We start from the raw sequence: 65,000 nt of genomic DNA on the forward strand, positions 1-65,000 counted from the left end.
AGATCTGTCTCCACACTTTGTTTTAGCGCTGTGCCAGCGCTGGATAAAGTAATGCAGTAACTTGAAGTCATTAGTAACTGTAATATAATTACCTTTAGATATTGTAATCCCTTACATTACTAGTTACTGGGAAAACACGACACCTCCCATGGCTGCATGTCAGATAACCAGACAAATGAGTTTGGGTTATGAGTAGGAGAGGTAAACGTGTGTGTGTGTGTGTGTGTGTGTGTGTGCGTGTGTGTGTGTGTGTGTGTGTGTGTGCGTGCGTGTGTGTGTGTGTGTGTGTGTGTATGTGTGTGTGTGTGTGTGTGTGTGTGTATGTGTGTGTGTGTGTGTGTGTGTGTCAAACACAGTGATTTGCAGATGGGTTATATAACATTTCTGTTAACTCCTTCACGCCTCCCTCTCTCTTCTCTGTATTCTCTCTTTCCTTGTACTTCCTGGTTATTGAGGTTATAAACTGCTGCAAGCAACATGTGCATGCTAAAATTGAAATGGACGCCATCATATATCTGCAGGTTTCATAAGGCTTTTTACAAGCTTTTTAAGTGCTGCCTAGAATATCACTTCGGGGAAATGTAAAAACCAGCATGAGGAAAGCTGTAAAAACAACCTTAGTACTGATTGAACAACAAAGCGAATTAAAGTTGGGAACAAAGTTGTGAACAGAATAAAAAAAGGAACAGCAGAAAATTAATTGTTAAAGGACATGATGTCCAACTATGTTTCGGATCCATATTCAATATTATTACGTGGCGAAAAAAACTACAAGCTGTCTTTCTTAAAACAGACAATGTTTACAAGCGCAACCTCTTGCGGTCGTGTGAGTAAGCGCATGTGTGCAGTGGATACGCCAGAGTCGGGAGCTGTAACCAGGAAGTAGCAGCGACCTGATGGTCTTTAAAGGGGAACTAACCCCCCAGATTTCTGGCAAAACGGCATTCTGCCTCATTTGAAAAAAAAAAGGAAAGAGGCAGAAGAACGTCTCCTCTTGTCCCACTATACTCTTTGGCTGTATTCAGACCCGAATTATAAACCGGAAACCGGAGTACGTCATAAATATAGTCACGTTATAAACAACTAACCAACTAACCAACTAACCAATTTTCTTTTGCCGACTTTCTGAAAATTCGGTTAAGCTTTGCGATACCTTTCTATGGAAACCCGACTAGTGGTAAACATTGTTTCTAGAACCGCCATTTTGGATTTGGATTGGATTTGGCGACACTGATTGGCTGAAGGAGTTGTCTGTCAAGGCAAGTACTCCCGCCCACTGAAATCACTGTGGGCGGCCGGAAGTCCAGAATGATACGTGGAGCGAAACACAATGTGTGAGGTCACATGACCAGGATGGTTTTAAGCAGGCCAACTATTTGAGAGCATAAATGTAGATCATTTAAGGCTTTTCAAGGACTTTGGGTGTGATGTCTGCACACAAACAAGCCATTTGCACAGTGTGGATTTGGGTGAAGCGTCAGTGTATCTCCTGTACTGTAAAATGATGTGAGTGGAGCCATAAATCGTGCTGGCAGGTTCTAGTTTTGCAGTATGAGTGAGGGGAAGAAAGCACATACCAGAGCAATGATAGGCTGATGTAACGCCACAAGCCAACACTTAACATGCAGGCAGGAGTGTCGTTCAGTAAGATGGTCAGGGAATAAGCTGATGTAACACCACGAGCCAACACTTATTCTATTTCAATACCTTATTACTTCTTTATTACCCTTCCTATTTTACTGCTTGCCTCAACTGCCTTACATACACTGTTTACATGGTGTGCCCTATTTAATCTATATTGACCTATTGTTGTTGGTATGATTGTGTGCTCTATTTGCTGTTTGCTGTGATTTTGTACCTATTTACCTAATGCACCTTGTCAGTTAAGTCAGTCAGATGGCCAGGGATACGTGCAGGCAGGAGTGGTTCAGTCAGATGGCCAGGGATACGTGCAGGCAGGAGTGGTTCAGTCAGATGGCCAGGGATACGTGCAGGCAGGAGTGGTTCAGTCAGATGGCCAGGGATACGTGCAGGCAGGAGTGGTTCAGTCAGATGGCCAGGGATACGTGCAGGCAGGAGTGGTTCAGTCAGATGGCCAGGGATACGTGCAGGCAGGAGTGGTTCAGTCAGATGGCCAGGGATACGTGCAGGCAGGAGTGGTTCAGTCAGATGGCAAGGGATACGTGCAGGCAGGAGTGGTTCAGTCAGATGGCCAGGGATACGTGCAGGCAGGAGAGAGGTTCAGTCAGATGGCCAGGGAGGGATACATGCAGGCAGGAGAGTGGTTCAGTCAGATGGCCAGGGATACATGCAGGCAGGAGAGAGGTTCAGTCAGATGGCCAGGGATACGTGCAGGCAGGAGAGTGGTTCAGTCAGATGGCCAGGGATACATGCAGGCAGGAGAGAGGTTCAGTCAGATGGCCAGGGATACATGCAGGCAGGAGAGAGGTTCAGTCAGATGGCCAGGGATACGTGCAGGCAGGAGTGGTTCAGTCAGATGGCCAGGGATACATGCAGGCAGGAGAGAGGTTCAGTCAGATGGCCAGGGATACGTGCAGGCAGGAGAGTGGTTCAGTAAGATGGCCAGGGATACATGCAGGCAGGAGTGTGGTTCAGTAAGTCAGATGGCCAGGGATACATGCAGGCAGGAGAGTGGTTCAGTAAGTCAGATGGCCAGGGATACATGCAGGCAGGAGTGTGGTTCAGTAAGTCAGATGGCCAGGGATACGTGCGGGCAGGAGAGAGGTTCAGTCGGATGGCCAGGGATACGTGCAGGCAGGAGAATGGTTCAGTAAGATGGCCAGGGATACATGCAGGCAGGAGTGTGGTTCAGTAAGTCAGATGGCCAGGGATACATGCAGGCAGGAGTGTGGATCAGTCAGATGGCCAGGGATACATGCAGGCAGGAGAGTGGTTCAGTCAGATGGCCAGGGATACGTGCAGGCAGGAGTGTGGTTCAGTCAGATGGCCAGGGATACATGCAGGCAGGAGAGTGGTTCAGTCAGATGGCCAGGGATACATGCAGGCAGGAGTGTGGTTCAGTCAGATGGCCAGGGATACGTGCAGACAGGAGAGTGGTTCAGTAAGATGGCCAGGGATACATGCAGGCAGGAGTGTGGATCAGTCAGATGGCCAGGGATACATGCAGGCAGGAGAGTGGTTCAGTCAGATGGCCAGGGATACATGCAGGCAGGAGAGTGGTTTAGTAAGATGACCAGGGAGAGATGCTGCTCACGTTGCTGACAGATGTGGGGACTCGACTAAATTTTAAATGCTTGAGACTTGATGCATGAAGAGAAGACTTGACTCTGACTTGTGCTTTGATGACTTGAAAAGTTTGTTCTGACTTAATTGACTTGCTGTTCTACATTAACCTGGTATCTCTTAAGGAGCGTTCACACCGAGATATTTATTTTTCGCTCTGTCGCTCAAGTCAACCCTTTGGAATCGCTCTGTCGCTCTGTTTAAATCGCTCATCAACAGGCACACGAAATGACGGACATGTGGGGGATATAACGTTACGCAATGTCATGCTGTTTGTCCACTACGAGCCACCGTCATTGTTTACAAGCTAAGCCTATCAGCGTGCTCCTAATGCGAGCTGCATACCGGTAGTACAGACTTCACTTCATGTCAGCTGTCAGCCTGTCAATGTGGTTTGTTGCCACACAATAAACCAGCGGTTTGTTCCAAGCCAGAGTGATCCTTGACTCGCTCTCACACAGCAGCCAATCAGCATTGAACAGCGAGCGACTGATGCCAGCGTATTTTCGCTCGCGTTGGAATATTTCATCTTGAGCGACGAGCGTATTTTCTCCCTGTCGCTCTGTCTCTCCCGCTCGGACGCCCAGCGATTATTCTCCCAGGCGAATATACGCTCAATCGCTCGTTTGCATTGACTTTGTATGTAAACTCGACGCCAGCGACCAACTTTAATAGGTCGGTGTGAACGCCCCTTTAGACTTCACAAATGCATCACATTGGATTGAAGGACTTCTCAGTGCAGTTTTCACACTTTGCAAAGTCATCCTGTGGGCTGGATCGGACCCTTTGCCGGCCCGTTCTGGCCCCCCGGCAAGGTCGGATTAAAGTAGCCATGGGCCCCGGGGCTGCAACTTTTTCAAAGGCCCCCCCTACGACTTTATTCAATCCCCCGCCCCTCCCCCTCCCCCTCCCCCTAACCCTATCATGACTCAACCAGTGGCGTACACAGACATTTTGGGGGGCAGGTGCTCAAGTGGGGGGAAAAAAGGCACCCCTCAATAATTATTTATAAAAAAATAAAGTGACATACAGTCAGCCTGGATTAACACAGCGTGGTGGCCGAGGGTGACCACACATAAAATGCTCCCCTCCACTTTACATGTTAGAAACATGAAATTTAATATGGTGATAAAGATGTCAGCTTTGCTTTGCCTGAACATATTGATAAAGTAAAAGGGGAGAAAATTTTCCAAAGATCCCCTCATAATCGTAACACCGATTAAGCATGCGTCGTATTCACCTTATGTTGCCACGCCCACTTTTTCTCTTCCATGTAAGACGCAATTGTATTTGTTCTTCCGGTTCAGCGTTAGCCGGCCGGTAAACATCGATAAACTGTAAACTATGGATGAAGTTTGGCAATATTCAGCAGCTACACTGCGGCCAACTTCAGTTACATCCTCATAGCGTTACTACTGCGAAGAGCCGATGGCTGTACCCGGTCGGCATTGAACGTTAGTTACAAAAGCACGTTGACAGTGTTTTCTCACTGCCAGTAGCCTACAGTAGGACTAGCTAGTCCGACAAGTTACACAGCCAGCGCTCCTCGCTGCTCGTTAAAAATTCAGAAAAAAGGGATTATTCTGATAAACTGGTCACATATTTGGAATGTTTGGAACTTTATAACAGTTTGGGTTTTTTTTGCTTGAAAACAGCTTTTTGGCAAGTCTAGAAATGATAAAGGTAGGAGTAATCTACTTCCGGGTCTAAAATGGAAATATGATTACAAAATGACGTTATGCGGAAGTGTCCTTATATGGGCAAATGATAAGGTGAATAGAGTGGATTACAATATGATCTGAACAGACACATCTTCACTCCATCTGTACACATTATTGAACTTACAGGATGTTTGCTTGAGCATACATCCTGCTGCATTGCCTGTAGGCTATACTGTATATGTCATCATCATGTGTCCTAGATATATTACCTTATTACAAACCCCCAAATTATGTTACGTCAATATTTTAGTGTTTGCACTGCATAACTGTAATGCTTTGAGTCTGGCTGCTCACTTTGTCAGACCATTGTTCACAGTCTGTCATTATCTCACATACAGACATACACACATACTACAGAAAATGTAAGACACTATATGTACTAACTTTTTTTCTTTATTTTTCCCTATTTTATACAGTGAGATCAAGTTTCGAAAAATGGTCTCACTACAATGAAATGGCTATTATGGGTACTAACAAAATCACACATGAATACGATTGGGCTCAATGAAGTCTCAGCTTTCCAGTCAGACCCAATTTATGCAATTCCAAAACTGTTTAGGGACCCCAGTATGCAGAAATATTCAAATAGAATAGGTGAAAAAAGCATTTTTATACTGCATGCAAAAAAAAAGGAAAGAAAAGTGTGTGTCAAAAACTGCATGGGATTAGCATAAAGTGGGCATGTCTATAAAAGGGATACTTGTGGGTACCCATGGAACATATTCTCATTCAGATATATTGAGGTGAGAGGTCAAGGGACCCCTTTGAAAATGGCCGTGCCCGTTTATTTAATCCTTCCCGACAAGCTAGCATGACAGGGTTGGTACCAATGAGTGCCTTAGGTCTTCTAGTTTCATATGCTAGCAGACACTTCACTCTAGCTTTATAAATGAGCCTGCGAGAGCCTCTGAAAGACAACAATATCGGCCGCGGAAGTGTCTTGCAAAAAGGGCCCTTATCAGTCAAAGGCCAAAAGGGCAGGTGCTTGGGCACCACCTGGGGTCTATCTGTGCACGTCCCTGGACTCAACTGTTGCCCCGCCAAACTTCAGCCATGCTTAATTAATAATGCCATATAGTGTGTTTTCCCTAGGTTTGTGCAAGACAGGTGAGGTGCATGTATTTGGGTTCTCCCCCATGAAAGGTTCATGTTTTTCAATTAAAAAGTAAACATGAAATTTCACATCATTTTGCATCATTATTATTACCATATCTGTGTACAAAAAGTTGGAAAAGCTAAAGCAGATAATTAACACATTGAGTGCCAGCCATGTTTTCATTCCTGTAGGTAAGTTGTGCCAGGGGTGTTTTTGACGATTCTGGCTCATTTTAGAACAGCCGAGGATTCTTTTCTGTTAAGAATTCATGAACACCAATCATCTAAAAATAACTAATAGAATGTGTGCTTTCTCTGTCTAAAAGAGTTAGTTTGCAGAGTTAGTAGTTATGTAGATATTAGCCGTTGAGTACAGCATGGTTTCAGCGTCTGGAAATTTATTCAGAGATAAATGGCTTTTTGTGAAACAGTCACTTTAACCATTCATTTTTGGCATCAGTAAGACCGTCAGACATTCTAAACAATAGTTTTGAACAGTAATTTCCTCCATAACAACAGGAAACACCCCTCTCATTCAAACTCCTCCCTCCGTGTGTCTTCTCCTCCTTCCTCCTGGCTCTAACAGCGGGCGTGTCAGAAGCGCGTTGCTGCTGCCTGCCTGCCTGTCGGGCAAGACGAGTCTGAAATGGATTACTGTAAAATCGCGTCGCCATTTCCTTGAATGGCTTGCTCCCGCGGTGTGTGTGTGTGTGTGTGTGTGTGTGTGTGTGTGTGTTCGCGCGTTGCTCCGCGGCTCTGGGGGGAAGGGATCTCTGTCCGTTCTGTGTGTGTGTCTCTATGGCAAGTTCTGACTGTAAAATCGCCAAGCCATTTCCGCGGGAGGCGGCTGCTTTTGGTCCCGTGGCTTTTGGGTCCCGTGGCTGTGGCTTCTCTCGGTCTCTGTCGCCACTTAGTGGTCGGTAAAATAGATTACACACATGCTCTTGCTCCAAATAGTTATCTCGAAGATGTAAAAGGGGTTGATTGATGTCCCACCGTCAAAAAAAAAAAATGTTTATGTAAGACGAGTTAGCTCGTCCTTGGCACTTAAGCGCTGGATTATGTAAGACGAGTTAGGTCGTCTATGGCACTTAATGAGTTAAACACCCAAAACGCTTAAAGACAAATCTTGCTAAAGAAGACCACCTTGCAATGGCAACCAACTACAACCATCTGATCTGGGAAAATACATTTTGTTTGTTTTGATGCTCTCCACATTGATTGGACATTCAGTACAGGCTCACTGTAGGCCAATATCCATCTCTCTCACACATAATGCACGCACATGTCAGTGCACGTGTGCACACACACACGCACATGTGAGTGTGAGTGCACGTGTGCACACACACACGCAATGCAACGAGGCATATCTTTTCCCCCCAATGTTTTTTTTCTTTCTTTTTTCCTCTCTGAGCCTCGGGCCCCTTCACGTCCTGGGCCCTGGGGCTTAGTTAGCCCCTGTAAGCCCGTGCATTAAACCAGGGCTGCACCCCGGCCGTATGTTTGACAGCCCTGAGGGTCGGGGTTCAAGGGGTGGCTATAGGGGGATGTGGGGGTCAAGGAAGGGGGCGGGGTTGGGGAAAAAGGGGTGGGTTTGTCTAGCGCAGGGGTGTCAAACTCATATTAGGTAGAAGGCTGGATTTGTTCAAATGAGACCTCATGGGGGCTGGATTATTTTTGGCTAAAATCAATTTGACTTGTCAACATAATGGATATTTATTATTTGAAATAGCCGATCATAAGTGCCAAAGAAAGCATGTTTCCTATTCATACACCTATTAACAATACATTGTGTGTTTGGTGATGAGAAATTGCATGTTGGCACATGAAAACACCACAAACAAATTACAAAGTAGAGGAGTAGAAAAGTAGTTTAGTAGAAGAGAGAACTGTAGCTTAACAAATAAGCTGCTAGCCTGTCGTAAGTGCTACAGATGGCATTCCATACAACTATTAACAATAATTACACATTGTGTTTGAATATCTGAGTAATTCATAGCCTTTCAAGCCAGACTGTCTCTTCTAGGGATGTTCATCAATTATCGAAAATCGATAATTGATCGTTAAGGATTGGAATCGATCCTGTGGCATTTGGATCGATTTTTTAATTATAAAAAAACAAAACAAAAAAAAAACAGCAGCGGGGACAGCAGTGTTGGAGAGGAGACACATTGAAATAAAGAGTTCATTGAGGAGAACACGTTGTCTTTCGTATTTTCTGCCATAGGCATTCATTTTGTAAAAAAAAAATATATATATATTGAAAATATTGAAAATATTGAAAATTTTCTAAGTATTGATATGATCGATAATCGACAATTGATCGTTAATTTTCACCGATTATCGATTTTGGAAAATTTTCAAAATGAACATCCCTAGTCTCTTCTCTTCTACATTCTGCAAATGCACCATAAACATTCACGCCCACAGACCATGGACTACCTGGACAGCAGTGTAAATAATAGCAATGACAGGCTGTTGCCTACCTGGACAGCAGGCCCGGTTTTACAGGGGTGCAAAAGCACGCATTGCACCCTTATTTTAATTGTCTGCATGCTCAGTTGAAAAGTTTTTTTTTTTAAATAAATGCTGCAGCTGCACACTTACTGTTTAAACTTGAATTATAATTGTAGTTTTTCTTTGTTCTTTGATGTGAATTTATGGCTTTTTGGCACCTATATGTAACCTTTTAAGGTTGAGATAATTGTATTATCATTATATGGTCCAAATATTTCAGTAAAGCACTTGAAACACTTGAAATATTCTTGCTTGGCTGGTATCATTCTACCTGAAATGATGGTAAAATGCATTATTTTTAGTAAAATAACATGTCAAATTTCGGCCACCCGGGTCGGCCTGTGCATGTGCACCCCTTCCTATCTAGGATGCATCCCTAGTCATCTTGTTCTGGAACCGGCCCTGCTGGACAGCAGTGTAAATAATAGCCTAGATAATAACAATGGCCTAGATTTCCCAAATCATGTCTCCAGCGGTTCCCAACCTTTTTTTGTGTTATGTACCCCTTGAGCTGTTTTGCCATGCAAATAGCACCCCTCACTCATGCGTGTCGATGATTCTCCGAAATGTGTTCTATCAAACTTGTATTAAACTTCCAGTAGGCCTCTCTAACAGATCTCATTCAATGAAAATCATTTGAATGACTCCTCTTTAATAAAATTCGGACAGTTTTCAATTGGAAAAAGTCGTCAAGTTTGGATCATTTTGGAAATACATCGTAATCCCCAATCTTTCCACGTACCCCTGGAGGGACACGTACCCCTGGAGGTACACGTACCCCTGGAGGGACACGTACCCCTGGAGGTACACGTACCCCTGGAGGTACACGTACCCCTGGAGGGACACGTACCCCTGGAGGTACACGTACCCCTGGAGGGACACGTACCCCTGGAGGTACACGTACCCCTGGAGGTACACGTACCCCTGGTTGGGAAGCAGTGCTCTAGGCTACTCCGACCACAAACACAATAAAAGAGGGGTGGGCCGGCCTGCTGGCTGGGAAAGCCGTGCAGCAGCCTTTAAATATGTTCACAGATTCTTAGAAAGAGAGGATATAAACCCCGGAGTTCACCGCTTTCCAAGAAACTCATACGAGCATGAGGACATTGGCTCTGATCATGTGTAACACTGGAACGCTGTTTTTGCATCTTTGTATAATGTAATGGACAACCAAGACTGACTTTATTTGGATCGTCCGCCTGCAGAGTATCTGTAACATTTTAAGTTTATTAGTTGAAGTTCAACAATTCAACTGTTTGTCTTTGTCTGTAGATGTTGTTTTAACAGGTTATTAGTTGAGATTCAACAAACACACCTGCACCAGTGTAATACTGTGTATGTTTATGAATTGTCACATAATATTCGAGATCATCTGTTGAACGTCCGTTCAACAGTTGATTGCTGAATGTTAACTAATAGGCAGTTGAAATGTTACAAAATACTCTCAGTAGGCGGACTATCCAAATAAAGTCTCACCCAAAGGTGTTTACTGCATGAAAAAAAAAAAACTCAAGAGCAACAACAATTTCAACACGTAGAGAGAGAAAACACTCAAAAATCAGTTCAACCAAGACTGTGATCAAGGTTAAATTACATTATTATATGAATACATACATAAAAAGACACACAAGGTACCGGTACTCTAAATAATAAAATGTAGAAGGAGTGTACATCTTTGTCAGACCACCTTAAAAACTTGGACACAAACAGAAAGCTGATCTTTAGCAGCAGAAACTCAACCTTGGTACTGGCTGTCGAGGAATGAATGAAATATAGTGAGAGAGGAGGCATTGTTGCTGTTTGGCCATGTGGGTGTTGATTGCTTCCAGGCACAATGGGCTGCTGATGGCGTTTTACAGCACTAAGTCCATTATTACATATCAGCGTGGTGTTTGATTTCCCTGGGATTCCAGGAAAATGGTAAAAGCTACTTGTGAGCATGAATACACACCATCCAACAACACATTAACGCACGGGGGAACCAATCATGAACAGCTTAGCCAGAGGATATGAAATCAAATACAACATTGTGCAGGCAAATAATGTTATGCCTGTTATCTTAAAAAAATAAAAGTCTGAGAAAGTTCAACAAACCTCTGCCAAACTCACAACCAGCACAATTCAAATGTTTTCTTTACACATTTTATTATTCATTTAATTGTTCCATAATGATTTAAAGATGGTGAATATTGACAAAATAAATTCAGCTATGCCGTTAAGTTAATTATGATCAAATGTGTTTATTTTCAGTTTTTAAAAGTATAAGCAATACGAAGAATTATGGAGTAGACAATGGGTTCATAGCACCGGTACCACTCCTATTACCCACACCCACCCTACAGACCCACAAAAACATCATATTCCCACCACATTTGGCAAGATAGTGCAAAATATAGCATTAAGTTACACACACGCACACACGCACACACGCACACACACACACACACACACACACACACACACACACACACACACACACACACACACACACACACACACACACACACACACACACGGTAAGCATAAATTAAGTGAACAAGTAAATAAGAAGAACAAATTAGACTGAAAGAAGAGGACAAAAAAGTAGAAAATGAGAATATCAAAACTAATCAATCTCAGCTAGTAGCCGAGCGTTCAATTCCTCTACAAAATCAAGAAATGTTTCTGAAGGCAACTGTTAGAAGAGAGTTGTCCGTCACTGGAAGGCTTCCTCCAGGATAGAGGGGGTGGACATCTGCAAAGAGTTGTCCGTCACTGGAAGACTTCCTCCAGGATAGAGGGGTGGATGTCCGCAGCCTGGAGGCTCTGGACCAGCCGCTGAGCCGTGGCTTTCTTGCCCTCAGTCCGCCGCCATTGGACCAGGCCGGCCAGCACCTGCCCATGGGTGCTGAGAGAATGGTCGGCCCGACAGCGAAACAAGGCTTCAGCAGATAGACCCAAGTCCAGGAGAACCTGCTCCCATTCGGGCCCAAGGCGAGAAGCTAGCCGGGACAGTTCGCGGTCCGAGGGGACCTTCTGGAGAAATGCCTCAGGAATGTGCCAGTCATCTGGAGAAAGAGAGTGACAAATATAAGAGGTAGGAAGAAAAGGGAAGGCTTATTATGGCATATGGTCATAGTCCAGGTGAAATAGGCCAGATAGAGAATTGATAATTGTTCCGGTTTATGTAAAAGCACCAAATTTGGTATACATGCATTCTGTGAACATTTCCAGAAATGCACAACAAAAATGGTTGTGATTGTCCGTGGCGGCCATTTAACTCTCCGCCCTGGCTTGCCAACAATTGTTTTTTCCTGTGTTTCTGTTGAATTGAGCATAATTGTTGGAAACAACAACAAAACCAAGGCTTCCATTTTACTGTGAATACAATTTTCCTGATTGTCATAAGTGGTGAAATGATTATGTTCTTGGTTCCCTCTTTTTTATATCATTCAATTTTATATTCAATTGTCTGACTGTTGCAAATTTCCTCACACTTTTTATGACATACATGTGTATGGGACGACTTTGAATTTGATCATTCGGTAATGATCAGTGGCCGATCGATTAGTACACTCCTGATATCTGGAGTATATATATACATATGAAGAGTTAATTTGCAAAAACAGGTATCTCCATTTGGATTTTTTATCATTTTATTTTATATATTGATGTATTTATACTGTAATTTATTTATTTTTGGGAAAACTTTATTATCAATCATAACTAAAACATATTCATCTGATAATTTTCACATAAATCACCTCAATAATGTTCTCTATGTGCACTCCAGGGAGTATCAAACAGATGTTGTTTGTTCATTTTAAGAATGGCGTTTACCTGTTTTTGCAAATGAACTCTTCATATATATATATATATATATATACATCTGTCTAACCACTAGGTAGGTTTAATTTGATCAGGGGATTGTGCAATTTGGTATCCATTGGCCAGGAGCACCCACAAAAAAATACTATGAGTTCTTTCGCCGTCAACAGAGTATGATGTTGCAACCTTTCTGTGTTGATAACACTCAATGTGTTTGTTTTCTTTTAGGACTCTGTGACACAGCCAAAATGTGTGTTTGTACGGGAGATTGTAAAGCGTATACACGTTTTTCACCGCACATAACCTTGGCATCTGTTTATCTAATAAAGTTGGTCCCGCGTGTGTATGGTCACACTTGATAGTCCATGTAACCATGAGAGCTGCCTTTCTTTACAACTCAGTGACCTGCTGGTTGCGTAACAGCGGCAAGCAAGCATGCAGGCAAGGAACTATTCACCGCTGTTCCAGGAAATCAGCTTTAGCTGCAGACATCCGACATCAAATCACCCTCAGAGACAAAGCAGCAGCTACGCTGAATAGGAGACAGGCCCAAGGGCACGTCGTAAAAAGATGCAGACGATAAGCAGGATCTTTCATTTCCCATTTTTCTGCTTTCCAATATTTCCACCTGTTTGCCTTTTCTTAGGAGGGTTGACAGTCTTCTAAATGAATCAACTGACCTAAGATCCAAATGACAGTGGAGTTCAATATGATTTGAATACATGGAAAATGAAACTTGACTAGTATCTGTATTACTGTGGAAAAAGGTTGTGTTAAGGAATCATTGTAGATCAGTGTAAAAAGAAAAAAATAATCGCTTCACCATTAACTCATTGAGTGCCAAGGACGAGTATGTTCGTCAATTCAAATACTAACGTAGAGTGCCAAGGACGACTATGTTCGTCAATTGCGTTTTTTGACGGTGGGACGTGGATCAAAGCCTCTTACATCTCCTATAAAAATATGGGAGCTATTGAATGTGTATAACCTATTTTACAGACCCATTAGGGGGCGACAGTGCTCTCCAGATTAGAGAAAGTTGAGGAAAAAAAAGCAGAAAAAGCCCCGTGATGAAAGAGAAACCGATGCATGAGCCAGAGCGGCACAGATTGCTCTGGCTGCCTGGAGCCAACGTTAGCTGCGAACAGCAGTCAATCCGCTCCCACAAATGTCTCTGTCTCTGCTGCATAGCTTCTCCACACGATTAGCCGCCAGAAAATAAAACCAAAGCCAAACCATTCTCATGAGAATGGTTTGGCTTTTCAGTGTCGCGCTGGGAGCCGGCGCACAAGGCTGAGCGCTCCGAAAATAGACTGGGTGCAGCGCACTTTGCAACGCACAGCAGAAATCCTATAATCGGACGCAGCTTCATCCCAGCTCACAACCGAAACCCCAGAAACGCAGACGAACGCGAGCCCCATCCAGACTCCCCCGACGAGCGGCCGCCATCTGAACGTGGATCCGTAAGGCAGCAGAGCCTGCCATAGCAGGCAGCAGAAACTCGCCTGACACACGCAGCAGCCAGCACAGCGAGCAGAGCCACCAGAGACACTCCCACGGAGGAGGAGTTTGGAGTTGAGGGGGGTGTGGGTGCTGTTTATTGAAGGAAATTACTGTTCAGATGTTTCAGGTCAGAAAATATTAGTTTCAGAGTCAGTGATTTGCTTGAAATGCTTCATTTCACAAAAGGCTCAATATCTCAGCTTCTAGATGGAAACGCCTGTTTTTGCTGTTTTTGACCTATCTTCTCCGGCTGATAACTAAAGAATGGAAAATGATATCAATAAACTTTTTTTTGCTGCTGATACAATAGAGTCTCATCGTTCTTTGTGCGTGTTCGGTGTTTACATAGTAATATCACACAATATTCTGTGGGCCTCGAGAAATCACTGAAAACGCTCTGAAACTCTGGCACTGGGAGCGTCCGTTCTCCAAAAGTGGCTGGCACTCAATGAGTTAATGATAGTTTCATCTAGTTTGCACCACTGAGCTAAATAAAAATGGAGAGAGGATCTCCATCTCCTGCCTGTATTGTCTATTGAAGCCAAAATCTTCTCAGATCAGTGAACCAGAGTCTGCGCAGTATCTCCATTGAGTTAGAACCTCTGAGAGCTATCCGCCCCTCTGAACTTTCTTATGTAGAGCTGCTGTTTCTAGAATGCGCACAGTGCGTTGCGTATTTATATACAGTCTAGCTCTGTAAATATGGCACTTTAAGTTGTAATATTTTTTGTCTCGCCAAAAGTAACCGGGAAGATTCCCACTATGAGATCAGTTTATCAAAATGACGCCTGTACGAAAATCAGATTTTCGTTGTCGGAGATTGAAGCTGTATATCAGCCAGACAAGTCAGACCTCCGGGGTGACGGCCCGGGCTGCTGCTGCTGCAGCCCGGAAGAGGAGCCTTCAGCAGGGCTGCTCTCAGCCTCTCACATGGGAAAAAATATCGGATCTCTGTGTTGATTAGCCTAATGTTTCCGTGGCAGCCTGTAACGTTCTATTTAATATAGCTCAGTGGTAACGTTAGCCCAGCTGCCTGGTCTCGTCTCTGTAACTATATCCTTCCAACAGCTAAGAAACGAGCTTGTGAAGAACGAACATCCCCACAGTCAAAGCACTTCACTGAGATATCTATATAAAAACGTTTATTGCTTTACTACCAAAAATAAAACCTCCAGTGTCTGTATAAGCTAAGGCTAACCCGTTAGCGATTAGCTAATGGTGGTTGTGTACACTTGTGTAGGCCCCGTGTTGGTTATACCCGGGAGTTAACATTATAAAACACATTTCCTGGCATATGCAGGCAGTTGGACAACCTGGTAAGTTCTGAAAATATGTGTCTATTATTGTGTTATTCCAGCTATCGTTATCGGTTGTTAAGTTATATTAATATTAAGCCGATAAATAATGAAAAACAGCCGACTAGCACAAGCGGCTAACGCTAGTGCTAGCCTGCATGTTAAAAACCATTGTGTACCGATAACGTAGCTGGAACTAATAAAACACATATTTTCTGAACTTATTTCAGTCCCCAACCAACGTTACTTCCTTGCGTACCTTTCTCAAAACAATGTCCTTTTTATTGGATATGTCTGGTAGCCAACACAGCCACCCCGACCTCCAGGGAGCGTTAGATAACAGAATGAAGCCGTGTGTCTCGTCTATGACGATAGATCTATAATATGAACAGCCTGTCCAGCCAATGACGGCTTGAGACTAGGGATGGGCATTTCTAGCAAAAACACTATTCGAAATTCGCTGGCCAAAGTCGACTTTTAATCGAAATTCGAAAATAAAAATAAAATGTATTTTTTTTTTTAAATCAATCAATTTTTTTTTTTTTTTTTTTTTTGTGTGAGTGAAATGTTGCATTGTCTCCCCTGATTCTAAGTATAGTCGAATCGCTTGGTTTGAGCAAGTAAAACAATTTTTATAAGCATTTTAAGCAAGGTTTATGGAAAAATGAATGGCGGATGAAATCCCATGAAGAGGGAGAGGTTTCTTATAAAAATTGTTTTACTTGCTCAAACCAAGCGATTCGACTATTCTTAGAATCAGGGGAGACAATGCAACATTTCACTCACAAAAAAAAAAAATGTTTTTTTTTTTCTTTCAAAAAACGAATTTCGAATTTCAATAATAAAAGTCGACCTTGATAATAACAACGATTATTCGAAAATTCTAAATTCGATGTCCATCCCTACTTGAGACTGGCTGCCACAGCTGTCAATCATCCATTTTTATCCCTTTTTATATGTCAAATAACTACTTAAAAACAAACTGAACAGAAAGATGACCACTTGCACAGGCATTAGCATGATAATGACTATCTAAAATGATACAAACCACCTTTGGAAAAAAATTATCTGACGTATACTCTGATTATTTCGGTTGTGATTTTCCCATCCACTAACATGGGGAGGCGGGCCTTGTGACCTAATACTGGATTCAGCCGCCAGAGCGGCGATCTAACATGCAGCGGCCTCAGTGAACGGGACCAGAGCTGCAGCCTTGGTTTGCACATACTGTACATATACATTACATATTCATTCAGATTTAATTCCCCCCGAAGTACCACATATACAGCAAAAATACTCATACTTGATGCTATTGCATTCGCAAAATCTGTCCAGAGGTCCATGGTCCAGAGACAGACAGACCTGGCAAAGTACTCAAAACGGCTTATGTGGTAGTTCCTGCGACAATACGCGTCTCCTGGGCCACATTCTGCCATGATGACACACACACACACACACACACACACACACACACACACACACAGTGACAGCAACAGTGTCACAGCTAACTGGCTACATGTCTTTAGCCCTGGCTAACTGGTTACATGTCTTTAGCCCTGGGTAACAGGCTACATGTCTTTAGCCCTGGCTAACTGGCTACATGTCTTTAGCCCTGGCTAACTGGCTACATGTATTTAGCCCTGGGTAACAGGCTACATGTCTTTAGCCCTGGCTAACTGGCTACATGTATTTAGCCCTGGGTAACAGGCTACATGTCTTTAGCCCTGGCTAACAGGCTACATGTATTTAGCCCTGGGTAACAGGTTACATGTCTTTAGCCCTGGCTAACTGGTTACATGTCTTTAGCCCTGGGTAACAGGCTACATGTCTTTAGCCCTGGCTAACTGGCTACATGTATTTAGCCCTGGGTAACAGGCTACATGTCTTTAGCCCTGGCTAACTGGCTACATGTCTTTAGCCCTGGGTAACTGGCTACATGTCTTTAGCCCTGGGTAACTGGTTACATGTCTTTAGCCCTGGGTAACAGGCTACATGTCTTTAGCCCTGGCTAACTGGTTACATGTCTTTAGCCCTGGGTAACAGGCTACATGTCTTTAGCCCTGGGTAACTGGTTACATGTCTTTAGCCCTGGGTAACAGGCTACATGTCTTTGGCCCTGGGTAACTGGTTACATGTCTTTAGCCCTGGGTAACAGGTTACATGTATTTAGCCCTGGGTAACAGGCTACATGTCTTTAGCCCTGGGTAACTGGTTACATGTCTTTAGCCCTGGGTAACAGGTTACATGTCTTTAGCCCTGGGTAACAGGTTACATGTCTTTAGCCCTGGGTAACAGGCTACATGTCTTTAGCCCTGGGTAACATGCTACATGTCTTTAGCCCTGGGTAACAGGTTACATGTCTTTAGCCCTGGGTAACAGGTTACATGTATTTAGCCCTGGGTAACAGGTTACATGTCTTTAGCCCTGGGTAACAGGTTACATGTATTTAGCCCTGGGTAACAGGCTACATGTCTTTAGCCCTGGGTAACAGGCTACATGTCTTTAGCCCTGGGTAACAGGTTACATGTCTTTAGCCCTGGGTAACAGGCTACATGTCTTTAGCCCTGGGTAACTGGTTACATGTCTTTAGCCCTGGGTAACTGGTTACATGTCTTTAGCCCTGGGTAACTGGTTACATGTCTTTAGCCCTGGCTAACTGGTTACATGTCTTTAGCCCTGGCTAACTGGTTACATGTCTTTAGCCCTGGGTAACAGGTTACATGTCTTTAGTCCTGGGTAACTGGTTACATGTCTTTAGCCCTGGCTAACTGGTTACATGTCTTTAGCCCTGGGTAACTGGTTACATGTCTTTAGCCCTGGGTAACTGGTTACATGTCTTTAGCCCTGGGTAACTGGTTACATGTCTTTAGCCCTGGGTAACTGGTTACATGTCTTTAGCCCTGGGTAACAGGCTACATGTCTTTAGCCCTGGGTAACTGGTTACATGTCTTTAGCCCTGGGTAACAGGTTACATGTCTTTAGCCCTGGGTAACTGGTTACATGTCTTTAGCCCTGGGTAACAGGTTACATGTCTTTAGCCCTGGGTAACAGGTTACATGTCTTTAGCCCTGGGTAACAGGTTACATGTCTTTAGCCCTGGGTAACAGGTTACATGTCTTTAGCCCTGGGTAACTGGTTACATGTCTTTAGCCCTGGGTAACAGGTTACATGTCTTTAGCCCTGGGTAACAGGTTACATGTCTTTAGCCCTGGGTAACTGGTTACATGTCTTTAGCCCTACTGTCGGTAACTGGCAACCTGCAAGTTAAACTGAGGTGAGTGGGTTTGAGTGATGTGTGACATTTGGGTTCACCTGTATCATATAAGGTGCTGCATGTATTGGTTGGCCAAAGTTCAGCAGTGTGTGTGTGTGTGTATGTTCTAGGGGTAGACAGTGTTGTTTACTTCTGACATGACGGAGGTTCCTCCCTGACCACAGCCTGACGTGACTTTTGATATTCAATTTCATTAATTTTCAAAAGTGTTTCTTGCAAATTAACGTTTTCATTTATAGGCAGTATGCTGAATACTTAGCATTTTTTTAGAAGAAAATTGGCAAATTTAAAGGAACACTCCGCCCATTTTCAACCAGCTTTGTATCATTAGAACATCAGTAGTATATCAGAAAACTGTAAACGGTTTTGAAGTCTGTCATTTAATTTGACAGTTATTGAGTGTTAAAGTGTGGACCAGTGACATCACTGGTCCACACTAACTCAAATTAATAACTCATTAACTCAAATCAACTCTCAATAACTGTCAAACTAGATGAATGATGAATAGTTTGACATGATACAAAGCTGGTTGAAAATGGGCGGAGTGTTCCTTTAAGTACTTACAGTATCTTTGGACAATATAGACTTGTCTGCCGTGTCTGACTGGTTGATCTGAACCAAAACCAACATCACCAAAACCCTTTGCTCTGCGTCCTATTGCTAGATTTCCACTCCTTGTTGTGGCTGGTACAGTTGTAACAAGTGTATCAATAGTGTTTGCCAGGAGAGGTTAGGTGAGTTCATCACAAGCTGTTTCCCCATTTCAAACAACACATACGCTCTGGCTGCATTCTCTGTAATTCATCAACAAGACAAGGAGGAAAATATCTTGAATCATCCAAGTATAGTTTATAGTTTAGAATTATGATACTTTTATACCGTTGTTTAGAACATGTATACGTCTGAATTGTGGTTGTTTCCTCCGCTGAGGAGGTGGTGTTTTCGGTGCCGTTTGTCTGTCCGTCCGTTTGTCCGTCCGTTAGCAGGATTGTGGTAAAACTACTTGGCTGATTTTCATAAAACTTGGTGGAAGGGTGTAGCATGGGCTAAGGAAGAGAGAGTCTGGCTGACAACGCCAGTGTCATTTGCTTCAATCAGGAGAGGCCAGTTGGTAGGATTAGACAAAATTTATTTAGCAATCGGCGTGCATGGCAAATGCTTTGGCGCTTGACTCCATTGGCCAGTGGCGCGCTTGACTCCATTGGCCAGTGGCGCTGCTCTTGAGGCAGAGGAGGGCGCCTGCATGGGCCATTGGCCAGTGGCGCTGCTCTTGAGGCAGAGGAGGGCGCCTGCATGGGCTAGGAGATCCCCCCCCGTGGGGGATCAGGAGTCAAGACTCGTTGGTGGTGGACTGGGGAGGTGGGTGGGGCAAAACAACGCTTCGGAGGCCGGCTTCAAGGGAGATGGACTGCCGTGGGCTGCTGCTGCTATGATCGGCCAGAGAGAGAGAGGTGACGTAGAACCCTTGCTATATATATGAGGATTAACTGACGTCATGTTTGACGTCATAGCAGACGTCATACTAGGATTTTTGACTGACCACGTTGTGCTAGAACTTGACTGACGTCAGGGGATGACCGGATTACGCGTGAGTGGCCTTCTGCTTGAACTATGGTCTGGAGACCTCACAACTTTTTATCAGACATATTCTCGATTAGAACTAGAAGTATCTATATTAGAAAACCATTGAAGTGATGAGCGAGAGTGGTGTGAAAATAGTAATTATGTGTATGAATAAAGAAGTAGGCAGCGGGCCCTATACTGCAAAAATCCAAGGCACTCAGTCAGTCAGTCAGTCAGTGAAAAGTCTACATGTATTTATTTTAGGGTGTATTCATCATATTCATTGTATCTCCTTTGCTTTGTTCCCAATCAGGGGCTTAATTGATACAATTGTTGCATCTGTGCCTTGGTTCGTTTGCGTTCACACGACACACGGCCACAAATCAAATGGTCCAAATAGGATTGCCTCTTGGATTGAGCAGGAGACTGCGGTAATAGCCTCCCGGGATGGAAAGAAATAATTCCAAGAGATTTTATACGATTTAAAAAATGTGTGTGCGTTGGGTCGGCCTACATTGTACTGTATGTCGGGTGTGCGAGGGGTGGGGGGGGTTTATCCATCTAACCGCCCCCAATAAAATAATTTGGTAAAGATAAAACAATGACCAGTGCAACTTCTGCTATTACCATCATGGACACGAGGCCTACTACATATTTGAATCCTCCTGACAGTAGGCTACACGTGGCCATATGCGTAGTCCTTTGTAGTCTAAAGGATATGAACATGTGTGCTGTCAGTAGGGCTGGGTCGGTTTGAAAATTTTAAAACCGGTTCGATATTGCCGTCTAAACCGGATCTAACCGGTATACCGATTTTTTTTGTAATAAAAAAAAAAAAAAAAAAAAAAAAAAAATGTTTTTTAAAGCAGGGCTCCCGAGTGTGGCCCATAACTGTCTGTAGTGCAACTTCAGTCCACCTGATAGCGATAATACACCTCTAAGCTGGTATTGTCAACCAGCAATGATACTGAATAAAAAGAAGCAGGACACCTGTGTAACAAACACACCCTGTATTTATTTCTCATAACTATTCAGCTCAACTTTTCTTCTAAACATCAAAATAATAAATGAAATAAGACTGCTGCCTATAGTGCAACTTGAGAAAAGGCTAATAAAAACACAAGCAGTGCAATCAGAATGGATTGGCTTACAGCTGAGCTGCCTTATAAACTTCAAAACTCACAAATTCACACAATATAGGGCCTAGGCATGGGTCGGTTTGAACATTTTGAAACCGGTTCGATATTCCCCAAAAAAACGTATCAAAGCGGCTGCAGTTGGTGGCGATAATGCACCTCTAAGCTGGTATGCTGCCAACCAGCACGAACACTGAATACAAATAAGCAGAACCTTTTAACTGTAACAACACACTGTTTTTATTTCTCATAACTATTCAGCTTAACTTTTCTTCAAACATCAACATAATAAACAAAATAAGACTTTTGCCTACTAGTGCAACTTGAGAAGAGGCTAATACGAACAATAGTGCAATCAGAATGGACTGGGGAAAAAAAAAAAAAAAAAAAAAAAAAAAAATTTAAGGTTTTTTAGGTTTGCACGTGATCAAACCGGTTTGGGCTCGTATACCGAACCGAACCGGTAAAACCGGAAATCGACCCATGCCTAGCTGTCAGGAATAAAATATATAAATAAAATAACCTACGGACATTTCGAGGAAGACCCCAATCAGTCTGACAAACAATCTTCTCACAGAAGAAGGCTGGCTCTGATGACCACCACTTTTCATTTACCAGACCAGAGGTAAGTTCAGTTGAGACCAAACGGCTGATGACTGCAATCATGCACAAATCCCCAAACGTTTATCCGTGCAAACGCTAGTTTCACGAGTCGCCAAAACAGGATCTGAAGAATGAAGATGATGTTTTTAACCGTTAAAAATGTTCGTTCTAAGGGCATTACGCACAGTGCAGCTGGCTACGGGAGCTGGCTTATCCAAAAATGCACACTGTTTCCTGCAGTTGTGTCGGATCGAGGTCGGATCATGTTCTTCTCACCACAAACGAACCGCTCCGGCTCCAGAGTTCGTTTGCAAGCGGATCGAGACCACCCTTTCTCGGCGATCTCGCTTGTTTTGTCCCGCATCCGAGCGTGATTGCGTGATCTGGTTTGTATACCTACAGCCCTGCATGTAGGTCTCACACAGGCAGTAATGTATCTGGTTTGTATACCTACAGCCCTGCATGTAGGTCTCACACAGGCAATAATGTATCTGGTTTGTATACCTACAGCCCTGCATGTAGGTCTCACACAGGCAGTAGTGTATCTGGTTTGTATACCTACAGCCCTGCATGTAGGTCTCACACAGGCAATAATGTATCTGGTTTGTATACCTACAGCCCTGCATGTAGGTCTCACACAGGCAGTAATGTATCTGGTTTGTATACCTACAGCCCTGCATGTAGGTCTCACACAGGCAGTAATGTATCTGGTTTGTATACCTACAGCCCTGCATGTAGGTCTCACATAGGCAGTAATGTATCTGGTTTGTATACCTACAGCCCTGCATGTAGGTCTCACATAGGCAGTAATGTATCTGGTTTGTATACCTACAGCCCTGCATGTAGGTCTCACACAGGCAATAATGTATCTGGTTTGTATACCTACAGCCCTGCATGTAGGTCTCACACAGGCAGTAATGTATCTGGTTTGTATACCTACAGTACAGCCCTGCATGTAGGTCTCACACAGGCAGTAATGTATCTGGTTTGTATACCTACAGCCCTGCATGTAGGTCTCACATAGGCAGTAATGTATCTGGTTTGTATACCTACAGCCCTGCATGTAGGTCTCACACAGGCAGTAATGTATCTGGTTTGTATACATACAGCCCTGCATGTAGGTCTCACACAGGCAGTAATGTATCTGGTTTGTATACCTACAGCCCTGCATGTAGGTCTCACACAGGCAATAATGTATCTGGTTTGTATACCTACAGCCCTGCATGTAGGTCTCACACAGGCAATAATGTATCTGGTTTGTATACCTACAGCCCTGCATGTAGGTCTCACATAGGCAGTAATGTATCTGGTTTGTATACCTACAGCCCTGCATGTAGGTCTCACATAGGCAGTAATGTATCTGGTTTGTATACCTACAGCCCTGCATGTAGGTCTCACACAGGCAGTAATGTATCTGGTTTGTATACCTACAGCCCTGCATGTAGGTCTCACACAGGCAATAATGTATCTGGTTTGTATACCTACAGCCCTGCATGTAGGTCTCACATAGGCAGTAATGTATCTGGTTTGTATACCTACAGCCCTGCATGTAGGTCTCACACAGGCAGTAATGTATCTGGTTTGTATACCTACAGCCCTGCATGTAGGTCTCACACAGGCAATAATGTATCTGGTTTGTATACCTACAGCCCTGCATGTAGGTCTCACACAGGCAATAATGTATCTGGTTTGTATACCTACAGCCCTGCATGTAGGTCTCACACAGGCAATAATGTATCTGGTTTGTATACCTACAGCCCTGCATGTAGGTCTCACACAGGCAATAATGTATCTGGTTTGTATACCTACAGCCCTGCATGTAGGTCTCACACAGGCAATAATGTATCTGGTTTGTATACCTACAGCCCTGCATGTAGGTCTCACACAGGCAGTAATGTATCTGGTTTGTATACCTACAGCCCTGCATGTAGGTCTCACATAGGCAGTAATGTATCTGGTTTGTATACCTACAGCCCTGCATGTAGGTCTCACATAGGCAGTAATGTATCTGGTTTGTATACCTACAGCCCTGCATGTAGGTCTCACACAGGCAATAATGTATCTGGTTTGTATACCTACAGCCCTGCATGTAGGTCTCACACAGGCAATAATGTATCTGGTTTGTATACCTACAGCCCTGCATGTAGGTCTCACATAGGCAGTAATGTATCTGGTTTGTATACCTACAGCCCTGCATGTAGGTCTCACACAGGCAATAATGTATCTGGTTTGTATACCTACAGCCCTGCATGTAGGTCTCACATAGGCAATAATGTATCTGGTTTGTATACCTACAGCCCTGCATGTAGGTCTCACACAGGCAGTAATGTATCTGGTTTGTATACCTACAGCCCTGCATGTAGGTCTCACACAGGCAATAATGTATCTGGTTTGTATACCTACAGCCCTGCATGTAGGTCTCACATAGGCAGTAATGTATCTGGTTTGTATACCTACAGCCCTGCATGTAGGTCTCACACAGGCAATAATGTATCTGGTTTGTATACCTACAGCCCTGCATGTAGGTCTCACATAGGCAGTAATGTATCTGGTTTGTATACCTACAGCCCTGCATGTAGGTCTCACACAGGCAGTAATGTATCTGGTTTGTATACCTACAGCCCTGCATGTAGGTCTCACACAGGCAATAATGTATCTGGTTTGTATACCTACAGCCCTGCATGTAGGTCTCACATAGGCAGTAATGTATCTGGTTTGTATACCTACAGCCCTGCATGTAGGTCTCACACAGGCAGTAATGTATCTGGTTTGTATACCTACAGCCCTGCATGTAGGTCTCACACAGGCAATAATGTATCTGGTTTGTATACCTACAGCCCTGCATGTAGGTCTCACATAGGCAGTAATGTATCTGGTTTGTATACCTACAGCCCTGCATGTAGGTCTCACACAGGCAGTAATGTATCTGGTTTGTATACCTACAGCCCTGCATGTAGGTCTCACACAGGCAATAATGTATCTGGTTTGTATACCTACAGCCCTGCATGTAGGTCTCACACAGGCAATAATGTATCTGGTTTGTATACCTACAGCCCTGCATGTAGGTCTCACACAGGCAATAATGTATCTGGTTTGTATACCTACAGCCCTGCATGTAGGTCTCACATAGGCAGTAATGTATCTGGTTTGTATACCTACAGCCCTGCATGTAGGTCTCACACAGGCAGTAATGTATCTGGTTTGTATACCTACAGCCCTGCATGTAGGTCTCACATAGGCAGTAATGTATCTGGTTTGTATACCTACAGCCCTGCATGTAGGTCTCACATAGGCAGTAATGTATCTGGTTTGTATACCTACAGCCCTGCATGTAGGTCTCACACAGGCGCAGAACATATGTGTTTGTATACCTACAGCCCTGCATGTAGGTCTCACACAGGCGCAGAACATACGTGCTAGTTGACCGTCGGCTGTAGTCTTTGCAGTGTGTTCAATTGCAACTGTTCAGATCACAAAACAACACGCATACAAACAAACCTGCCGTTCACATATCTCTCTAAGCTAAGCTAATGACATTCTCTTATTAGTGGCACTTAGCACCAAATGACGCATGGACGTATGGATGCTTGTGAGGAAAGGAACAGCCACCTTTTATCACACAACACCTGGTCCTCCTGTCATCATAATAGGATAACTGAATGCAACACTACATGCAAACAGAGCAGCAATTCAGAGCCGGCAGGCAGAAATATGAATATGCACCTGTGTTTTCCTGATGTCCTTTCTGATTCCCCTGTGGTTCTATATAGTGTCCTCTAGAGAGAGAGAGTGGTGTCAGCGGGGGACCAAAATGCGAGACTCATTAGCCAATGAACAGCCAGGAATGGGTCTCACGCTACTTTTGCATGCTAAAATAAAGCTGATAATGTACAATTTGATTCAAGGGGGGGGGGGAACCCTTTCAGAGTACAACACAAACTGTGTATTTTGCTGCAACTCGACAGTGCTGCTTAATCCAGGACCTTACTTCCTGGAACTCTTGAGAGTAAAAAAACTGGTCCATTGGAGTGAATGGAGATGTCGGGACTCTTCTATCTACACGGCTCTGGTTCTATAGAGGCGTTGTCCTGGCAGACTGTCTTCTCATTGGACAGATCCACCCCCCTTATCCCACTGAAAGGAAGGCTTGATGTGGCAAGTGTGCCACATGACTGAGTTTAAGCTCTGCCAAACACATGGCAATCTGGGAACCCAGAGTCTATTTTTATTTGAGAAATAGACTCTGGGACAGCCCTACCGTTTTCCCCCGGCTTCCTGCACAGCGCGCCTCTCCTGCCGCCGTCACTTCCTTTTCCGCGTCCGTGCTCCACCGTTTACAGTCTAAATAGCAACTTGCACCGTGACTTTACAGTCATTTTGCACTGTTGTCGTAAGACGAGTTGACGTCTTCTATGCAGTTTTAACGTTATTAGTGAATAGCCGAAATGGACGCGTAAAAAGGAAAGCGCAAGTGACGGAAAAGCCACAGTCACTTCCTTTTCCGCGTCCGTTGTAGACTACCCTGTACAGAACTGCCTTATAAAAAACACATGTAACCCTCCTCAGATCTGTCTCACCCTGGCAGAAAGCCAATTTCATTTGATGCGGGCAAGTCGAGCTGGAGCAAAGTCAATCCAAAATGGACCGAAAAAGAAGCCACATGAGGTTCGGGGCATTAATATGGCTACTGAGCATGTGAGCAGTCCACTGGCAGGATCTCTCTGCGCTCTAACCGGAGAAGCTGCTCCTGCCAAGATTCCTGGAAAGCAGGAGGCAGGCAATGAAAGAAGCCTGGGCCAACATGGCTGCCAGGAGAACTGCCTGCTCCTGCTCCAGCATGAATTCATGGCCCATAATGGCTATGGCATACCTCCAATCCCCAGTCCTCAGAAACACATTCTCCTACCCTGTTTCAATCCTCGGTCCTCAGCAACACATTCTCCTACTCTGTTTCAAGCCTCAGTCCTCAGCAACACATTATACTGCTCTGTTTCAAGCCTCAGTCCTCAGCAACACATTCTCCTGCTCTGTTTCAATCCTCAGTCCTCAGCAACACATTCTCCTGCTCTGTTTCAAGCCTCAGTCCTCAGCAACACATTCTCCTGCTCTGTTTCAATCCTCGGTCCTCAGCAACACATTCTCCTGCTCTGTTTCAATCCTCGGTCCTCAGCAACACATTCTCCTGCTCTGTTTCAATCCTCGGTCCTCAGCAACACATTCTCCTGCTCTGTTTCAATCCTCAGACCTCAGCAACACATTCTCCTGCTCTGTTTCAATCCTCAGACCTCAGCAACACATTCTCCTGCTCTGTTTCAATCCTCAGACCTCAGCAACACATTCTACTGCTCTGATTCAATCCTCAGTCCTCAGCAACACATTCTCCTACCCTGTTTCAATCCTCGGTCCTCAGCAACACATTATACTGCTCTGTTTCAATCCTCGGTCCTCAGCAACACATTCTCCTGCTCTGTTTCAATCCTCAGTCCTCAGCAACACATTCTACTGCTCTGATTCAATCCTCAGTCCTCAGCAACACATTCTACTGCTCTGTTTCAATCCTCAGTCCTCAGCAACACATTCTACTGCTCTGTTTCAATCCTCAGCAACACATTCTCCTGCTCTGTTTCAATCCTCAGTCCTCAGCAACACATTCTACTGCTCTGATTCAATCCTCAGTCCTCAGCAACACATTCTACTGCTCTGTTTCAATCCTCAGTCCTCAGCAACACATTCTACTGCTCTGTTTCAACCTCAGTCCTCAGCAACACATTCTCCTGCTCTGTTTCAATCCTCAGTCCTCAGCAACACATTCTCCTGCTCTGTTTCAATCCTCAGTCCTCAGCAACACATTCTACTGCTCTGATTCAATCCTCGGTCCTCAGCAACACATTCTCCTGCTCTGATTCAATCCTCGGTCCTCAGCAACACATTCTCCTGCTCTGATTCAATCCTCAGTCCTCAGCAACACATTATCCTGCTCTGTTTCAAGCCTCAGTCCTCAGCAACACATTCTACTGCTCTGTTTCAATCCTCAGTCCTCAGCAACACATTCTCCTACTCTGTTTCAAGCCTCAGTCCTCAGCAACACATTCTACTGCTCTGTTTCAATCCTCGGTCCTCAGCAACACATTCTCCTACCCTGTTTCAATCCTCAGTCCTCAGCAACACATTCTCCTACCCTGTTTCAATCCTCAGTCCTCAGCAACACATTCTCCTGCTCTGTTTCAATCCTCAGTCCTCAGCAACACATTCTCCTGCTCTGTTTCAATCCTCAGTCCTCAGCAACACATTCTCCTACCCTGTTTCAATCCTCAGTCCTCAGCAACACATTCTCCTACCCTGTTTCAATCCTCAGTCCTCAGCAACACATTCTCCTACCCTGTTTCAATCCTCAGACCTCAGCAACACATTCTCCTGCTCTGTTTCAATCCTCAGACCTCAGCAACACATTCTCCTGCTCTGTTTCAATCCTCAGACCTCAGCAACACATTCTCCTACTCTGTTTCAATCCTCAGTCCTCAGCAACACATTCTCCTACTCTGTTTCAATCCTCAGTCCTCAGCAACACATTCTCCTACTCTGTTTCAATCCTCAGTCCTCAGCAACACATTCTCCTACTCTGTTTCACATCTCAGTCCTCAGTAGGGGTGGGACAAAATATCGATACTCACGGTATCGCGATATTTCCACTTGCGATACGTTATCGATACACTGGCACCAAGTATCGATATGTTTATTTAAAAAAATAAATAATAATAAATTAATTAATTAATAAACAGGCTAAAATATTATGCTGTGTGTGGTAGTTGAAACATAGTTTCAAGTTGACGTTTATTTATGTTTGTAGTTGAAACAAAAACATAAATACTGTAGGCTACATGAATTTAAATGTTTTCTCATTAATATCTACTTTTAGAAATTATATAGGTAGGTAGGTTATATAGGTTTTCTTGTTTTAATAATAATAATAAAAAGACAATGTGTAACTTTTCCTCCGTGGTATCGAAAATGTTATGAGTGAGTGAGTGAACTCTGAGAAAGTTCATGTCAATTCTGCTAATAAATACATAATACCTGCTTCTTGCCTTTTAGGGGTATTTTTTCTCTTCAGTTACACAGGTATCGTGATGTATCGTCTTCCAATATATCGATTATCGCAGAATCGCTGTATCGTGATAATATCGTTATCGAGGGCCAAGTATCGTGACCATATCGTATCGTGAGCTACTCAGCGATTCCCACCCCTAGTCCTCAGCAACACATTCTCCTGCTCTGATTCAATCCTCAGTCCTCAGCAACACATTCTACTGCTCTGTTTCAACCTCAGTCCTCAGCAACACATTCTACTGCTCTGTTTCCATCCTCAGTCCTCAGCAACACATTCTCCTGCTCAGATTCAATCCTCAGTCCTCAGCAACACATTCTCCTGCTCTGATTCCATCCTCAGTCCTCAGCAACACATTCTCCTACCCTGTTTCAATCCTCAGTCCTCAGCAACACATTATCCTGCTCTGATTCAATCCTCAGTCCTCAGCAACACAATATCCTGCTCTGTTTCAACCTCAGTCCTCAGCAACACATTCTCCTGCTCTGTTTCAATCCTCAGTCCTCAGCAACACATTCTATTTCAATCCTCAGTCCTCAGCAACACATTCTCCTGCTCCGTTTCCCAGTCAAGCGAACAGATGCTGGATCATTTGATCAGAATTATCCTCATCTATACTATCCTGAATCTACAAAAATGACACCACATAAAATAATTGCAGTGTTTCCCACAGGTTGACACTAGCTACACATGTAGCTGCTGTGGTTGTTGGCGAGGGCGAGGGGGTGGGGGTGGGAGAGGGGAACCAGCAGCATGGAGCAATGAATGGAGCAGTGAAATCAGACGCCATCAGTTAATCAGCTAATTTAATTGATACAATAAATTACATTTTACAAGCATAATTGCCTCCAGGGATTGTAAAAAAAAAAAAAAGTGGTATTATTGGATGGGATTTTTATGTATGCATTGCTCACTGGCACGCCATGGCATGAAGTAACCACCGTTTCAGTAAATAAAAGTAATGGGATTTTTTTGGCATGAGAGTGTAATGAGATGGAAAAGTTGCTACCAAAGTCTGGTATGATGACCATGAAAATGTGACAATATGCCAATTAATTGCATGACAGTATTTATCCTTAAAAGTGGAACTTCACCGAAAAACAATGCTTATTTATTTTGGACACATGATCTCACACACATCTGTAAACAGTTTGGCACACATTAATTTAGTTTGACAGTATTTGAGAGCTTATTTGAGTTCAAGTTGATGCAGTGATGTCATCCATCCACAATGACGTCACATCACTGGCATCAACTTTAAAATCAACGCTAATTTAAGGAACTCTATCAAGAGAGTCGTATTTCGTTTCTATTTACGTTACTGAACTGTCCCAGCTTATAAGAAACACACAGAATGGCATGTGTTGTAATCTAGTTACCTTCTTCTTGTGAAGTGAGTGGAGCTGCACGGTGTGTCTGCAGCTCCTGCAGCATGTTGTCCCTCAGCCAGCTGAAGTCTGACAGCGACCTCACAAACGTGTGGAAGGCGAGCGGCCCGCGGCTAGGCAGCATGTCCAGCAGTCTCAACGCTTTCTTTTTGTTCGTCATTTGGCTCTCAATCTCTTCAACTTGGTTCTCCGTTAAAATGTTCTCCTGGTACAGAAATGGAACAACCGTGTCACTTACTAAAACCTGACTTGACAACGCCAGTCTGTGTTTCCTGAGTATTTCTTTGTGCACTGGGTCCATGTTAGCGAACTAAGCTAACTAGCGTTAGCTGTAACCTAGCTGTCAGCTTGCTAACGTTACCTCGGGGGGGAGAAACATCACAAGTCAATCATTACTATCATTGTCAGTTGTCTTATTTCATGTAAGCTAGGCGGAAAGGGTTCAGAATTTAAAGTAACTATATACCAAGGCAGAGTTTTGAAAAGTCTCTGACCAAGGCAAGCCAGTTTTGCTCAATGTTATTTGGTCCGACTGGAAACACAACATGACAGCGGAACCAATGTAATCATCAACGATCAAGTCAAAAAGCGACACGCTCAGATCTTCAGCCAAAACGTATGGGGAAAGGTACAGCCTAGCCTACCTTGTAAAACTTTAAGACAATTCATGAATATGAACAACTCAATTCGTCATAGATTCAATGAATCAGTCAGCACGTATTACATGGAATTCTTCAACTTTTAGTAGTGATTCCCCTGTTATTCCCACAAGCATTTTTGCACCAAAATACATCACTGAGCAGTAGGCTAATAACAAGCAGCATGAACCAATAATAACACTAACATTTGAATGAGATAAAGTACTGCTTGGTGGATCATCTGAATGCCGAATTCACCAGAAGACCCCAATAATTCCCCCCAAAGCCATAAATTAGGTCCATCAACAAGGAAACATTAAAGTGACAGATTTTTTTAATTGAGTTCTGTTTGCTGCTTATTATATGATGAGAATGATGTGTATGCGATGCGGGCTAGAGTTGGCCCTGTTTTAACACTTTCCCAATCTATTTCACCCATACAGCTAAAAAAAATAGATGACTTGATAAGATGATATTTTAAGGGAGGGAAGCATATTTGAATGTTAGAAAATTAATATAGTGTAGGCTACTATTTGGGTATAGTACACATAGGGACCAATTAACCTCGCATCACCAGGCTCTCTCAAAGGAGAGAGAGCCTGGTACCCATTACTGCAGGGAATGATCATCCGCCCTAAGACCCGCCCCCCCCAGTTGTGTTTCCGGTGATCTTTCCGCTTTGTCCCCCATAGAAGGACGATTTTATATGGTGTTCATTTAATTTTTGTAGCTACATAGCTAGATAAGGTGAATTTATTTACGTTACTATGACGCCCTGTTTTCAGAGCAGAATTGTTTTTTGGAGCCATTCCCGGTGTCATCCGCCAGATGACGTGATGTGTGCTTTTGGCCCCAGACTAGGGACCAATCATAACAAAAATATGTTTTTATGTACTGTAACTATCTTCATATCCAGCATGGACCCACGCCTTGGCCCCTTCAGTTCGCCTACAGAGCCAACAGGTCTGTAGACGATTAACATGGCCCTCCACTACATTCTCGCGCACCTGGAAACCGCAGGAACCTATGCCAGGATCCTGTTGTGTGGACTTTAGCTCGGCCTTTGATACGATCATTGCGGCCCTGCTGCACGAGAAACTCTCCCAGCTGGGTGTACCCAACTCCATCTTCAGATGGACCACAGACTTCCTGACAAACAGGAAGCAGCACTTAAGTCTGGGGAAGCATGTCACCGACTCCCGGACCATCAGCAACGGAGCTGCGCAGGGCGGCATCCTCTCTCCATACTTCTTCTCCCTGTACACCAACAGCTGCACCTCCTGCCATCAGTCCGTCCAGCACCTGAAATTCGTAGATGATACCACCCTCATAGGGCTCATCTCAACTGAGTCTGACGACCTGCTGCAGTCAAAACAACCTGGAGCTCAATGCTCAAAAGACAGTGGAGATGGTTGTGGATTACAGGAGGAACGCAGCTCCACCCTCCCCCCCCCCCCCTTCCCCATCACCCTGGGTGACTCCCCAGTCAACAATGTGGAGTCCTTTCACCTCCTGGGTTTAACAATCAGCTGCGACCTGAAATAGGAGCTGAACATCAGAGCTCTCACCAAGAAGGCACAGAAGAGGATGTACTTTCTTCGGCAGCTGAGGAAGTTCAAGGTGCCAAAGGCAGCGTTGGTGCTTTTCTACACCTCCACAGTCGAGTCCATCCTCACCTCCTCCATCACCATCTGGTATGCTGCTGCTGCCCGCAGGGGGACATCTCCGGAATGCAGCGCATCATTCAGATGATGAAAAGGTGGTCGGGATGCAGCCTGCCATCCTTTCAGGACCTACACACTGCCAGGATGAAATGCATAGGTGCTCAAGCACCCCTAAAAAGAGTCTAAAAATGGCACTGCTTTAAAGGACTTTATATTTTGCACTTTATAATTTGTGATTTTTTTCTGTATCCTTCATCTTCTTCTACTACTGATGTGACCGCTGCGCTGCATACTTGCACTGAGTCAAATTCCTCGTTTGTAATCAAATTACTTACTGTGGCTATTAAAGTATTAAAGTGAATCTTGAATCTCTATAAATACATTTAGAAATTATCTTGCAATCGTCTATTATCAAAATTGCTGGTGGGGAACTATAAGACATAAAGCAAAATATTGTGCGGTCCAGGGTGCTACAGTATGCAGTGCAGCATTCAGTGTTCAGCATTAATAAGTTGTGTTAATTCAGTTATGGAAATGATTTAAAGTTATTATCGTTGAATTTGTTGTGTATCTCAATATTGTATGTCAAATTGACGGTTTGATGTTGGTATGTAAGAAGTACCGTGAGTGTGAACGGTAGGTTCATGTCTTTTACATTGCAAATTCGTGGAAAATTAACACTTTTCTGCACTGAAACTGTAAAAACAGCACACTATCAATTGATAAAGCTTTATCTTGCTACAATGTGAAAAGTTAGCATTTGTTAAATAACACATATTATAGAATACCTGGCCTAACAACAACTGGCTCACTTTGCATTGCTTTCATGCTTCAAGCTAAATACTGTAGCTGAAATGAAAAGCAGGGTGTGGCTCTATGATTTCATTGATGGTGAGATCAGATGGCACAGTAGGCCTACCTAAACTGCCAACATAACTCGCTCAACTACATGACTGCAGTGTGGCAGTGCTGTACTCTTTGATGAACTGGTAATCAAGGTGTTAAACAGTGGTGTAATGTAGGTGTAATGTAACAGTACTTCATATTTTTTAGTATCTGTGCTTCACCTCTATTTTAGGCTATTTCTGTCAACTTTCACTTTTACTCTGCATTTCCTAAATAAAATGTATACTTTTGCTTCATTACATTTCCCCTAAGCTTCTTAGTTACAAAGTCAAATCAGAAGAGTATAATTTGGTAGCCTGCGTTAATCACGATCCACACTCCATTCCAGTTGGTGGTGGTAATGCACCATAATGGTCATTTGCCAACTGCTATAAAACTCAAGAACACCCTTAACTGGTACTTTTACTTTCAATACTTAAGTATATTTCATATCGGAAAATTACTTTGAATAATTAAGTAGCGTACAGTAAATATCAGATACTTTAAGACCTTTACTCAAGTAATATTCTAATAGTGACTAACCTCTAACAGCAATTTTCTGGTAAGATATCTGTAATTTTACTCAAGTGTGGCTTTCAGGTAGGCCTACTTCATCCACCACTGTTGTTAAACCCAACAGAGGCTCATTGACATGCAACCTGGTTTTCAAGATGACAATGGTTGTAGATCTCTGCAATAATCAACGGACTGAATAATATCATAATTCACAGTAAAGAAGACAATGCGGCTGTTTTCACTTACACAGCAACAGCTCTTTACTCTGAGAATCATCTTAACCTACTCAAGACATTCCATGACCTATAGGATTTGTACAAGACTGTTTGGCCTGCTTTGGGAGCTACAGTAATAGGCCTACTGTAATCTGACAGTACAGCGTGTACGACCTGGGGCACTATCTACTACTAAAGGTAATACATAAATGAGTCTTTAGGGGGAGCTTGGCTCATTTCAGGGGGCCACGCCCCAAACTCATTTGATTGGTCGCAGCCACTGCTTCTTCCTGAAAACTTGCAGCAAGTTAAAAAAGATGTGTTTAAGATTAGGGTTAGGGTTTTCTTATTTAACCACAAACAGACCCAAACCCTAACCCTAAGCACATTGTTGTTCTTGCCTAACCCTAATGTTTTAAAATAAGAAAAATGCTTGTTAAAAATAAATCTGCTTTGCGTGGGAATCGAGAACCCCAGCCGCCAGATTGAAAGGCAAGCACCTTACCCATTAACCTACAAGCTGCGGCGCAACCTACCCTGACCTGGCTGCGTCCAATCAAATGAGTTTGGGGCGTGGCCATCCCACGTTTCACCTAGGAATAAAAAAAAAACTAGCTTTCAGCGGTAGCTCAAGCACCCCCTAGGCTAGCGCCCCCTAGCTGCCGTGCCTGCTCTACATGTTGCAAACAAGTCAACGCTAAGAGGCTTACAGTGAATCACACTAACGGTCTTAACAGAGCTTTACAGCACTGACACTTGGCCCAGTAAGGTACTTACTCTGCTCTGAGAGGTGTAACACTGCTCCTTATACAGCTTTCATGCATTTACATACGTGACCCTGCACCTGATATGGCAACTGCAATAATCCAAAAACATTGGTTTAGGCCTACAGGAACATGGAATGCAGCCTGGTATTTACGATCTCTTCACAGAATGTACCTGTACAAGTGGATTCTGCCTGTTGATAATACACCTATACTGAAATGTGCCTATTATATAATTTATATACTGTAATATATAATTTATTACAATGATCTGCTTATCCTCATCCATAACAATAAGGCATAGTTCTTCAGTAGAAAGACGGAAGTCATTTTGGATGACTATGTAAAACAGACCAAATGTTTTGCCTTAGGTGCAATGACATTATAGTCCCTATTTCCTGTGCCTGCACTGCAGATGATCCCTTGAAGGTCTCTGCCCGAAAGCCTGAAGCTCTCTGACTGAAAGCTTGCAAATTAAAAAGATTCTTGCACAGATTTGAGTGTGCAGATGCTCTTTTCATTCATGTGCCTGTAGTTGAAAGGTTTTGTAGTACTATTACTTGTTACGTATATGGACATAACAAAAAGATTATCAAGCACAATAGTTTGCTCATCAAGAGCTATATTCTCAACGTTTTTGAACACTGTGATGTGAGTAAATATATAAATAGTATTTCACTCATTTTAAAATGTTTAATGAGAGGATAATTCCCAAATATTATAATGTGTCTGACAGGTATAAAGGAGTTTAAATGTTTGCTCAAATGTAGCTAAGGTTAACTCTATTTTCTATTGTTGTTCTATTCATCTGTTGTCCTTTGGATATCACCCAAATAGTTTTGCACTCAAAATTCCAAGCATTAACCAGTAAAAGTCAGCAAATGTCAGCAGCAAGTCAAATAGAGGGATCAAATAGCAGAGTTCCATTTCAATTTTGCTACATAGGGCCTATTTTTCTTTGAATAAATAAATAGCAACATGATTAAACACTGTATAAAAAATGTATTTGTCACATGAATGGGATTCATCCAGACCTGTTTCTACACTGTCTATTGATGAGAACAACAGCAACACTACAGAGGCACAACAGCCACACAACTCATTCAATGCCGGTTCAATGCCTTGAAGGCAGACCGGTGATCTTCAACCAATGCATGCTTTAAGTTTGTGCAGCTTTCTTAAGAAAATGTACCAGGAAACACAATCAATAAATACATAAAAAAAGGCCTACAGCTGGTTTCTTCCTCAAAGCATTTTCTTTGCCACATTGTCCCAAACCTTAGTCAATTCTGTATTGTCACTGCCATAGATGTGATACGTCGTACAGTAGACTCACAAGATGGCAGACAACAGACCAAGATGCTGCACATTCATTGTTCTGCTCACTTGCATTTTATGTTCATAGTCAGCATTTATTCATGTAGAAGAATCTCAATGTCAATCATCTTTCATCTCTTGGGGGAACATGAGGAAGATAAATTGTGTCTTTAGCCTATTGTCTGTATGTCGTTTGCACTTCATCACCATGAAATAACTGTATGAGAATAAAGCACCCCTTCCCTTCAATGAGTAGCCTATATAATACAAAAATAAAAGGAAAACAACAACAATTGAATAGACAATGAACAAATAAAAACATCATTTATAACCAAAGCCAACGCAGTGTGGGATGCTCATGTCTCAGACATGAGAGCAACAATACCAGCGTCAAAATGCGGACAAAGGTGTGAAAGAACCAAGCCCTCACAGAGGCCAAGCGCTGTTTACCTGAGTGACCTACTGTAGAACTACCACCTCAACACATTTGACACACCCACACCCAACCATCCTCACTCACGCCCAATCATCCTCACTCACGTCCAACCATCCTCACCCACGCAGCCACGCCCAACCATCCTCAGACCCACACCCAACCATCCTCAGACTCACGCCCAACCATCCTCACCCACGCCCAACCATCCTCACCCACGCCCAACCATCCTCAGACCCACACCCAACCATCCTCAGACCCACACCCAACCATCCTCAGACCCACACCCAACCATCCTCAGACCCATGCCCAACGATCCTCAGACCCACACCCAACCATCCTCACCCACGCCCAACCATCCTCACCCACGCCCAACCATCCTCAGACCCACGCCCAACCATCCTCACCCATGCCCAACCATCCTCAGACCCACGCCCAACCATCCTCACCCACGCCCAACCATCCTCAGACCCATGCCCAACCATCCTCACCCACGGCCAACCATCCTCACCCATGCCCAACCATCCTCACCCACGCCCAACCATCCTCACCCACGCCCAACTATCCTCAGACCCACACCCAACCATCCTCAGACCCACGCCCAACCATCCTCACCCATGCCCAACCATCCTCAGACCCACGCCCAACCATCCTCACCCATGCCCAACCATCCTCAGACCCACACCCAACCATCCTCACCCACGGCCAACCATCCTCACCCATGCCCAACCATCCTCAGACCCACGCCCAACCATCCTCAGACCCACACCCAACCATCCTCACCCATGCCCAACCATCCTCAGACCCACGCCCAACCATCCTCACCCATGCCCAACCATCCTCAGACCCACACCCAACCATCCTCACCCACGCCCAACCATCCTCACCCACGCCCAACCATCTTCAGACCCACGCCCAACCATCCTCACCCATGCCCTACCATCCTCACCCACGCCCAACCATCCTCACCTACGTCCAACCATCCTCAGACCCACGCCCAACCATCCTCACCCACGTCCAACCATCCTCACCCACGCCCAACCATCCTCACTCATGCCCTACCATCCTCACCCACGCCCAACCATCCTCACCTACGTCCAACCATCCTCAGACCCACACCCAACCATCCTCACCCATGCCCTACCATCCTCACCCACGCCCAACCATCCTCACCCACGCCCAACCATCCTCAGACCCACGCCCAACCATCCTCAGAAAGCAGTCAGGTTCTGTGGAAGAGACATGCCAAAATCAGAGATCAACCTGGCTGGAGCCCAGCCCAGCCATACATATGATCCTGTTCCATGGTACCTTTTAATGGACCAGAGGTAAAACAATCACAAACATTTCTGATCTGATTCTTTAGTGGTGACCAGTGTCTGAAATTAATCTCTCTATCTGTCCTGCCAAGGGCTGGTAAACTACCACCTTATTTAGGCGGCCTCACTCTGCGATGCGTTGACACATGAGAATAAATAATTACCTGTCTAGTAATGTTAGCCAAGTTAAGCACACCAGGAAGTTTAGATGTTACCGCTTTGTGTAGAGCGGTGAAGCAGACAGCCAATCAGAGGCCTGTTTGATGTAGAGCCATTTTATGCTTTGATTTGCTAGAGTGTATGGTGGCCAGCAGGGACAAAGTCTGAGAACAGACAAAGACCTAAGATTGAATATAACGGAGGCATTAAAACAGGGGTGCCTAACGTTTTCACTTCAGATTTACTTTTACATTTTTCAACAGCACAAGATCTACCTGTCCACCCCTCACCACCAGTAAACCAGGTAAATCAGAACAGTAAACTTGATCATTAGGCTTTACACACTAATAATAATAATCATCATCATCATCATCATAAACTTAAAAAGTATTCCATACGACATAACTATTAAGTGTGGGTAGAGACATAACCATAAATTAAAATGCTGATGATGAAAAAAATTATAAACCATAAACAGTATGTTAATTTATATTTAAATTGTCCGTTTGCATTTAGGAGTTCAGACAGTCAACATCTCGCGCATTACAACTGAAATACTATCTTAATGGGGAATTCCCCTGTTGTGCTCTCCTGTGCGTAATAACTCCATTCATTCAACCTCAAAGGAATTGTAGCGAACGTTGTGTTCTTGGACACACATAGCCATGGTGTTTGCAGAGCAGCAAAGGTCCTGATGTTTCAGGCAAGTTTGGTTTGTTGAACTTGACCATCGGCGGTCACCTATCTAGAAAAGCAATCTCCAGCTGTGCCGCGCAATCACGCAGAGCCATTCGTTGAAAGGTTGGGTGGAGTGTTGTTGGCTATGCGCAGTGTGTGTATCCTGCAAGTTTGGAGCGTCGGGTTGTGCACGTCCTATCCAAATCACTATGCTATATATGCTCCAAAGGGAAAAGGCCCTGCAGCTATCCTGCGCACACATACGCGTATTGGAAGCAAGTGTCTCAGTCGAGGCTGTTTTGACAGGCAGTAGCCCATGTGACAACAAAATAAACATGCACGGACTGACTGGTTGAATGCGAGACACAGACACTACAAAGATACACTCATTATCCAAAAATGATTTGGGGATCTACCGGTAAGCACCCTGAGATCGACCAGTAGGCTACTGGTTGGGCACCACTGCATTAAAACGTCAATAGTCTTCAAAAGTTGGACAGACTGTTCAGACTGCGAGCAACACAATCAACAAGTCACTAGAACGTATGGGCTGGGCAATATGGCCAAAATATGTCACAATATGTTCATGTTTTCGACGGTATGACAATATGATAGTGGTTAATGGTTGATGTTGGTATTTTGTTTTCCAATATAAATTTGACTTTATGAAAAGTACACTAGGACACCATGTTCAACATTCAAATTGTTGACTTCATACTACATACTTAAAAAATAAGAAAATGTGTATTATAATTAGAGAATCAATCAAAATGGTATTAAATAACACTACTTTTATTATGAACAGTATAAAACATGAAATAACAGAAAAGATTGAACAGTAAACAAAATCTTTTCCCCAATTATGTGCAACTTGCAGATGTTTTCAGAGGTTAAAGGAACAATCAATAATATGGACTCTTTAGTAACATCTAATGGCAGCCATAGGAACTACAACAACATTGGCAAGCACGTGCCCACAAGTCTCACTACCATTGGCTACGTCGGAAATCATTCAAGTCAATGGAGGACCTCCGAATGTATAAATATAGTATAAATACAACGCCCCCTTGTGGACAGTGGATATGTTCACAATGGTGTGACAAATATTTTGGTAAATGTTAAACTTTACGTTGGCAGCATACTTTCAACCATAAGTGATGATGGTCAGCATAGCAACTAGTAAGCAATGTGACACAGCGAAGCTGTGATGAGCTAACATTTGCTATGTAAACAACAAACATAGGTAGCTAGCTTGGGTGGCTAACGTTAGTTATGTTCACTCAGGTTTTGGAGCAGGCTTTGTCTTTGGCCTTTTTGGCTTGAGGTGTCTTGGGGGGAGGCGGAGCTTTGGCATATATTGAAAAGCCTGGGGGCTATGGTGCATTTTCCACCAAAACGGAGAGTACGGACCTGACTGCTTGTTTAGAAAGGTTGAAATCTCAGCGGCCATAGAGGTAACAGTGGAGTGACTGGCAGTGGCACTGATAAACAACATTTGTGATCCCCCGCTGATATGTTATGCTCATTTTGTGCAACGAAACCAGTAATATTACTGATTGTTCCTTTACAAAAATCGAGCAAACAAAACATTTATGTCAGGGTGCAGCATTCATTCAAAACAGTCTACCGCATTTCCTACAGGTTGACAATTGATGTGGTGGTGTGGTTGTGTGTGTTTAATTTGATTGATTTAATTTCAAGATATGACAGCCTGTCATGGGTTATGGATTACCTTGCCTTACCCACTGTGTCCAGTGGAATCCAAAAGTGACCACGGGCAATATGCCAGTCTCACTTGCCTCTGAGTAATAAGAACATCTGTGGGATTTGGTGCAATGCCAGTCTCTCTCTGCATCACAAATCACAATCACAATCACCACTCGATGTAGGATACTATGATTACATGACTTGTTGAATACATTTTAGCTTCCGCTAATGTCACTTTGCAGACAGGATGGTTGTATTCCTACTTCAATATTGAAGAAATAAAAAAGTTTAGTCTCTGGTGTGACAGAGGACATAACATGACATGCACCTCTTAGGCGCAACGTTAGACCTAGGTACATTTTAAATATATTTTTTAAATATAAAGCATTAAGAAACCTTTGATGAAGGTATTGTAAAAATGCATACCTTTGCGAGAACTCATACTGGTGTACCTTACAATACTAGGGAAACTCAGCCAATGGGTTGATGGTCAACAAGCTTGTTGGCTGCAAAAAAAAGAGAAAAGAAAAAGAAAAAAGGCCAATGCTGAACTTTCCTTTGTCATTGGCTGTCAACAGCCAATCAGATTTCTTGTTTCCCTTCAAATGTGATTATGTTTCATAATTCACAATAGCACCTGGCAATTGTGAAATGGACGAGAAGTTGATTACAGCCACATAAAGCTTCCCAGTTCTCTCTAAACCTTTGATCTGAATTTAAAAAACAATGCTTGGACACCGGTTGCATCCATTGTTGGGATCGGTGATAGGTTTGGGGGTAACTTAATTTCCCCATCCCTGTTCATTTTTGATTAACTGTACCTAATAGGCCAGCTAGCTGTGTTTAATTGTTAAAATGATGTGTAATGTTATAAAAGGCAATACGAGCAGCAAAAATACATGATTTGCCTATTCACAACTTAGTAGCTGCAGACCTTTACATAGATGCAATCAGAGCTTTTTGCACCACCCGCAATCAGTTAGAATAGAGCGACCCATCAATCAAGTTGCTCGCAGTGTGAAGACCCCATATTGATTTATCCATCAAAGACACGTTTGACCAGCATTTGACAGGTGGGAATTTTGGACCCTGTTGATGATGATGATAGCATACTGCTTACCACCTGTCCCTTGAAGTTCTACGAAGAGCTGTTGGCTACTTGTGGGTTTCCGAGCCCGCAACATGGGACTAGACAGTGGTCGTTACACACAGCTGATGCGTTACACTCATATTGAGTTGAGTTGTAGTCCCGTGCTGTTCCTTAATCCCTACACATTGTAGGTATAGTCTGTCAAGTAGTTCTTCAGTCGGTTGGGTAAAGGCAGATCCTGGACCCGGCTGGTAGTCTTGTTGATGGCGATGCGGCAGAGGTGCTGCAGAGAAGGGGTGGCAGTATAGACGGGCCTGGTCAAGAGCAGCTGCACCGTCCCATTGGGAGGTGCCGGGGGCTGAGAGTTCGACGCCACTTTATCGGTGGTCCTGGAGAGCTGAACGTAGTGCTCCACCAGGTGAACCACTCCGTCGAACTGCTTCAGCTTGGGTTTGACCAGTACCACAGAATCCAGCTTGAACTTGCCGTGCTTGTACTCAATGCGCAGGTTCGTGGGACCTGCCGACGTCATGGCGGAGATGGTGAAGAGGTAGTCCCTCTGGGAGCTGTCCCGTACCAGGAAGGTGCCCTCAGAAGCATCCTGGAGAATCTCTTTGGCTTCGTTGGCAGTCAGGCTGCCCCAGTACCAGCCTAGTCCAGAGAGACATGGAGCAGGAATAAGCATAAGGGGTGGGAAGACATGGGGACAGTTCACCTAATGCCGGGATCAGAGACTACACAAATTCAGCCACCGACACATTTTCAGCCTCGGCCAGAATATGAACGCCGGGATGACGAACGGCCGTCTTGACCTCTTGTAGCGTGACATAATCGACGACGTAGCGTTCGGGACGCCCCACGATCCCGACACGAAAAATCCAGCATGCCCGTCTTTTTTGGATTTTCTCGCCTAGTTTGACGTCATCTACTACGACGGGCTGCCTTTTGATTTCAGCATGGACTGTGGTTTGTTGTTGTTTCCGTGGGGCGGAGACACAGAGCGTCCCTGTAATCAGCGTAACTCACTCACTTCTGCTTGCCTGCGTGCGAGGAGTGGGAGACACGCTGTAGGCTGCTGCTGTGAAGAGACACTGACTACGTTTACATGCACACATTATTCCGACTAAATGAATAATCCACTAATATTCCTGTTTACATGCAGCCGTAGCTCGCCCTCCCCGACACGTGAGGGAGGGGGGGAGAGACAGAGATGCAGGTAGGCGGAGCCGCAGAGTTTTTCTGAGAATAAACAGAGCAGCACTATTCTTACGAGCATCACTTGGTCCATTTCAGGAGCTTGCTGCTGAAAAGTTTGGTGTTGCGCATCCAAGTCTTTCATAAAAAGTAGGCTAGTAGCCTACGTTATTACCTCGCAGGCTCGCAAGCATTGTGGACTTCCGTGCAGGCACTGGGCACTATAGGCTACTCTCTCTCTCTCTTTAAATCGATGCTTCTCATCTCCTCCCGATCAGAAATGTCGGCTTTTCTTTTTGCATGCCAGAGATGATGGATTATATGATTATATCGTCTGTTCTAGCGCTTTCAAGCACACATCAGTTGACCACAAACAGGCAACATGCGTTGCAAACTGCGGTAAAAACCCTGTTTGAGACGCATATTCCGAATGCGCTGTATACATGATCAAAGAATCCTCCGAAAACCCGAATAAATACTGAAATAACCCAGATGTCTTAATCGGAAAATGCTAAATTTGGAAAAAGGGCAAATTCGGAAAATGCAATTGGAATATGCTGTTTACATGACCCTTATCAAATTCAGAATATTGTCATTTTCCGAATAATAGTGGAATATTGTGTGCATGTAAACGTAGTCGCTGATTGAGCAGCATACATTGGAATAAATTAGCCTACACTATAATAGATTCTGTAGGCTATTTCTCGCTTTCTGCTGCTGCCCGGTGCTGCTCTGTCTTGTCTGTCCATATCCTCTCCACTCGGCCATGTTATCAATTATGAATTTGGTTTTCCCTGCATGAGAAAATGGACTTGTGCCGTGCGTGTCGTTTGAGACGTTCTGCGTCAGAGTTGGCAGCCCTGGTCTGGGTCAGACTTGTGTAGTGTGGCCAATCTCCCGGGCCAAGACACCACAAGCATTTATATCAGTATCATTGCCTAATAATCTGACATGGTGACTACCGGGAAAACCCAAACATATAGTGTCGTCTGATCCCGGCATACGATGCTGTATAACACTGCAAGGAAGTAGCAAAAGAGATGCCTACAAACCACATATAACTGACTGATTACAATAGCTTTGTTTTCATCCAAGTGTCAGGACAATGTTATGTGAGCTTTTGACATTTTGCAAAAAGAATAGAGTGTGCAAATGAGCTGTTTCCACCAACTGTGTTTCAACTTCCCTGAATGTCAGAAAAAAACACATCCGTCAGAGAAATGGTTAACAGCCTTTCAAGAATCTAGTCAAGAATAGTTTGAAAAATGGAAATAGCTTTTCAAGAATTTGTTATTTGTCAGCTACAGTTTTCATTCAAAGTCGAAAATAAAGAAATACAATTTGTGTTATGTAATGTGTTTTTGTTGGACCCCAGGAAGACTAGCTGTCGTCCAGGCGGCAGCTAATGGGGATCTTTTTTAATAAGCAAATAATAAACAAACAAATAAAGTACTAACTAATGGTCATACAAGCACAATGGGCTTCTTCTACATGCGAAAGACAGCAGGTATGGTGTTTCTGGGAGGTCAGGGCTGATCATATCAAGCTACATCATTATTTATTCCATTACTGTTTATTGCATAGTTTCTTTCTGCGTTAAAGCTAGCATAAAAACTTGTTTGCAATATAGTTGCATATCATTAGTTTTATTCAATTTTGTGGTTTCATCCAGCTTTTCTAATTTATCTGTCTTTGTATGTCTTTTGCAAAATATATACCATCACAGTGTCCTGCGTTGGACACTCTTTGCTAATATTATCCCAAGTCGTACAGCTTCAGTTACTGTTAAAATGATCACATAATAGTTCCAACTAGTTTAATGTTGTAAAAGTCAAGTATAACTTCTTACCTTTCTAGCTATATATATCGTTTGAATAATTTACTTCAGATTTGTCAGGAAAAAGATGCTATTGCTAGTCATTTAGCATCACACTAGGCTGGCCCTGAGTCCGACACCACTGGCTTCATGCCATTGTAAACTATACAGTTACAGCATTCGCAATCGATTGTCGAACGTCGCCCAAGCGCGTCCTACGGCTTTCTCTCAACAAAGTCACTGTCCTAAACTATTTTGACATTAAATAGCCATGTATTCATATGAGATTTGATGTGTAGATTCTTAGATATGTCTACATGCCACTCCATAACACTAGCTGGCATTTGCTGAAAATAAAATCCCCATTAAAAGACTGGACAATGCGTTAGAGGGAAATTCTACTGTTGATCAAAAGCTATTTACTATGATCTCATATGGGATCATTTTAGAAAACAATTCATAGAACTCATTTTTCAAGTGTACTAACGTAACTAGGGCCTGAAACGGACACTTTTGCTGCTATTGTCTCATGTCGGACAGCTATAGTTAGCTACTGTTATGACCATGTAATGTTTACAACCAGTTTAATATGTAAAACTCAAGTATAACTTCTTAGCTTTCTAGCGGTATATTGTTTTAATCATTCACTTTAGATTTATCTTTACCAGAGTCAGAAAACGGACAGTTTCGACGGTCATTTGGCATCACGCTAGGCTCGTCGTGATTTGGAAACCCTGGCTCCATGCTAATGTAAATACAGCAGTTAAGGCATTAGCAATCGATTGTCGAGTGTCACCCAAGCTCGCCCCATGGCTTTCTCTCATCAAAATCACTTTCCTAAACTATTTGGACAGTTAAATTGCTGTGTTTTCATATGAAATTTGAGGTGTAGTTTGTTAGATATGTCTAAAGTAATTACACAACAAGTTTGCACAAGTTCGCTGAAATGAAAAGCCCCACGAAAAGAATGTCAGTTGTCCCTCAAACCGGACGGTCCGGCTCAGGGCCATAGCGGCCGTCTTGGGGCACACTTCCAGTCTATTCACCAAAACAGAGGGATCTCAAAACTCATACATGCAAGAAAATGAACAGTACAGTAGGCAAAAAAAACGATGCAAATGTGTTCATATTATATGCTTTTGTAAGAATAAATAAAGTCAAAATAGATTACCAGCAAAAAAAGAAAGAAAGAAGAACTGTACTCAAAAGGTGACTGTGCTGGGAAGAAACATGAAACCACAAGGCCTACCTGTGTTTTTCAAGTCTTTCATAGCTAACGCAATGCGGCTCTCATCCGATTCTACAACCCTGGAGTGGCTGTCGGCTCGTCTCTCGCTCTGGATGGCTTCTGTAGACTCAGATGACTGACAGGTCATTGGAGAACCACCTTCAGCCTAGTTGTAGGCCCACAGCAAAGACATGGGACAAGCTTGGTCTACCCAGCCAGAGGCTTCACGATGCGGAGGGAAGGAAGGCACTGCTCGCCTCAGTTGTCCTGCAAATAAGCAAATCAATCTAATTATGCATGTTTCCTCCACACACCAGCTAGACCCAACTAGGGAATATTGCAGAGTAACTTAGCAAACTATTATTCATTTGATCTATGAGCATTATTAGAATATAATTATTGTTATTATGATATTGTGTATTGTATCGCCTATGTTATGCCTAATGCTGCATTAAAAGGCAACAAAGCCAGGTAGTTTTGAGTGTCTTAATGTAGAACTCCATTAAAAAAAAATCTGGCAATGTAATAAATTCTTGCTTATAGGCAAACAGTATACATATCTCGTATTACATGACTTCAGACCTACAAATCAGTAGGGTCTCTTGCTAAATTCGGCAGTGAATCAGATTCTTCTTTTCAATAAAATCTAAAAAATTTAGAATCGGTTCACTCTGTCTCTCTCATAACAGGCAAATCAATTCTAAAACTTTATAATTATTTATAATTATAATTATTTATATATATATATATATATATATATAAAATTACAAGTTATATATACATAATACACACACACACACATATTTATATATAACTTGTAATTTTATATTTAAGCAATATAGCATGAGAGCCAGTGTGTTGTGGCAAATATATCCCGCTGATCAGCTGTTATCCCACGAGGCCGCAGGCCGAGTGGGATAACTGCTGAGCAGCGGGATATATGCCACAACACACGCAGCTCGAGTGCTATATTGCTTTTATAAAACGGTTTCCAAGTATGATAATATAATAATAATAATAATACTATAAGTCCGACTGGCATGGCATTCTGGTAGAGTCAGTTGAAACACTACTGTAAGGCGGGACCGCAAGAACGTGCGGGTGATTTGATTGGATCGTTCTGGAGATTGAAGTTGACATTGGCCAATCCTGGCGCTTGCTGAGAAGCTGAGAGCTTTCTGCAAAGCCCGACACCAACTAACGTTACGGGGTTAAATGCGGGGTTAACAGCCTTTTTTTTTTGCAAAGAAGACATTAGCCCGCGTCTATTCTTGTACAAAACATAATTTTCTGCGAAGTATTAGTAAAGTTATAAGCGAAGATCGATTCACAAGGATCTGACAGCTGTCTCCGCCATTTGTTTTTTCTACATTGTCATTTGAGGTAACCAAAGCCTTTTAGTAAGAGAGTTGCCATGGCAACTCATAACCCATGGCCATGGGTTATTGGAGTGGGTTACAGGATTTATACAATGGCTGTGAACCAATCAGATTGCTTGATTTGAGAGAGCCGTTTTATAAATATATATATATAATATATTATATATATATATTGGTTCACTCTGTCTCTCTCATAACAGGCAGATCAATTCTAAAACGTATAATTATATATAAAATTACAAGTTATATATATATATATACCGTATATACATAATACACACACACACACACACACACACACACACACACACACACACACATATATATACACACACACATATATATATACCGTACACACACACACATACCGTATATACACACATATATACACCCACACGCACACACGCACACGCACACGCACACACGTTCTTGACGAGTCACTTCACTTGTATGCCGAATTTGAGTGGATCGAGGCACCAACGTAAAAGGTATTAAATAATCTGTGCGAAATGTGTATGTCTGACGATAGGAGAGGCAACCTTAAATTGTCTGATTTTTAATGGAGTGTGGCGTGGCCGTCTGTCTTGCCAGAGAGAACTGAACGTATCGTACAAGACTAGATGACAGTTAAGGTGGCCAGAGCTCGTTCTCTATTGAGCAACACATAATGCAGGTGTAATACTACTACCTTGACACAGCAGTCACTGAGTAATGTTATTATTGTTACAAGTAACAGACGCTCGGTTACATTGTAACGAGAGCCAGAGCTAATACATACCAGAATGGATCCAGTGTGGCCAACTGTGTCTGTCTGCGTGGTGGAGCTTTGCTAGCTTCAAGTCTAGCCAAGCCCGTTGGCTCAGTATAGCAAAACCAGTTTATCCTCCATACAGCATAATAGCCTACATGTCAGCCCCACTGGCTGGGTGAAGCTATTCCTCTCACGGATGATTTTGCCAGCTTGTTCTCGCCGTCCTTTAACTTGTTATGACGAGTCAGGGCAGACAGAGATAGGCAGCCGTCCACAATGCAGCTTCACTCGCGTTACGGATCTGTCAGTTAAAGCGTTGTCCAAGCCCCGTTCAAAGTCAAAGCCAGTTATTCCCCCAAGCAATGTGAGTCAAGTCTTGACTGTGTCTTGAGCATAGCGCCCGTCAGTCTGCTGCTGCCAACATGTGTGCGCACCGAGAGCCAATAACCAATACCAATATAACCCACACACACAAGCAGAATGTGCCATTAACACAAAGGAGCATTTCCAGGAACTTTCCAGGAATCCTGTCACGTGGTGCAGAGCGCAGCGATTTAAGGTAGTCTGGTCTGGTCTGAACCTCTCTCTCTCTCTCCCTCCCCCCCCCTCTCTGTCTCTCTCCCTCTCTCTCTCTCTCTCTCTCTCTCTCTCTCCCTCTCTCCCCCTCTCTCTCTCTCTCTCTCTCTCTCTCTCTCTCTCTCTCTCTCCCTCCCTTTCTCTCAATTCAATTCAATTCAAAAAGGCTTTATTGGCATGGAAAACATTTGTTTACATTGCCAAAGCAAGTGTGAAACAAAACAAAAATGCAAAATAATAACACTTACATAAAATTATCATATAATAATAACACAATTATAAACAAAAATGTAGCACAACTAATGTTAGCCTGTTTTAATACAGAGATGTGTAAATATGTACACTCTCTCTCTCATTGAAATCAAATATACATAAGAGTAGACAATTAAATATATATGTATGTGTGTGTATATATATATATATATATATATATATATGTGTATAAACAAGTGTGCAACATTGCAACATTCTCTCCTGATTATTTTATATTAAAGCATTTTACGAAATGTCGATAGGAAAATGAATGGCGGAACCCTTGTTTCGTATGCTAATGCGGAAGAGGGCATGACGTTTTGGCTACACCTGTTACTTCCTGTCTCGTAACTCCCTAATCTTAAAGACATATTTATTGAACAAACAAATAAATAAATAAATAAATAAATAAAAATCTAATATATTGAGAACTCATGCTGCTACCTCCAAAGTTTTATGTTTCCAACTGGATGCCAGCAATTTGTATTGGGGATTATGATTATAATTGTCGAGTTAAGTTTTGTTTTTTGTTTAAAAACTGCCAATACATAACCTAACAAATAACCAAACATAAGCATCCCCTTCAGACCGGAAGTCCCACTTCCACCCCGTTCCCCAGGAACAACCCCACACCTCAGTTCCTAGCTAAACCCCAGGGTCGCTACAATATTATACATGCTGTTAATTTAAAAAAGCAAGCAAAAGACGTGCCTGGGCTTGAGTGGAAATCAGATTGTGATTCACGTAACTTGCAGGCTAGGAACACAGAGTAAAAGTTTACATTTTATTGAGGAAATCTAGCGGAGCAAAGTGAAAGTTGACAGAAATGTAAATACTCAAGTAAAGTACAGATACTCCCAAAAACTACTCAAGTGATGTAACAAAGTATTATCACTTCATTACATTACACCATCTGCACAAATTTAGACTGACTTCAGCCAGTAATGTTGCAGAGGGTCCAGCAGTGCATTGGATCAGTGGACTATTATAGTAAATGAATAGGAGATGCATGAATGAATAATCAATTCACTGTTACAAGTGTGAATGGTCTGATGAGGTGAATTTGTTTCCAAATAGGTTACTTGTGACACTGCAGTAAACTGGCTTGTCTTGAGCTGGAACACTCCGATGTGTAGCTTGAGAAGCTCAGTTAAACAGAACAAACTGTTGGTGTTTGGCTTTGTTAACTATAGCTCACTACTAGACAGCAGGCGTAGCAATATAACAGCCTATACCGGTATGTTTTCTATGCAAGTTTTTAAATAAAGGGAAAAGTAACGCACACCAAAGGATGTAGTGAGGTGCTGATCACTGATCACTATGAATACATACGGGACACTGGAGTAGTTCAGAAAGTTATAGCCTTGTGAACGAGAGGCAATTCTTTGCATGACAAAGATTGAGATTGCAGAGCTTCCTGTGTGCGTAGGCCTGGCAAAATGTGAGACTGTGACAGAGCCTTTATTTACATCAAATTTGTTTGCAACTCCATTCTCCCTGTTAGGGTTTGGTATGGTTAGATGGTGTATTGTGTGTGGACCCAAATGCAAAAGAGAGAGAGGCAGCAGGCAAGGCAAGGCAGACCAGGCAGGCAAGGATTTGAGGAGAACATAAAGTCTTTACTGAATGATTCAAAAATACAAAATAACAAAACACTAGCAGGAGGCTAGGCTATACTCGGGAACAGGACATCAAAACTATACAGAACACAGGACAGGGTTGCTCGTACATACCACACCAGGGAACAGAGAGACAATGTTCCGACACCGACAACACACAGACTCAGACACTATATAGACAGCTAACTAATGAGACATGAGGAACAGCTGGGAAGGCAGGAACACAGGGGGCAAAACGGGAGAACCGATTGGTGAGGAGAACTCAGGTAATGGGACAGACTAACGAGACACATAGGCAACAGGTGGGAGGAAAGGCAGACTAACAGGGAACATGGGCAACAGGTGGGGAGAAGACAGAGCCTATACCAGGAATAACCATAACACTCATCTCTCTCTATTGTAAAACATAAAAGTCCACTTTAGCTCCAGGAAAATAATCACACACAATCAAAACATAGCAGGCCACACCACTAATGAAAATGAATCTTGAAATTACGAAATAACATCATGCTGCATAGAAGAACTCTCACAACTAGTGATTTAGACCAGACCCTGAACTCCTAAGGAAAACGTTTTCTGAGGTCATAACACAAGTGGGAAATAGGGTCATTCTCTCCTCCTATAATAAGAATGTGAAGTGTCTGTGGTGAAAACTACACGGGGCTCACTGAGGGCTGTTAAACTAACCATGGTTCAAATGTTCCTACGTTCCCAATTTTAACACAGCCATATCTAAACTACCAAAAGCAGTACACACTTGAGAAGTGTATTTCTTATCAGCAATATGAGAGTTTCCTTGAAAGCACAACAGGAGCAAATTAGAGTTGACAGCGGAACACTATTGCAACTGAATAAAGCATCAGCTAGGTGTATTAAGCCTACTTAGTTTTAATACTTTTTGCAGCCATTAAGTCAACACTTGGGGGGTGAAAAGGCACACATTTGTACACCATCTTTCATCCTTTGTGAAGCAGAAAAGTGTTGGCCACCGCTCTGGCATTCAACGTGTGAATGCACAGGCCACACAAGAATAACAACACAAGAGTCCACTGAGCGGTGCCACTGATTCACAGCAGCACAACACAAGAGTTCAGAGACTTCCTGACATCACTCAACACAAGAGTTCACTGAGCTGTGCCACTGAATCACAGCAGCACACTCCCACTGGAAGGCTATGGCTTTATACAGTCATGATGGTGCCACCTAGTGGTTTTGTTGGAGAAGGAGAGGGTGGGGGGTTGAGTGTGAGTCACTCTGGCATATAGCCTACTACAGTATCTGACTTCCATGTTGTTTTGATATAAAAAAGGAATGTTTGATCAAACCCTTGGTGTGAAAAACAGTCATACTGTGAAGTGTGATGTTTGCCGTTTTAAAATGAAGATGGGGCAGAGTTCAAGCTGGATTCTTTAAGGTGGAAAATATGGAAATATAATAAAGTGTACAAAGTAAATTTAGATTACTCTTCCCTTTGACTGTCCGTTCACTGTGTATGGAGCCACAATTACTCAGTAAAATGTACTTAAGTAAAAATATAGAACAGAATTTGAAAATACTCAAATTTGAAAATACTCAAACTACAAGTATTCACCATGATGTACAATGGATATGAAAGTAACCAAATCACTCAATCTCAAAATACCTGCAAAACTCATTTTTGACCTCCTTTTGGGTCATTGTCAACAATGCCACCACACACACACACACACACACACACACACACACACACACACACACACACACACACACACACACACGTGTATGTATGTATATATATATATATATATATATATTGTCTACAAAATGAAACACTAGGGAAATAGAGGAAACTTGAAGTGCAATTCATTAACAAGTATTTTTATTTGATTTGATAGGGCATTTAATTCAGTGTTGCATATGTTCTCATTGGTGCTGTTATACATGATGATTCTACACATCATTGGTAAAGAAACATTAACAATCCGGTTCAATTTGTCACCCTGGCATAGGCAGTCTCAGGGGACAATAACACTTTGTCACAGTAGTCTTCAGAATCTGCATTCATTATTCAAGATTCAAGATTCAAGATTTTTATTGTCACTCCGTGGTACAAGTATCACGTGTGAAATTCTTGTGCTGTAGACTCCGTTTACAACATAGTACAAATATAACAGGCCATATGAGTGCAAAAACAACAAGAGACACAACAAGCAATAAGGCAGTAGAGTGATAAGACAAGTCAGAGACAGTGGCATATCTACTGCACATAGGTGCACATGTCATGTGCATACTTTAGACGCGCTTAAACATTTTAAATTCGACGTATTTGACGTACAGGTGCTAATAGCATATACCTAATTAAACATACAATTAAACATTAGACATACATAATGGTAGCAGCTACAGTACGGTACAGTACAGCTGCTAGACTATTTGTGTATGTTAAGGAGTCTCGTGGCCTGCGGCAGAAAACTGTTCCTTAAAGGAACACTCCCCCCATTTTCAACCAGCTTTGTATCATTAGAACATCAGTAGTATATCAGAAAACTGTAAACTGTTTTGAAGTCTGTCATTTAATTTGACAGTTATTGAGTGTTAAAGTGTGGACCAGTGACATCACTGGTCCACACTAACTCAAATTAATAACTCATTAACTCAAATCAACTCTCAATAAGTGTCAAACTATTCATCATTCATCTAGTTTGACAGTTATTGAGAGTGGATTTGAGTTAATGAGTTATTAATTTGAGTTAGTGTGGACCAGTGATGTCACTGGTCCACACTTTAACACTCAATAACTGTCAAATTAAATGACAGACTTCAAAACCGTTTACAGTTTTCTGATATACTACTGATGTTCTAATGATACAAAGCTGGTTGAAAATGGGCGGAGTGTTCCTTTAAGACAGTACAATCTGTATAGGCATAAAAAACTAAACATTTACCAGGCACTTATGGCCACTTATGCTTCGGGATTTGAATTTGAAACCTGTGAGGAAGAACGAGGAGGAAATAATGCACAGCCAATTTGATACACAAGGCTGTGAGATCCCCATAGAGTACCGCAGGGTATTTTTGTAGGTCAACCCAGAAGTCATGCACTTCCTGGTTCCCTCGTCGGGGAACCAATGGGATTTTTGTATGGCGATTTTGGTTAAATTACTGAAATAATGTCTGTGGTTACTGGTTAACAAAAATTCATGAGACTGTGACCTTTGTGTTCAGCAAAAGAGGTAAATGGTCTGCATTTATATAGCGCTTTACAAACAGTAGGTACATTCACCCATTCATACACTAATGGCGGCAAGCTACCACACAGGGTGCTGGCACACCATCAGGAGCAATTTGGGGTTCAGTATCTTGCCCAAGGACACTTCGACATGCAAACTGGAGGAGGCGGGGATCGAACCACCGACCCCTTTTAACCAAATCGATTAGTGGACGACCCGCTCTACCTCCCGAGCAACAGCTCAGAGGTGTCATGCCCATTGGGCAGATTTGTGACATCTGCATTTTTTTTGTATTTTATTTCATTTCATTACTTCAATTCTGAGGTCGCACAACAAGGCTGTAGCCATGGACACCAAATTCGGCGGTTGCCGCCGAAAAATTATGGGATGTTTTATTTCTATTTTGGTCATTTGAAGCCAGATTTAGAGGAATATCAAATTTTTAAATTAACATTAGGATTAAGACTGTTGTGATGTCATTATTCAATTTTAACCATCAATATTTCCTCCTTTTCTCATTAGGGGAAATATTGTATATTTAGAGTTCAATCATGAGAGACTAGAATGAAAGTTCACAATAAACTTTAATGATACAGTAAAACTAGATTAAAGCTGACGTATGGCTCCATGATGTCAAACTGCCAAAAAAAAGCTCAGACTGAGGAGGAGTAACCTATGGCTATTTTCCAAACTGCTCAGACCCCTGGAAGTGGCTAACTATAATATGCAAACTATGCCTATAATAACTAACAGCATTTCATTTTCACACATTTGAAACAGGGATTGATGTTCTACTAACCACTTGAGCATAAACAATACTGCCAGGCTGCATGCAGCATACCGAGAGAGCTAGAGCAGCACCAGAGACTCAATGCATCTTTTGGAAGAAACCAATACCAAAGGGAGAAGGGGTGTGTATGGTTTTCTGACGTATGATCGATGACATAATTAGACAAATACGTTTGACTCTTTATATAAAATGATCATAACTACATGTTATAAAAACCATAGTAATGAAATGAAATAATAAAAAAATACAGATGTCAAAAATCTGAGATTCAATGGGCATGACACCTCTGTTGCTGAACACAAAGGTGGCAGTGTCATGAACAGTTGGTTAACCACAGACCTTCAGGCATTTAGTCTCATGAACATTTTGGTTAACCACAGACCGACAGGCATGTCACCAAAATCCCCATACAAAAATCCCATTGACTCCCAGACGAGGGAACGAGGAAGTGCAAAGTCTTAAGCTTGTATTATGCTCACCCTGCCGTGAAGGGCGCGGGGGTGGAGCGAGGGCCGGGCGCGTCAAATGACGTAAATTTGTTGGCCGTGGTTGGGCGCTACCTCTGTCTGGCGCTCGCCTTGTGCATGATTTTTTTTCTAAAGTCGGACTCATTCCTGTGGTACTCTATGGCATTGCCATCTGCACAACCTGTTCAGGGCAAAATCAACTCACATCTCTGCATTTTTATGCCCTCAATTCTACTTGGCAGTGTCTTCTCCTCATTGTTCCTCCTCAGGTTGAACCCAGGTTTTCTTTGACCAAACTGAAAAAGTGCTGATCTCCTGGATAAACATTGGTGCAACATGTCGGAGCATTTCCAGTCCACTCCATGGAGCTAATAATACTGTATCTATCCACTCTATCCCGCAGAGAAATGTGGTTGGGTCCCTCTCAGCTGTCCTGGAGCAGGTCATAGGAGCCAGCATTCACCACCTCATGCTTGTCCTCTGCCTGGAAACAACAGTCATGATCACTTAGCACAGGGGTTCTCCAACGCTTTCACATCACGGACCCCAAAAACGGACACAAATTAGACCACTGAACGCCATTTGATTTTGTCCCAGGGTCCCCATCTGATAAGATGTTTTGCTTATAGATGTTTTAGGGGGGTAGAAAGCAGGGAAGGGGCCATTTGGTGCCCGATGCCCCCCCAGTTATCTCCCTGGCCCATAAGCGACTTTCCGAAAAGTAGGGTGGTTAGGGAAACCCTAACCTCCCACCTTTACGTATGTACAAGAAGCGAGAGCAGGATGCTCCAATGTTGGCCTTACTGTAAGTGTTCACGCTCACCAGAGAACTTGGACATAATGCAGTATCTGTGTGCCTACAAGTGAACTGTAACAGTGCATAGATGTAGCCTTCATTGGCATTTATTTTTACCATGTGCTCCGCATGTTGGTCTACAGACTATTAATTCAGTGTCAGTCAGTCAGTCAGTCATATGGAACGGAAAGGACGCTTTCCACTTTCGGGGACGCTGGATGACTTTCACTCTCGTTTCCCGAAGGGGTGGTGTGTTTCCATACGCCTGACCCCACCCACTTGGGACACTGCCTTCATTTGGACTCACACACTCTGACTCACACACACACACACCTCCTCCTCCCAATGCAAATACCCTCGGCCCGTTTTACACACTCGCTGTTTCGTTATTATTTTGCCGTGCTAAAACGGTAAGTGGCGAACTACATTTAACAGAACATTTTACAGACATGAACTCTGTGTCGGTGTCTCCTCGCGTTATGTCCCCTCGCGTTACAGCCAATGTTTTTATCACGTCAATTTGGTTGTCGCTGCAAAATCCCTTTGAAGTCCTTTCTGCAGAGAAAGAGATCACACGTCAATTCATTTGGTTGTCGCTAAAGACTATGAATTCAGTGTCAGTCATATGGAACGTAAAGGACGCTTTCCACTTTCGGGGTCGTGCTGCACTGTATTCACTTCCCAGTCAGCAGCGCCGAGGCGTGCCTCCATCTCATCCCCTCCTCTCGCCCCTGTGCCAAATGCGCACAGACGCAGCTATTACAGGCCTGCTTGTCACCAAGGACTCTCTACTTACTTCTTAACCGATTTCTGTCATTAACACGTTGAGTGCCATGGACGAGATATCTCGTCTTACATAATCCAACCGTTAAGTGCCAAAGACGAGATATCTCGTCTTACATAAACATTTTTTTTTTTTGACGGTGGGACATCGATCAACCCCTTTTACGTCTCCTATAGCAGAATTGGAGGAAGAGAATGTGTATAATCTATTTTACCGACCAGCTAGGTGGCGACAGTGCCCTCCCGACAGAGAGAGAGTCAACCAAAAGCAGCCGCCTCCCGCGGCTGCTTCCTCCATTCTCAAGGAAATGGCTTGCCGATTTTACAGTCATCAGTCACCAGACTCGCCGCTCTCGGGCCGCGCCAGCAGCAGCACACGGGGGATTGCAAATTTGCATAATATATTATGGGTAAAACACACTTTGAAACGCCCGCAGAAAGGCCAGAATCGCACGCATTCCGAAAACCCAGAAACGAACGAGCCTCATTCTCATACTGTAGGCGGGGAGGGAGGCTGCTCAAACTCGCTGCCAGGGAGGGAGGCTGCAGCAGAGCACTCGCTTGTGACAAACGCAGGCTGAAAGCCACTAGACACGCCCACGGAGGGAGGAGTTGAAGGAGAGGGCGTTCGGAACTATATTGTTTGGATGTCTGATCTCTCACTGATGCCAAAAATAAATGGTTAAAGTGACTGTTCTGCCTGTTTGATTGAATTTCACAAAACTGCGATTATCTCAGCTTTCACTCTCAGACAGCTGAAACCATGCTGTACTCAACGGCTAATATCTACATAACTACTAACTCTACAAACTAACTCTTTTAGACAGAGAAAGCACACATTCTATTAGTACTTTTGTGAACTTCGTGTTCACAAACTCCAAGCAGAAAAGAATCCTCGGCTCTTGTAAAATGAGCCAGAATCCTCAAAAAACGGCCTGGCAGAAGCTACCTACAGCAAAAAAAAAACGGCTGGCAGTCAATGTGTTAAAAATGCTCTGGAATCTCTGTCATCTGCTCGCTAATTATGTGTGTCAATTAGGTTTATTCTCACCATTCAATCTAAGAGTACAACTTGAAGTGTGAATGTCGCATTTTGGCATAATTGCATCATCGCGTCCCAACACCTGACATCACCGACATGTTCTTTGATTAGCCTATTGGAGATTTCTTTCTTCTTTTGATTAGATTGACATTATCATGCAGTTTTGAGGATAAAGCAGCATCTCGCTACAAGTAGTGGCGTTGTTAGGCCTGGGCTTTCGGGGCTACAGCCCCGGATCTCAAATATGACTTATTTTTCTTATTTCTCTTTTTTTGACAAAAATATAATAGCTGGCCCCCCTCTATTCATCTCTCATTCATGCTATAAAGCACTAAAAAATAATAATGGTATTGGTGATCTTTGCTTTCGTCATGACACTATACAAGAAGTAACACAAATTACATGGAGTAACAATTGCCACTATTTCACATCACTCCATCTGTGGCTGTACCCCATCTAGCCACAACCCAGGGATGCCTGCCCCCGCCGTTGCCACACGCCGCACGTGGTCCAGGGCCAAATTTGCCCTTGTTTTATTTTCAGTGGTCTGTACAGTAGGATGGAAGAGACAGATGATTGAATAATGTCAAAAAAATAAACCAAGTGTTCCACATTGTATGGGCCAATCAGGCGGTGCTTCTTTTCTGAATATTAATGAGTTTCCCCTAATCACCCTACTTTTGGGAAAGTCCCAAGTGAGCCCATCGCAAGATGGTCTCTAGTCAAATGGGGTCTGTGGCCGTAATGTGGGTCTGTGGCCGTAATGTGGGTCTGTCACATGGAAATATTTGCTGACTCACAGGAAGATGAGAGGGGCTGGGCTCAGGAGGGTCTGGGCGGGCGTCATACACCGGGTTACACTCAGGAGGGTCTGGGCGGGCGTCATACACCGGGTTACACTCAGGAGGGTCTGGGCGGGCGTCATACACCGGGTTACCCTCAGGAGGGCCTGGGCGGCCGTCATATACTGGGTTACACACATTGGGGCTGCAGTCTGGGTGAGAAGCCTCGTCCTCTTCATCCTCCTGTCAGAGTGTCACAGGACACGTATAGAGAGCCAAAGTCACGCCCACTTCCGGGTTAGACATACGAACCAAGGGTTCCGCCATTTATTTTCCCATTGACATTTCATAAAATGCTTATGAAAATAGTTTTACTTGGACAAACCAAGAGGTTCAGCTATGTTTACAATCAGGAGAGACCATAGAACATTTCACTCAGAACAAAACCTAAAAAAAAAAGAGGATACTTTTTTTCTCTCTCACACACACACACACACACACACACACACACACACACACACACACACACACACACTCACACTCACACTCACACTCACTCAATCACTCACTCACTCACTGACTCACTGACTCACTCACTCACTCTGACCTTGAAATAGTGGAACTGGAAGGGCTTGGTGTTGTGGCTATAGAAGTGGTAGCCAACAAAGAGAACCCCTGCAGCCAGTATAACCAACAGCAAAATTCCAACTCCCATCCCAGCCTTGTGTGCCACATGGAGCTGCAGGATCAAAGTCAGCGGTCAAACACAGGGTCAGGGATCAAACACGGGAATATATAAATAAATAAATAAATAAATAAATAAATATATATATATATATATATATATATATATATATATATATATATAGTTCATGAGTCCCGAATCTCAGAGTCGAGTCTCAAGTCAAGTCTCAAGTCACTGTGCTCAAGTCCAAGTCCTCATCTGTGGCGTGAGGCCAGGTCACTCACCGCATGCCGAGGAGGCGGGGCCATAAGCGGGCCCTGCAGCACATGGATGATCCCATTGGATGCCAGAATGTCCGAGTCTGTGACGAAGCGGTTGTTGATGTAACGGGAGGACTGGGGAGATCAAAGAGGTTTCAAAGTGACAAATCTTTTCTCTGACAGCACAATTCCTGCAGGAAACTACACCGCAAAAACACAAAATCCATACAATATACACATGGAGTAAGGTCTATTCTCTCCTGGTCGACTGCTTAGTGTTTGGTCTAAACCAGAGGTGCCCAAATTCTTTCCTATAAAGGGCCAAAAGTAATCTGGATGGATGGCCGTGGGGCAAAAATAAATGTTGATGTTAGGTGAAATTACATTAAATTATTATTATTTTATTGACAATTTACATTCTAAAGCTAAAATAGGTCTTCTTTCATAGGTAAACGTATCATCAAGCTAGCTTAAAAAATGAGCCTGCCATACTCTCTGAAAGACAGTAATATTGGCCACACCCCCCCCCCCCCCCCAAAACCATGGAGGGCCAAAACAAACTGAGCATGGGCCACGTTTGGCCCGCGGGCCCCAAATTGGTCAGCCATGGTCTAAACAATACATTATGAAAATATTTTAAATTATAATAAACCATTAGGAGCAAATATGTACAAAACATCAACAAGCTTCATATTGATTTATAAACCATATGGGTGCACAGATAGTGTCATAAAATTATGTCTTTATATATAATTATAACTACACTTACAATGGAATAATGGAAAGAAGAAGATTGACACAAACTTAAAATGCTGGAATCACCCTTTACTTTAAATGACAGCAGACGCCCTCTAGTGGCTGGTTTACACCATAGCTCTTACTCAGCTTTTTGAACCCTTAAAACCATTTGAACAATATTGATCTATTTTCAAAAATGTTACTGGACACATTTTTGTAATTGGTTTTCATGAGAAGTGCTGATTGGTCTCACCAGAGCTTTGGGGTTGAGGAAGTCTGCGATGCCCAGGACAGTGAGGCTGCCCAGACGGGTTCTGATCCGACTGCCGTTCTTCAGCTCACTGAGAGCCAGAGCCTGGCCCTCAGACAGGTGGTACTCAATGTCCCGCTGAGTCAGAGTCTGCATGCACGTGCGCACACACACGTAGCATGCACGCACGCACGCACGCACGCACACACACACACACACACACACACACACACACACACACACACACACACACACACACACACACACACACACACACACATACATTTTGGTCTGTTAATGCTGTTTTTGAGCACATTCAGTAAAGCTCTAAATGAATGAATGAATTTGAGCTGGCCGCACTGAGTGAGGACGGGGGCCGCATGTGGCCCGCGGACCGCCACCAGTCGCTGATCTAATGCAATGAATGTTAATTGTATACCTTCTGCTACGTATATTCCTAAAAAGTGACCCATTGGTAAAATTCCTTGATACTCCCTGACTTTCTCTGTGTAGAAAACTCTAAGAATTCTACGACCAGCGGGAACTGTGTTTACGATATCACAAAACAATGTAGGATTGCTTCGAGAAGACGACCACTCACCTGGTTGTCAGGCAGGCCTGTGTTGTCAGGTACAAACAGAGTTGACTGGACGGTCAGGTTACTGAGGCGCCTCACAAATGTCTTCCCTGACTCACAGCTCTGGGAGTAGTTCAGGATTTGCTGGAGTAGAAAAACAGGCATTTTATTAAATACATATTTGTCAAACTGGAGAGTAATACTGTAGATTCTACACAGCCTTCTACAGTGTAGATAGAAGGCTTCCACGTGACTCATGCCCTCTGGTGGCCATATTGGAGTTCCTCAGCTGGCTGACAACAGCTTCTTGGATTTATAAACTTATGACTTATTGTCTCAACAATAGACAATGTTAATAATAATGATAAAATAACTAAACAAACAAACAAATAAATAATGAAATCAAATACTACTACTACTACTAATCATATTAATGATAATAATAATAGGACTACTACTATTGCTCAACAGTCACGTGATGGTTCCGTGACGTCACGGTTCTGGAAGAGTCCTTCCCCGTTCCCCGTTCTTCCCCGACTTGACACTTCAGCCTTCAGAGAGTACAGACGTGTGCACGCTGTGCTCTGCTATCGCTTGCCTGCTTGTTTGCTATCTATCTGCCTGCCTGCCTGCGGCCTCTCTATCTACCAGCCTGTCTGGTGTGGATCTACGATTTTTCGGTGCTATTACGGCCCATATACATTTTTGGGACCCTGTGTTACTGACCTAAGGGCATGTCGCCCTGTAAAGGATGTACTGGCCATCTTCAAAAAATTGCAATACTGGAAACTACCATCTTTTGTTTGAAAGACACTGGGATTATGTGGAGGACGTTCATCAACAACCAACCATGACGTCTTCCTTCCAGGATGAAGCAGAGGACGCTGCCCCCTCCCCCTCCTCTCTGCTTCCAGGATGAAGTGGAGGAAGCTGCCCCCCCTCCCCCTCTCCTCCTCTCTGCTTTCAGGATGAAGTGGAGGATGCTGCCCACTCCTCCTCCTCTCTGCCCTCCGAGGCCAACCGACTAGCCTCCTCAACTGATTCCCCTCCTGCCCTGGGCCTCTGCACCCATCCCCCACCACCTTCAACAGCCATCGGAGACGCCTCCCTCCCAGGATGAAACGATGGATGAAAATGCCCCTTCCTCCACCTCTTTGCTCCTCCACCTCTCCCCACCCCCCTCCCCCATTCCATTCTCCAGCAGGATAAATTAACTGATAAGCGTTGGACTGTCTATGATCCCCCAGTCCCTCTGTCCATCTAAGCCCCCTCGTTCTACCCTCCCGCCCCCAAACCTGCCCCCTCCCTCACATGCCCTCCAGCCCTCTCCCATACTGCCTGTCCGAGACCCCCCCCCAATCTGCCCCCCCCCCTCCGTGGTCCAAGTCCTCAAGCGTCGACCAGCCCGACGCCAGCCCCCACCATTCCCGTCTTGATTTCATACAGACATAATACTTTCCCCTCAACACGATCGGTCTCTAAATCAGACTTAATCTCCATTCCCCTTGTAAAGCAAACAATACAAGTCCCAGGCTCTAAAAATATTAAAGCCGCACTCCTTAATGTTAGATCGCTGTCAAATAAATCTCTCCTCATCAGTGATCTGATTACCAGTCATAATCTGTATTTAATGTTCCTCACCGAAACCTGGCTCGATATGAATAAAAGAGTGGCTGTTCTGTCCGAATCAGCACCGTCTAATTATAGCTTCATTGACACTCCCAGAGCTGATAAGAGGGGGGGGGGGGGGGAGTAGCGATTGTCTTTTCTGATATGTTTCAATGTAAGCAGGTAACATTTGGAGACTTCTCATCGTTTGAATACCTTGCTGCTATTCTGAAATGCTCAACTACTGTGTTACTGCTGAATATCTATAGACCACCAAAATACTCAGGCAGCTTTCTCGTTGAATTTGCTTATCTACTCTCCTTAATTTTCATGGAACATGACTGTATATCTATTGCTGGGGATTTCAATATTCATATTGATAACCCGAATGATAATTTTGCCAAAGAACTGAATATCTTACTTGACACTTTTGATCTGTCTCAACATGTTTCAGGGCCTACTCACAACCGAGGCCATACCCTGGATTTAGTTATTACTAGGGGCTTTACATCCTCTTCTGTGTTGACCATTGATGTTGCGTTGTCTGACCATCTTTGCATCTTTTTGAAATGGAAATCTTCCCTGAGATCATTAATAGGTCACAAACCGTTAAAAGACGAGACATTAATGCAGGCACCAGCGCGCTGTTTATGGAGACATTTTCTTTATCTCCTCCCACATCAGCTTCTGTCAATGACATTCTCGATAACTTCAATTCAACAATTCTGAATGCTATTGATAGTGTGGCGCCTGTTAGGTTAAAAATGCTGTCTGGCAAGATTAAAGCACCCTGGCGAAATTCTGCATCCGTTAGATGCAAAAAGAAAGATTGCAGGAAAGCTGAGCGTAAATGGCGGAAAACTAATCTTCACATTCACTATGATATTTAGAAAGAAAGCCTTCACTCCTACAACCTCGAACTGAAAAGGTCGAGACAATCATTCTTTTCCGATATAATTAACAAAAATGTGAACAATGCACGCACTCTATTTGCCACAGTTGATAGACTGACTAACCCGCCTCTCTGTGTAGCACCTGAGTTCCTCTCTACTGTCAAATGTAATGAGTTTGCTGCCTTTTTTACGGACAAAATTATTAATATCAGGCAGGCCATTAGTGGCTCGACACCAAGAAATGCTGTGTCATCATCCTACCCGCAGATCCCTAGTTCGATAAATTTGTCCAAGTTCAGCGTTATCGACCACGACATCTTAGAGGAAACTGTGCAAGGCCTTAAATCATCTTCGTGCTGTCTCGATACCCTTCCAACAAGCTTTTTTTAAAGCGTTTATAACTGTCTGTCGTCGGACCTATTGCAAATAGTTAATAGCTCCCTTTTGACCGGCACTTTTCCTGAGTCCCTGAAAACTGCAGTTATTAAACCCCTACTAAAAAAGCGTAGCCTTGATGCATCGGTAATCAGTAACTACAGACCAATATCTAATCTCCCCTTTATAGCCAAAATAATAGACCCTTCTCACGGGGGCCATTTTGTGTCGAGAAGCCAGGGTAAACACAGGTGCAAGCAAAACACTAATGAGGGTTTCCAACTTCCATGATTGGAATTTGGAAACCCTCATTAGTGTTTTGCTTGCACCTGTGTTTACCCTGGCTTCTCGACACAAAATGGCCCCCGTGAGAAGGGTCTATTGAAAAGGTTGTTTACCTACAACTCAATAGATTCCTAACCTCAAATGATCTCCTAGATAAACTCCAATCAGGCTTTCACCCCCATCACAGCACAGAAACCGCGCTTACTAAAGTCATAAATGACATCAGAATGAACACAGACTCAGGCAAAAATTTGATTCTAGTGCTACTGGATCTTAGCGCTGCATTTGACACTGTTGACCACTCAATTTTATTGGACAGACTGGAAAACTGTGTTGGGCTATCGGGTACGGTCCTCCAGTGGTTCAGGTCCTATCTTCAAGACAGGAAGTACTTCGTCTCCATTGGCAATTACACATCTGACCTAACTAGGATGACTTGTGGGGTGCCTCAAGGATCCATTATGGGGCCCGTTCTCTTCAACCTTTATACGCTCCCTCTAGGCCTAATTATGCAAAAAAACAAAGTAGCCTATCATAACTACGCAGACGACACTCAGTTGTATATAACTCTTTCCTCAGCTGACTATGCCCCATAGAATCATTGTGCCAGTGCATTGATCAAATAAATAACTGGATGTGCCAGAATTTCCTATAGCTAAACAAAGACAAAACAGAGGTGATCGTCTTTGGCCCCAAAGAACAAAGGCTTAAAATCACTGCACGCCTTGAGTCTCGATCCCTGAAGCCTAAGGATCAAGTCAAAAATCTTGGCGTTATTATTGATTCCGATCTCAACTTTAACTCCCACATTAAGTCAATCAGAAAATCAGCTTTTTATCATCTTAAAAATTTAGCAAGAATTAGGGGATACATGTCCAGACAGGATCTAGAAAAACTAATTCACGCCTTCATCTATAGTAGGTTAGACTACTGCAATAGCCTTTTCTCTGGTCTCTCCAAAAAATAACTCTCAACTCATTCAGAATGCT

General features: G+C 43.3%; 3 protein-coding genes across 3 annotated transcripts in view; all 3 read right to left on the bottom strand.

Annotated features, from left to right (window-relative positions):
- Nucleotides 1–10,998: 10,998 nt before the first annotated feature.
- cradd (CARD and death domain containing adaptor protein) lies at nt 10,999–30,783 on the bottom strand. The gene is made up of 2 exons (XM_083659303.1): nt 30,263–30,783; nt 10,999–11,644 (listed from the first exon to the last, which is right to left on the bottom strand). Exons 1-2 carry the CDS (start codon nt 30,570–30,572, stop codon nt 11,349–11,351), a joined length of 606 nt encoding a protein of 201 aa, XP_083515429.1. The 5' UTR covers nt 30,573–30,783; the 3' UTR covers nt 10,999–11,348.
- Nucleotides 30,784–39,809: 9,026 nt separating this feature from the next.
- On the bottom strand, nt 39,810–46,042 carry socs2 (suppressor of cytokine signaling 2; the record flags this gene model as incomplete). The annotated part of the gene is made up of 2 exons (XM_083632356.1): nt 39,810–42,307; nt 45,916–46,042. 2 exons carry the CDS (start codon nt 46,040–46,042, stop codon nt 41,835–41,837), a joined length of 600 nt encoding a protein of 199 aa, XP_083488482.1. The 3' UTR covers nt 39,810–41,834.
- An 8,547-nt stretch (nt 46,043–54,589) lies between these two features.
- Nucleotides 54,590–65,000, bottom strand: part of stab2 (stabilin 2) — a gene marked incomplete at its 5' end in the record, with an annotated part of 81,032 nt that continues 70,621 nt past the window's right edge. Inside the window, 6 exons of the mRNA XM_083661376.1 lie at nt 54,590–55,421; nt 58,359–58,583; nt 58,948–59,079; nt 59,310–59,420; nt 60,277–60,423; nt 60,875–60,994. Of these exons, the coding sequence (XP_083517502.1) occupies nt 55,362–55,421; nt 58,359–58,583; nt 58,948–59,079; nt 59,310–59,420; nt 60,277–60,423; nt 60,875–60,994 (795 nt within the window). The 3' untranslated portion in view covers nt 54,590–55,361. The remainder of the gene's footprint in view (nt 55,422–58,358; nt 58,584–58,947; nt 59,080–59,309; nt 59,421–60,276; nt 60,424–60,874; nt 60,995–65,000) is intronic.

Source organism: Poromitra crassiceps (assembly GCF_964638095.1).
Source record: "Poromitra crassiceps genome assembly, chromosome: 2".
In the NCBI taxonomy this organism is placed as follows: domain Eukaryota; kingdom Metazoa; phylum Chordata; class Actinopteri; order Beryciformes; family Melamphaidae; genus Poromitra; species Poromitra crassiceps.

Coding starts and splice junctions, on each gene's coding strand:
- cradd (XM_083659303.1), bottom strand. CDS start 30,572: ATGGACCCAGTGCACAAAGAAATACTCAGGAAACACAGACTGGCGTTG. Junction 11,645..30,262: donor ACTCACTTCACAAGAAGAAG/GTAACTAGATTA, acceptor CTCTTTCTCCAG/ATGACTGGCACATTCCTGAG.